Source organism: Phyllobates terribilis, unplaced genomic scaffold (assembly GCF_046119375.1).
Source record: "Phyllobates terribilis strain yellow unplaced genomic scaffold, ASM4611937v1 Scaffold_19__1_contigs__length_20705806, whole genome shotgun sequence".
Lineage (NCBI taxonomy): Eukaryota > Metazoa > Chordata > Amphibia > Anura > Dendrobatidae > Phyllobates > Phyllobates terribilis.
The window spans coordinates 4,726,917-4,799,005 of NW_027362779.1; positions in this window are offsets into that span (position 1 = coordinate 4,726,917).

A 72,089-nucleotide genomic window follows, 5' to 3' on the forward strand; every position below is an offset into this window, starting at 1 on the left:
CCACGTTCACCTGTCCATGTGTTTGTGGTTAGGCGGTCCTTCTCAGTAAGTGCACTGGGGAGGGCACGGGTAAGGTTGTGGGACCCGTGCTTGTGGAAGGCAGAGGCGATACCGGGAAATATAGTGGTGGCTGGGGAAAGAGTATGGACACCCGGCCGCCGCCGACATGAGGTTATGAAAAGCTTCCGCCTCCACGAGCCTAAAAGGCTACATTTCAAGTGCAAGTAGCTGTCAAAAATTTGTCAGTATAGTATTGCAGCCGGTGGGTAGGTGGGTGGCTGCCTGCATACTTGCACTTGCATTCCAAGGAACTGAACGCTGAGGAGGGACAAGGACGTGGACGGTGATTGTTGCAAGTCTGTAACGACAGGTCCATGGCGGGAGGCATCTTCGCATGCGCCAAGCATCTCTTATGATGGGCACACTTTTAGGCAGTGACCTGGGAGTCAGAGATGCTTCCATGCTGTTCCCATGTCTTTTCAGCACTGTATGCATGTGTCTGATGACGTGTCACACAACACATGGCCAGATAAGGTTGTAAAATGTTAAAATGACATTTCCTGGTGAATGCATTTGTGTTGGTTGAAAGCAATGCAAAAGTGCAAAAACGCATCAAAAACGCTACATGTGAACATAGCCCAAGGTGTGGAGGAGTATTTTTGTTTTTGGTTATTTATTTTCCCTTATATACAAGTCATAACCCTGGAAAGGATGTTCCTTAACATACTTCCCAGGAAAATCCATTTTGGTTTCGTTTTTGTATGTTTTATTGTGAGTCCGTAAAAGTGGCGTAAATACTTCTGACAACGTTGTTGACAGCAGTGACCTGGGAGTCAGAAATGCTTCCAGGGGTCTTCCCCATGCTGTTCCCATGTCATTTGAGCACTGTTCCCATCGATTTGGGCAATTTTTAGGCCCTCTGCAGACCGCCGGGGGGAGCCGCCTGAAAAATGCTCGAGTTTCCCATAGACTTACATTGGGCTCATTGCTCGGGTCGAGCAGCCGAGTATTCCAATGTGCTCGACCCGAGCATCGAGCACCCGAGCATTTTAGTGCTCGCCCATCACCATTAATGACGTAAATGATTGATCACTTGGGGCACTTATCATTAATTCTTCAATATTTGTCACATTTGTTAGTCGTAATCTCTGCAACCAATGAGGTAAATTAAATGTTCTATGGTAAAAAAAAAGACACGTGAGGAATAAATATACACAATATTTCCCATAATATCACTGAGTAATATCTTTGGGGACTGTTCACAAGTAGCGTTTTTTCACATGATTTTTACAGTACCGGCTTGGTGAATGACATTTTTAAAGTCTCATTCACATGCTGCGATTTTTTTCTTGCGTTTTCTTAAAAATTTGCAGGATGTTAATTCTTTCAGGGGTTTTGCAGCATTTTTCACCCATTCAAATGAATAAACAAAAACCCACAAGTATAAACACTGCAAAAAGACAGCAAATAAGTGTGGATTATAAGCAGTGTTTTTCTTGTGTACAACCTGGTTTTTGATGCAGAAAAAAATGCTGCAAAAATGAAACGTGTGCACATTCCCTTATCCTGGTTGTGTTGTAATTGTAAATAAAAGAGGACGGCCAAAACAGCATATTGTTAGTCAGCATGTATGTGTGCAGAGCCACCCCTTGAAGATTCCATCACAAGATTCCATGATGACATCACAGGTCATGGTTGGCCATTATGACATCACGGCTCACAGTCACTATATATACAATGTACACAGGGTCACGGCTGCCTTTGTTGGCTTCATAGTGACTGAGAGCACTTGCAGTTTCTCGCTATTCTATAGTGACTGATCGCACTTGCAGTTTCTCGCTATCCCATAGTGACTGAGCGCACTTGCAGTTTCTCGCTATTCTATAGTGACTGATCGCACTTGCAGTTTCTCGCTATCCCATAGTGACTGAGCGCACTTGCAGTTTCTCGCTATTATATATAGTGACTGATCGCACTTGCAGCTTCTATGGCTGAATTACTTTTGGACAATCTTCAAGTAGAAGCTCTATGGGAGATTCTTACCACCAATCGCCCTGAGATTGTGCTTCTACCACCCGATGGCGTCCTCAGCTTCACTCACCGGCTGGTGATGGAGCTCGTAAGAGACTGCCTGACCAAATACCACCGAGGTCATCTCACCTCAGAGTATCTGACGGATTTACCTCAGAACATCAGGACATTACTACAGCAGGTAAGTGGCGGACGCTCCGCATAAAACTTCTCAATAATGGTTAATAATGGTGGGAGAGAAGCAGGAACGTATTAAGAGTAGCCAGGGCCCTGGGCAGTTTAGGAGCCGTGGGCTCCCAGCACCCGATGTATCACATGACATGTCACAAGATTGCCTTTGATAGATCATGTGATAAGTCACGCGATTAACATGCAGGTGCTCGGGTGCACTACACATAACAGAGCGCTATACATAATAGAGCAGGGGTGGGAAAGTAATATTACTGAGGGGCCACATGAGAAATGTGACTGTTGTGTAGGCCGAATCAATAGGCTGAAATTAATTCTGCTCAATATTAACATATGAATTATATTTTATATTATTAACTGTTTCACTTAATATTGAGCAGAATTAAGTGAATTGACATCCCCTTAAATATTGTATAAGCCCAAGCACAGCCTTTTATATACTGTATGAGCCCGCACATAGCCCTCTACAAACAGTTAGAGCCCACGCACAGCCCCTATATACAGTAAAAGCCCACACACAGTCCCCCTATATACAGTAAGAGCCTATACATAGCCCCAATGTACAGTATGAGCTCACAAACAGAATCCTATTTAGAGTATGAGCCCTCACATAGCTCACTATATACAGCCTAGTTCTCACATAGCCCTCTATATACAGTATGAGCCCTCACATAGCCCGCTATAAATAGCTGAGCCCTCACAAAGCCCTCTATATACAGTATGAGCCCTCACATAGCCCGCTATAAATAGCTGAGCCCTCACATAGCCCTCTATATACAGTATGAGCCCCCACATAGCCCGCTATAAATAGCTGAGCCCTCACATAGCCCCCTATATACAGCATGAGCCCCCACACACTTTAAATATTGCTTGGCAGCATGTATTTGTGCAGAGCAGCCTCTATAAGATTCCATCACAAGATTCCATTATGACATCACTAGTGATGGTCGGCCATTATGACATCAGAGCTCACAGTCACTGTGTACAATCTACACAGGGTCATGGCTGCCGTTGTTGGCTCCATAGTGACTGAGCACTTGCAGTTTCTCGCTATGGAACATTAGGACATTACTACAGCAGGTAAATGGTGGACGCTCCGCACAAATCTTCTCCACAATAATGGATAATAATGGTGGGATAGAAGCTTCTTCTTTCTTCCAATATAAGACAGGACAAGACCCCAGATATGTAGTCAATGTATCTGCAGAGAGGAGCAGATGTCAGATACAATGGCCGCCTTCATTGTGATCTTTCTCATCTCGAGATTTTTCATTTGTGTTTCTTTTCTTCTTTATAGGCTGAAAAAAGATCTCAATATGGAGATTTGTCTTTTGTTAAAGAACTGGCCGAAAAAGTCCTGTGTGTACTGGAAGGTCCGGCCCGCTCATCGGAACGCCCGGTAAGGATCCATCATCTTTAATATCACACGTCCTTGTTTTCTGATCTTCTCCAGATCACCAGTCAGATATCAGAAGATCTGGTGTTAGATCTTATCGGCCTCCCTGTCAGCCCCTGGCAAGCACAGGAGGTAGTATGGCCGCCTGTCTCTGCTGATGGCAGTCTGTATTCTGCTGATGTAGTCACAGCTCAGTGGTGGGAAGTCTGTATTTCCGCCTCTGTCTCCCTCTATTATCCATATTAATGTTTTTGCAATGTTACCTCATCTTAATCCATTTTATCTGAGAAAAGTCCTCATGATGGCGGCTGATCTGTATAGTTACAGTTGGTGTGTCTGTAAATGCAGGTTCAGTCCTTCCTGATTTGTGGATTTGGTGATTTAGTGGAAGGTTCCTCGTGTTAATTCTATATATTCTATCAATCAGGAGACACCAGAAGGCGACACCGAAGACGAGCAAAATGTGACCCCAGAAACCCCTGACCCTAATACGAGTCAGCCGGGGCCGAGCAGCGATCTGACTACAGGTGAGCCGATCACACAACCTTCTACAGGAAATATCCGGATATTAAAGAGAACAGGGGATCAATTCACATTTACTCTTTCCACTCTCTAATCAAACATACAGAGAGCCAAAATGAAAAACTTGGAAAAAGTCACGAGCCAACCAGTATACTGGGTCCCACAAAGTCCTCCATAATGAATAATGGGTCCCACATAGTCCTCCATACAGTATAATGGCCCCACATATTCCTCCATGCAGAATAATGGGCCCCACATAGTGCTCCATGCAGAATAATGGGCCCCACATAGTCCTCCATACAGAATAATGGGCCCCACATAGTCCTCCATACAGAATAATGGGCCCACATAGTCCTCCATACAGAATAATGGGCCCCACATAGTCCTCCATACAGAATAATGCCCCACATAGTCCTCCATACAGAATAATGGACCCCACAAAGTCCTCCAAACAGAATAATGGGCCCCACAAAGTCCTCCATACAGAATAATGGGCCCCAGATAGTCCTCCATAAAGAATAATGGGTCCCACAAAGTCATCCATACAGAATAATGTGCCCCAGATAGCCCTTCATACAGAATAATGGGCCCCACATAGTCCGGCACACAGTATAATGGGCACCACAAAGTACTCCTTACAGTATAATGGGCCCCACATAGTCCTCCATACGGAATAATGGGCCCCACATAGTCCTCCATACAGAATAATGGACCCCACATATTCCACCGTACAGTATAATGGGCCCCACAGAGTCCTCCATACAATATAATGGCCCCACATAGTCCTCCATAAAGAATAATGGCCCCACATAGTCCTCCTTACGGAATAATGGCCCCATATAGTGCTCCATACAGAATAATGACCCCACACAGTCCTCCACACAGTATAATGGCCCCACATAGTCCTCCATACAGGATAATTGACCCCACATAATCCTCCATACAGAATAATGGGCCCCACATAGTCCTCCATACAGAATAATGGGCCCCACATAGTCCTCCATAGAGAATAATGGGCCCCACATAGTCCACCGTAGAGTATAAAGGGCCCCACATAGTCCTTCATAGAGAATAATAGACCCCACATAGTCTTCCATACAGTATTATGGGCCCACATAGTCCTCCATAAAGTATTATGGGCCCCACAAAGACCTCCATACAGAATAATGGGCCCCACATAGTCCTACATACAGAATAATGGGCCCCACATAGTCCTCCATACAGAATAGTCATTTCTCCATTATATTGCTGTATTATGTGTGTAGGATTAATATCCTCTAATACATTTTATTTCTTCATCATTTTATCACTATTTTAGAAACAACTGAGCTGCTGGATCCTGACAGTGTAATCTTAGAGATCCCGGAGATCCAAGAACCTGCCGGTGTAAGTATTATAGAGGGAGATGTCTGTGTATCACCAGATCACGGGGTGTGAATGACCCGTCCAGTATTATCCCCCATATAACCAGGGGACGCCTCTATTATTAGAGGAGATGACACTATTGCATTAGATAATAGCGTTTATATTATAGGGAATCCGTCAGCAGGTTTCTGCTCACCTATCGGATCAGTGACATCAGATGGGACATAATATAGGGGGAGACGTTTCTGCATCTGGAGATTTTCTCCAGCAGCTTCTAGATCTTAATATCATTTCTTCTTCTTCTTCTTTTCTAGGACTTGATGGAATCATTGATCCCGGCGAGAAAGCCGCGTATGAGCGACTACGAAACATCTAAGCTGATCAGCAGCGGATCTTTTGGGTGAGATTTCATTTGGCATAAGCCACATTTCTCAGGGTTCCCTATGATAATGCTTCATCCTCTGCGCTCTGCCATTCAGTGTTATTATAGGAACATGATCTGAGGTGAAAGGTGATAATGTGACCTGGGTGAGGGTTCGGCAGACGTGGCATTGTGCAGACTTCCCATAGGTGATAATGTGACCTGGGTGAGGGTATGGCAGACGTAGCATTGTGCAGACATCCATAGGTGACAATGTGACCTGGGTGAGGGTGTGGAAGATGTGGCATTGTGCAGACCTCCCACAGGTGATAATGTGACCTGAGTGAGGGTCCGGCAGACGTGGCATTGTGCAGACTTCCCACAGGTAATAATGTGACCTGGGTGAGGGTCTGGCAGACGTGCAATTGTGCAGACTTCCCATAGGTGATAATGTGACCTGGGTGAGGGTATGGCAGACGTAGCATTGTGCAGACATCCATAGGTGACAATGTGACCTGGGTGAGGGTGTGGAAGATGTGGCATTGTGCAGACCTCCCACAGGTGATAATGTGACCTGAGTGAGGGTCCGGCAGACGTGGCATTGTGCAGATTTCCCACAGGTGATAATGTGACCTGAGTGAGGGTCCGGCAGACGTGGTATTGTGTAGACCCTCCCATAGATGATCTATGTAGTATTATTTAATGTATTTCTAGATGTGGATTTCCAGTAATGGTCGGACTTCTGGTATTAAACATTAGTACAGAAGATCATATAATGACTTCTATAGAAGGACTGTTAATAAGGATTCACTATAAACCATGGTTTCTTCTTCTCTCCAGGTCCGTCCACTTAGTTCACCATAAAGACTCACAGAAGATCTTCGCTATGAAGAAAATTGCCAAGCGGGACCTGGATACTCCAAAACATGTGGAAGGGGCCTATCTGGAGAGGGACATCCTGACATTCGCTGACTGTCCCTTTGTGGCCTCCATGCTCTGCTCCTTCCCTACTAGATCTGACCTGTGTATGGTCATGGAGTATGTAGGAGGTAGGACATGTACATGTATTATATTCATCCCATGTCTGCTGACATCTTATCAGCGCTCATATCATTAGGACTTGTCCCCGTGGACGGTTACATCCCCGCAGAGCATTTACTATAGATATTATGGAAAGTCATTGATGTGTGTGATCTCCCTGTATGTCCGCACTGAGCACGTCAGTATCGCCAGCTGTAGACGAGATGAGACATCACTTTATTAGTGACATGGACGACATCTCACCATGACCTCAGACTAATATTCTGTGCTCTATACATTATATCTGTATATATTCTCTCCTGCCCCAATGTCTCCGCTCACTTCTCATGATCCATCGTGGTGATCTGCTGTATAAACCCCTCACCGCTCATATTTCCTTTCTTCTATAGGTGGAGACTGTGGGACCCTCCTAAGCACCAGGGGTCCTTTATCTGTCCCCTTGGCCCGCCTGTACTTTGCTGAAGCGATACTTGCTGTGGAATACCTGCACAGCTATGGTGTGTTGCATAGAGACCTGAAGCCAGAGAAGTAAGTGCCCCCTATAGTTTAATAAAGGGGGGAAAGTTATCATTTATTACCACACAGCCCGTGAGCCTAAAACCATCTTCTCTTTCACAGCCTCCTGATTACACCGGCTGGACACATTAAAGTCGCCGATTTTGGGATTTCAAAAGTTGGTGTCATGATACCAGAAACCAACACCCACAAGGAATCATTGGAGGACATCGCCAGAGAGTTCCAGGACCATGAGGTTGGCATCACTTACAGGAACTTAGATGGTTCTTTACAAATCTCATCACACTATTGTCTCTCCTCTACGTTCTTCATTTCTAGAGAACTTTTCAACTGATATTTTATCTTCTGTCATTGAGTTTTTATGTCGAGAACTTGTCATAATAATAATTTCATCGATTCTCATTTCTACCTTCTGTTGGTTTCCAGGACTGTGGCACCCCGCTTTACATGGCCCCAGAAATCATCCTGAAGAAAGGCTATGGAAGACCTGCCGACTGGTGGTCAATGGGAATCATCCTGCATGAGTTTCTGGTGGGATATGTACCATTTCATGGGGATTCCCTATCTGAGCTCTATAAAAATATTGTCACTGGTAAGTAGAATAATCCGATCATTGCTTTGACTGGCTACATGAATTTAGATATTTCCTCTACTTTATCTTACAGTCCAAAACAGAGGTTTTATTTTCTGTAATTTTCTATATAACAGGAGACATAATTTGGGATTGGGATCGCGCTCCTCCCCCCGATGCTCAGGACCTTATTAATGACCTGCTCAGAACAAATCCTGCACAAAGACTTGGGACAGGTAACTGATATACTTTATTAGTATTAATATTCACTTTTTACAACGAGGACTCTTCGCTCCTGTCCATGAGGATCAGCACTTCTCTATCTGCTTGCCTATTTCTAGTTCTCCATAATATAACTTTCAGTTTGTTTCCTTCGGTTTTGTCATTACTTAAGATTAAGATATACTGTTCAGATATGGAGCAGCCTCTAACAATGTCCGCATCACTTTTGTTTTTCTTTTTCCAGGAGGAGCATTTGAGATCAAGAGTTATCCATTCCTGAGTGACTTAGAATTTGAAAACCTTCTAAGTCAGAAGCCGGAGTACATTCCTCGGCTTGTTTCAGATGAGGACACCAGCTTATTTATCAGTAAGTAGAAGACGTCATCTAGACTAAGCGGCTGTTTGTCTCGTCTTCAATAATATGTGACAATCGGTTCCCATTAATAGTAGTGATAAATGGTGACTGTGTTATACTGACAACCGCTAATAACACTTCATTACCTATGTCTTGTAGATCACGCTGATACAAACAAGCCTATTGTCTCAGAGGAGGAGGACACAAGTGAGGATAATGAGAGCCTTTTCTTCCAAAATTTTGCAACATCCTCTAAAAGGCTTTCTAAAGTAAGTGATCAATAAATCCAGAATACATAAAAAGACCTCTAAAAGTAAAAAATTGAATTTCATATCTTATTTTTGTCCTTTTTTAGCTCTGTACCACCGCTATCAAGTTTCCTCCAGAGTGTACCCCGGCATCCAGCAGAAACATCTCAGAAATGTGAGTAGATTATGGGGTCATTATTGGGAGCTCCAAGCTAATATATGTGCACAATACCAAATATAGGACATAAATACCATAATATTGAATGCAGCATCCACCGCCCCATGATCAGCGGTCATTGGCTATTGGCTTCAGAATCCGCTGGAGATAACAACCCATAATTGCTGCCGGTCAGGCATTGTTAGTTTTGCCCACACTGCAGGAGATATGTAGTATTACATGCCGGCCATTGTTGCTAGTTGTTTCCATAGAAGGTAGTTTTGAGCAGGAGACTTCCCCACTATGACTTTGATATGTCCTATTAAACCTTATAGTTGGGGTTCTTCTAGTGAGACAATCCCATTTATACTGAATTTACTTGTGATTTACACGTTTTTCTTCTTCCTAACAGGCAGAAAGGATCTTTTCCTGAATCTGCTAGAGACGATGCTATAACCAGCTTGCCGTCCTCGTCCCCATTGTCAGGTATGTACATGTCTATAGCACAAACAATGTGAATGTTGTCATCAAGGGTGAAATATTTCCACATGGTTTTTCTCTAATGGGTCTCCTATGTTATCCATGTTTCAAGGAACCCAATTACTTTGCCCATGGCCCATACTGTGTCTCCATTTCTGTAATTTTGTACAGTATTATCATGGATTCTGTGATACATTGTTGCATCCAGTAACCTCCGCCATCATAATGAGATATCGTCTCCTATAGTAGAATATCGCTCATTAGGGATGCACCACATGGCGGCACACAGGGCGCTCACTGCTCCATATTAGTGACACATCTAATGCCCCTCATATGAGGTCATGTCCGGTATATAGGACTTATTCTGCCCTATTGTGTAATACCAGATTGTCAGGACTATAGGGGACAGGACTAGAACAATCTATGTACTATATACAGGAGCGATACAATGCAGACCCCATAACAATATGTCTTTAGTGAGTTGTTGTTTTTTCTTCTTTCTGATCAGAATTTCCAGCTGACAACGAAAAATCAGAAAATGGGAAAAAGGGGAAAAAGAGACGAGGTAAGTGTGAGAGTCATCTCCATGTTGTGTGATGTCGTCAGTGAGAATAATTCATGTGGAGCAGATGTCATCTGTCGGAGATGGGATTGTCACATGTATGATGGCTGACGATGATCCCTGACCTCTGTGTGATGAGATTCCTCTGCCGTCCGGCCACAGTGACCGCACAGTAGTATCATGTCATATGGAGTCCCATCACTTACATTATATTTCCTTCTCTTCTCATAGGTTCCATCTTCCGCCGGATCTTATCATCCTGCCGGCGTGGATTATCCAGGGCTGCTCGCGTATTTGCGTGTTGTCACCGTTCCCCTAGAGACATCTAATAGACGGTAAACCTCCGCATCCAGCTCCCTGAAGTCCAGCAGATCCACCATCACTGCTGGAGCTGTACAGAAGGACCTTCACCATCTACCGGTGGCCTTCCGACTGTTACATCTTTGCCCGGACAATCTCAGTATCACCTCTGTCACCAGGCTCCGCGGTATTCATACTGCTCGCAGACGTGGCGGTTACTGATCACCTGGTATCTGACCCCGGCTGTCCTCCTGACTATGAGTTTGCCTACTGATTCTGTTCCTGGTTTTGTCCCTCCCTTCTATCCTAATATTAATAAAAAAAAAATACAATTATTATTACTGAGATCTTGGTTCATCCATCAAACTTTACTCTGCATTTTGTTAACTGATAAAAATAATTTATTGACACTTCTGCTTTTAAAAGGATATATAGAGTATGCTTATAATATATATACAGTATGCTGATTATATATACATGGTGACAAAGTCACTGGCAAAGTGCTGGAGGGGAGGTATGTTTCACTGAGGCTATTAGCTTCAGTGATTTGAAGCCCATAAGTTTTACACCAGCACACTATGTGTTGAGAGGGATTAATCGGCCATTTTAAGGGCTGGGTTTTTGTGAACGACCATAGAACGGGTTGGGAGGTCATTTACCATATCTCCACCCCAGGGTGGGGACTAGGATGTATATAGTCGGCCTTCTAAGGCATTGAGTGTTCAGTAGGGCTGTAGAGAGGAACTCCAGCGCTTTGTGTCCTGAGAAGGAAAAGCTGAACTAGTGGATGGTTGTTCTCCTGAGCGGGCAGATCCCCACAGCAACACGGCTGTATGTTATGTTTTGTTTTTCCTTAGGTCAGAAAGCACGTATTTATTTTTGCTAACTCCTCACTGGCTTATGCAGCATCTACAAATAAACCAGTGAGAGACTTAAGGAGACGGCGCTCCGGTGGCTACTTCTGTGTGCAACTGAGTGGGCCGATCTACCATAGTATATATAAGGCGGCATGCGTGTCTTTGTCTGAAGATTCGATAAACTGCGCATGCGTGATGCGCAGCCTGGCTCCAGAGAGAAGCAGGCATCCAGCCGTTACAGGTAAGAGGAGGTGTATGGCGCCGGAGATCGCGGGATGCGTAGACACTGAACGCATACCGCGATCTCCGGCGCCATACTTACATACTTACCTGACCGGGAGGAGCGTTGCTGCGGCGCCTCTCTTCGCTGGAGACCGGGGGCGGAGTGAAGGCGTCAGATCGACGCATGCGCATTGCGCTATCCGGCGTCATTTTACTGAAGACACATTTACAGTGTGTCTTCAGCAAAATGGCGCCGGACAGTGCGGTGCTCCAGCGCCGCACTCCTCCCCCGGCCTCTGGCAGAAGAGGACGCAGCAGCGCTGGAGTACAGAGAAGAAAGGTGAGTATAACTGTTTTTTTTTTTGTGTATGTGTGTACAGTGTGAAAGGGATGAGGGGGCCACACATAACAGGATTGTGGGGTGAGGGGACCATGCATATATCAGGACTGGGGGGTGAGGGGTACCATGCATATATCAGGACTGGGGGGTGAGGGGTACCACACATACCAGGATTGGGGGGTGAGGGGTACCACACATACCAGGATTGGGGGTGAGGCGTACCACACATACCAGGATTGGGGGTGAGGGGTAACACACATACCAAGATTGGGGGTGAGGGGTAACACACATACCAAGATTGGGGGTGAGGGGTACCACACATACCAGGATTGTGGGGTGAGGGGTACCACGCATACCAGGATTGGGGGGTGAGGGATAACACACATACCACGATTGGGGGTGAGGGGTACCATGCATACCAGCATTGGGCGGTGAGGGGTGCCACACATACCAGGATTGGGGGGTGAGGAGTGCCACACATACCAGGATTGGGCGGTGAGGGGTATCACGCATACCAGGATTTGGGGGGTGAGGGGTGCCACGCATACCAGGATTGCGGGGGTGAGGGGTGCCACGCATACCAGGATTGGGTGGTGAGGGGTAACACGCATACCAGGATTGGGGGGTGAGGGGACCATGCATACCGGGATTGGGGATGAGGGGTGCCACGCATACCGGGATTGGGGATGAGGGGTGCCACACATACAAGGATTGAGGATGAGGGGTGCCACGCATGCCGGGATTGGGGATGAGGGATGCCACGCATGCCAGGATTGGGGATGAGGGGTGCCACGCATGCCGGGATTGGGGATGAGGGGTGCCACGCATGCCGGGATTGGGGATGAGGGGTGCCACACATTCCGGGATTGGGGATAATAATAATAATAATAATAATAGTTTATTTTTATAGCGCCAACATATTCCGCAGCACTTTACAAATTTTAGGGGGACTTATACAGACAATACAGAATAAGCATATCTCATATCGAACGGAGTGAGGGCCCTGCTCGCGAGCTTACAGTCTATGAGGAAGTGGGGGAGACACAAAAGGTAAAAAGTACATATATTGTATAATGCAGCCTTGATATACTGAATAGGATAAATAATAATACATGGACTGGTCGCCAGCCAGTATGTGTGCAGTCCTGACAGAGGCTTTTATGTGCATGGTTGGTTTGAACCCGAAGTTGAAGAAGATTTTAATATGGGGGAAAGCTGGGATGGACAGAGTGTGTTTAGGTGATACGCCAGTCTAAAGAAATGTGTTTTTAGGGTTCGCTTGAAACTGTGGTTATTGGGAATTAATCGAACTGTCCTGGGTAGTGCATTCCAGAGAATTGGCGCAGCACGCGAGAAATCTTGGAGACGGGAGTGGGAAGTTCGGATTATGGAGGATTTTAGTTTTAAGTCATTGGCAGAACGGAGGGCACGTGTTGGGTGGTAGACTGAGACAAGGGAGGAGATGTAGGGGGGTACTGAAGCATGGAGCGCTTTGTGGGTAAGCGTGATAAGTTTAAAACGAACTCTATATTGGATGGGCAACCAATGCAATGACTGGCACAGGGAAGAGGCATCTGAGTAGCGGTTGGCGAGGAATATGATCCTGGCTGCTGCGTTCAGGACGGATTGGAGAGGGGAGAGTTTAGTAAGAGGGAGACCGATTAGTAGAGCGTTGCAATAGTCAAGACGAGAATGAATAAGAGCGACAGTAAGAGTTTTTGCCGAGTCAAAGGTGAGAAAAGTCCTGATTCTTGAGATGTTTTTGAGGTGTAGATGACATGAACGAGCGAGTGATTTGATGTGAGGAGTGAAAGAAAGATCTGAATCAAAAATGACCCCAAGACAGCGGGCTTGTAGCTGGGGAGTAATGGGGATGAGGGGTGCCACGCATACCGGGATTGGGGATGAGGGATGGAGTGCCATGCATACCGGGATGAGGGATGGGGTACCATGCATACCAGGATGAGGGATACCATACACACCAGGATAGTGATGAGGGGTACCATACATACCAGGATAGGGATGAGGGGTACCATACATACCAGGATAGGGATGAGGGGTGCCACACATACCAGGATAGTGATGAGGGGTGCCACGTATACCAGGATTGGGGGTGAGGGGTGCCACGCATACCAGGATTGGGGGTGAGGGGTGCCACGCATACCAGGATTGGGGGTGAGGGGTACCACGCATACCAGGATTGGATGGTGGGGACAGGATGGGGGCAGCACAAATACAAGGAGGGGGGCAGCACATACCAGCATGGGAGACCATATACCAATAAAAATGCTGTCCACCCGGGCGTAGAACAGGTTCAATAGCTAGTAGTATATATATGCTGAATGCATATACCGTATTTTTCAGACTATAAGACGCACCGGACCATAAGACGTACCTAGGTTTTAGAGTAGGAAAATAGAAAAAAAATGTAAGCAAAAAATGTGGTCATTATGCCCTGTTAAGGGGGAGGGGGTCTGCTGCTTACACTGTTATAGGGGTAATGTCCCCCAATTCTGTTAATATCCCCCATCCTGGTATATTTATATATACACTGCTCAAAAAAATAAAGGGAACACTGAAATAACACATCCTAGATCTGAATGAATGAAATATTCTCATTGAATACTGTGTTCTGTACAAAGCTGAATGTGCTGAAAACAAAATCACACAAAAATCATCAATGGAAATCACATTTATTAACCAATGGAGGCCTGGATTTGGAGTCACCCCCAAAATTAAAGTGGAAAAACACACTACAGGCTCATTCAACTTTGATGTAATGTCCTTAAAACAAGTCAAAATGAGTCTCAGTATTGTGTGTGGCCTCCACGTGCCTGTATGACCTCCCTACAATGCCTGGGCATGCTCCTGATGAGGTTGCGGATGGTCTCCTGTGGGATCTCCTCCCAGACCTGGACTAAAGCATCCGCCAACTCCTGGACAGTCTGTGGTGCAACGTGACGTTGGTGGATGGAGCGAGACATGATATCCCAGATGTGCTCAATCGGATTCAGGTCTGGGGTACGGGCGGGCCAGTCCATAACCTCAATGCCTTCATCTTGCAGGAACTGCTGACACACTCCAGCCACATGAGGTCTGGCATTGTCCTGCATTAGGAGGAACCCAGGGCCAACCGCACCAGCACATGGTCTCACAAGGGGTCTGAGGATCTCATCTCGGTACCTAATGGCAGTCAGGCTACCTCTGGCGAGCACGTGGAGGGCTGTGCGGCCCTCCAAAGAAATGCCACCCCACACCATTACTGACCCACTGCCAAACCGGTCATGCTGAAGGATGTTGCATGCAGCAGATCGCTCTCCACGGCGTCTCCAGACTCTGTCACGTCTGTCACATGTGCTCAGTGTGAACCGGCTTTCATCTGTGAAGAGCACAGGGCGCCAGTGGCGACTTTGCCAATCCTGGTGTTCTGTGGCAAATGCAAAGCGTCCTGCACGGTGTTGGGCTGTGAGCACAACCCCCATCTGTGGACGTCGGGCCCTCATACCACCGTTATGGAGTGGGTTTCTAACCGTTTGTGCAGACACATCCACATTTGTGGTCAGCTGGAGGTCATTTTTCAGGGCTCTGGCAGTGCTCCTCCTGTTCCTCCTTGCACAAAGGCGGAGGTAGCGGTCCTGCTGCTGGGTTGTTGCCCTCCTACGGCCCCCTCCACGTCTCCTGGTGTACTGGCCTGTCTCCTGGTAGCGCCTCCAGCCTCTGGACACTACGCTGACAGACACAGCAAACCTTCTTTCCACAGCTCTCATTGATGTGCCATCCTGGATGAGCTGCACTACCTGAGCAACTTCTGTGGGTTGTAGAGTCCATCTCAAGCTACCACTAGTGTGAAAGCACAACCAACATTCAAAAGTGACCAAAACATCAGCCAGAAAGCATTGGTACTGAGATGTGGTCTGTGGTCCCAACCTGCAGAACCACTCCTTTATTGAGAGTGTTTTGATAATTGCCAATAATTTACATCTATTGTCTATTCCATTTGCACAGCAGCATGTGAAATTGATCGTCAATCAGTGTTGCTTCCTAAGTGGACAGTTTGATGTCACAGAAGTTTGATTTACTTGGAGTTATATTCTGTTGTTTAAGTGTTCCCTTTATTTTTTTGAGTAGTGTATATATATATATATATATATATATATATATATACATACACTGTGGCTCTGGGTGTTGGGGGGAACGGCAGTGGCGGAGGAGAGGGGCACAGAAGGCAGCAGCCACCTGCTGCAGCCTTTACCTGAACGGGATTCGGGCATATGATCTGACGTGGCCATAGACTATAATGGTCCAGACAGAGTGAATGTGCCCTCTGTCGTGCATCAGGTGTGTACGCCTACTGGAGGCGCAGTCTACTAAGCCTATGGCCTCGTCAGCACACACTACCGAATCCAGTTTTGAGGGGGAGTTCGGACCAAAGCCCCGACTGGTCCATGTGAAACTCCGTAAGGAAGAATGATGAGATACATACCTGCATAGACAGAGTATGAGAGTGATGAATGGATGGATAGATGGGGGCATTTTTGTCAGGTTTACACAGTGGCTGTTGGGCAGGAAAGAAATCACTTTGTGCAAACGTTGTCCTTATAGCCATGATTCCTTTTTCAGACCCCACCGCTCCACAATTTTACCACGGCCACTGATTTTACCTCGGCTCCCAGGAGGCTTCAGCCGCGCTCAACAGATTCGTCAACTTTCACAGAAGTCCAGTAGATTCTGCCCTATTTCTGGAAACCTCCATATGGCAAATATGGATGAGACAGACGGATGATTAGATGGATGTCTGAGAAGAGGGCGCCCTGATAATGAGCATATATTACAAAGTCAGTACAAAAACAACAGGGGTCCCGGACCCTGGCCGTGTAGACTGATAACTGGTGTACTGCACTTACAGGGGGACATTAAGTCATAGGGGCCACACCAGGCAGGGACCCGATATTACAGGGTGGCAGGAGGGCGACTATTGCAAACAACATAATTAGAGCTATGGGCCTTATGTGCAGAGTATTCAGGGGCCCCATTATGCAATGCAGGCGGGATACACAGTCCCAGCAGAGCTCAACAATGACGGATACAATGTTTTATAATGGAATTGACCTAATAACAAGGCACCAGTGTAATGGTATCAGGGGCCCCGGCAGCCGCCTGTACTCAGCTCCTATATATCAGGTGTAAGGGCCACATAGTAATGGTATCAGGGGCCCCAGCAGCCGCCTGTACTCAGCTCCTATATATCAGGTGTAAGGGCCACATAGTAATGGTATCAGGGGCCCCAGCAGCCGCCTGTACTCAGCCCTTATATATCAGGTGTAAGGGCCACACAGTAATGGTATCAGGGGCCCCAGCAGCCGCCTGTACTCAGCCCTTATATATCAGGTGTAAGGGCCACATAGCAATGGTATCAGGGGCCCCAGCAGCCGCCTGTACTCAGCCCTTATATATCAGGTGTAAGGGCCACATAGCAATGGTATCAGGGGCCCCAGCAGCCGCCTGTACTCAGCCCTTATATATCAGGTGTAAGGGCCACATAGCAATGGTATCAGGTGCCCCAGCAGCCGCCTGTACTCAGCCCTTATATATCAGGTGTAAGGGCCACATAGTACTGGTATCAGGGCCCCCAGCAGCCGCCTGTGCTCAGCCCTTTTATATCAGGTGTAAGGGCCACATAGTAATGGTGTCAGGGGCCCCAGCAGCCGCCTGTACTCAGCCCTTATATATCAGGGGTAAGGGCCACATAGTAATGGTATCAGGGGCCCCAGCAGCCGCCTGTACTCAGCTCCTATATATCAGTTGTAAGGGCCACATAGTAATGGTATCAAGGGCCCAGCAGCCGCCTGTACTCAGCCCTTATATATCAGGTGTAAGTGTGGCACCCCAGGGGTCTGATTTCCACAGTAATAGCAATATTATGTCTGAGAGCAGGTGGGAGGTCTCTTGGTCAGGAATCCTGTGCATGCCACACCTCCTGCCCAGTCCTGGGAGGGGAAGAACTTCCCCTATATAAAACTGGGGCTGAGGCAGGGTTAGTTAGTTAAGAAGAGGAGCAGCTATAGGAAAGAAAGATCAGGAGCTCAGTGGGAGCAGTGCTACAAGGAATCAGGGGCTGGCAGCTGAAGAGCTCGCCATGATTGAAGAGTTACCACCGGACCCGGAGTCCGAGGCTGTGGGGACTAATCCTTACCCAGCAGCAGAAACCGACCGGCAGGGGATTTCAGGTCCTCTGGCCAAGAAACCCGAAGGCACGGTCACACGCGTGGGACCAGCACCGCCGTCGTGGAGCGGAAGCCACTAGAAGGCCCCGAGTCACCGGCCATACGGGTGAGCACCACACGGTACACTCAGGGACGTGGGCTACTTTTACCCGCCTCTAGCAAGGTAGCCAGAAGAGTACAATTAGTTGGGGAGGCCTACAACTCCGCCTGGCCAGGGGAAATCCCATCTGCTCAAAGACTGACCAGGCCCCGATCGCTAGCCAGTACTCCGGGAGGGTCTATCTTTATCACCAGTAAAGACCCTGAACTACACCGCATCGTCTCTGAGTGGTTCCTGCTACCCCCATCATCCACGTCGGCTGCCCTGAGGCCATACCCCTCCCGTTGGGGGTTATACCATCTACGCTGCACAATCGTACCACCGGCCTCAGCGGTCTGCCCTGCAGCGGCGGCCTCATAGCCGCATTCAACGGGTGGCGTAGTCGAACACCGTACCATCTACTGCTAAACTCTGCCACACAGTTTGACTCCCTGGGCACGGACCGGGTCACCGCCACGAGACTACTACCCCCAACAGGCCCGGCTCCGGGTAGTCCCCGCGTGCGCAACGCTACACCAAGTAGGCCCAGGGGCGCGTCATAAGGGCCACATAGTAATGGAATCAGGGGCCCCAGCAGCCGCCTGTACTCAGCCCCTATATATCAGGGGTAAGGGCCACATAGTAATGGTATCAGGGGCCCCAGCAGCCGTCTGTACTCAGCTCCTATATATCAGGGGTAAGGGCCACATAGTAATGGTATCAAGGGCCCAGCAGCCGCCTGTACTCAGCTCCTATATATCAGGTGTAAGGGCCACATAGTAATGGTATCAGGGGCCCCAGCAGCCGCCTGTACTCAGCTCCTATATATCAGGTGTAAGGGCCACATAGTAATGGTATCAGGGGCCCCGGCAGCTGCCTGTACTCAGCTCCTATACAGTGGTGGCCAAAAGTATTGGCACCCCTGCAATTCTGTCAGATAATACTCAGTTTCTTCCTGAAAATGATTGCAATCACAAATTCTTTGGTCTTATTATCTTCATTTAATTTGTCTTCAATGAAAAAACACAAAAAGAATTGTCCTAAAGCCAAATTGGATACAATTGGCAATAACTAAATCACACTTGCAGCCAGTTAACATGGATTATGTTATGATCTGCAACATAAACTAAGGAAAGAAAGGGAAAAGCTGTCCCTACAGTAAGACTAAGCTGAATCCCTACGATGTAGCGGGCAGCCTGTTCCTTGTGAACAGACCCGCCTTCGTCCTCGGCTAGTCTGAACAGAGACCTATAGAATAAAGGGAGGGGTCCCTAAAAGAACTAAGGACTGGGACAAAAAATGGACACCTCCTAACAGAAGTTGTTGCAGAGCAAAAATACAAACTGAACAAAAAGTACTAGAGGTCCAGAGGACCAAGCAAACTAGACAGAGATAGGCACCGAAGCACCTGGCTAGAGAGACAGGCAAAAAACACTGAAGTCCAGCAAAGCCAGAAGGGCGGAGCTGGAATATATAGGCAGCTAGTCACGTGACCGCAAAACACAAGATAGCAAAAACTAACAGGAGGGTTCTAACAGAGTAAAGTTGACTCAGCCTCTGTCCTGTGTCCTTGTGTGTACCACATTGAGCATGGAGAAAAGAAAGAAGACAAAAGAGCTGTCTGAGGACTTGAGAAACCAAATTGTGAGGAAGCATGAGCAATCTCAAGGCTACAAGTCCATCCCCAAAGACCTGAATGTTCCTGTGTCTTCCGTGCGCAGTGTCATCAAGAAGTTTAAAGCCCATGGCACTGTGGCTAACCTATCTAGATGTGGACGGAAAAGAAAAATTGACAAGAGATTTCAACGCAAGATTGTGCGGATGGTGGATAAAGAACCTCGACTAACATCCAAACAAGTTCAAGCTGCCCTGCAGTCCGAGGGTACAACAGTGTCAACCCGTACTATCCGTCGGCGTCTGAATGAAAAGGGACTGTATGGTAGGATACCCAGGAAGACCCCACTTCTTACCCCGAGACATAAAAAAGCCAGGCTGGAGTTTGCCAAAACTTACCTGAGAAAGCCTAAAACGTTTTGGAAGAATGTTCTCTGGTCAGATGAGACAAAAGTAGAGGTTTTTGGGAAAAAGCATCAACATAGAGTGTACAGGAAAAAAAAGAGGCATTCAAAGAAAAGAACATGGTCCCTACAGTCAAACATGGCGGAAGTTCCCTGATGTTTTGGGGTTGCTTTGCTGCCTCTGGCACTGGACTGCTTGACCGTATGCATGGCATTATGAAGTCTGAAGACTACCAACAAAGTTTGCAGCATAATGTAGGGCCCAGTGTGAGAAAGCTGGGTCTCCCTCATAGGTCATGGGTCTTCCAGCAGGACAATGACCCAAAACACACTTCCAAAAGCACTATAAAATGGTTTGAGAGAAAGCACTGGAGACTTCTAAGGTGGCCAGCAATGAGTCCAGACCTGAATCCCATGGAACATCTGTGCAGAGATCTCAAAACTGCAGTTTGGAGAAGGCACCCTTCAAATATCAGGGACCTGGAGCAGTTTGCCAAAGAAGAATGGTCTACAATTCCAGCAGAGCATTGTAAGAAACTCATTGATGGTTACCGGAAGCGGTTGTTCGCAGTTATTTTGGCTAAAGGTTGTGCAGCCAAGTATTAGGCTGAAGGTGCCAATACTTTTGTCTGGCCCATTTTTGGAGTTTTGTGTGAAATGATCATTGATTTGATTTTTGTTTCATTCTCTTTTGTGTTTTTTCTTTGCAAGAAAATTAAATGAAGATAATAATACCAAAGAATTTGTGATTGCAATCATTTTCAGGAAGAAACTGAGTATTATCTGACAGAATTGCAGGGGTGCCAATACTTTTGGCCACCACTGTATATCAGGTGTAAGGGGCACATAGTAATGGTATCAGGGGCCCCAGCAGCCACCTGTACTCAGCTACTATATATGGCCACGGCCGAAAGTGTTGGCAATCTTAAAATTGTTCCAGAAAATGAAGTATTTCTCCCAGAAAATTATTGCAATTACACATGTTTTGTTATACACATGTTTAATATTCTTTGTGTGCATTGGAACAAAAGAAAAAAACAAACAAAAGGAAAAAAGGCAAATTGGACATCATTTCATACAAAACCCCAAAAATGGGCCGGACAAAATTGATAGCACCTTTCCAAAATTGTGGGTGAACAACTTTGTTTCAAGCATGTGATGCTCATTCAAACTAACCTGTGGCAAGTAACAGGTGTGGGCAATATGAAAATCACACCTGAAACCAGATAAAAAGTGGAGAAGTTGACTCAATCTTTGCATTGTGTCTGTGTGTGCCACACTAAGCATGGAGTACAGAAAGAGAAGAGAACTGTCTGAGTACTTGAGAACCAAAATTGTTGAAAAATATTACCAACGGATTTTGGGTCGCAATGTAGTGCCCAGTGTCAGAAAGCTGGGTTTGCGTCCTAGGTCATGGTTCTTCCAGGAGAATGACCCCAAACATACTTCAAGAAGCCCGCAGAAATGGATGGAAACATAGCGCTGGAGAGGTATGAAGTAGCAGCAACTATGAGAGACATGGAGCAGTTTACAAAAGAAGAGTGGTCAAAATTCCAGCTGAGAGGTGTAAGAAGCTTGTTGATGGTTATAGGAAGCGATTGATTGCAGTTATTTTATTCCAAAGGGTGAGCAACCAAATATTAAAGTTGAGGGTGCCAACAATTTTGTTCAGACCATTTTTGGGGCTGTGTGTGAAATTATGTCCAATTTGCCTTTTTTTCTGCTTTTTTGTGTTGTTGCAATACACACAAAGAAAATAAAGTGTGTATAGCAAAACATGTGTAACAGCAATAATTGGGAGAAATACTTCATTTTCTGAAACAATTTCAAGGGAGTGAACACTTTCGGCCATAACTGTATGTGTAATATATACATATATACATACAAACACACACATACAGTTGAAACCAGAAGTTTCCATACACTATATAAAAAGACACATCTGCATGTATTTCTCAATATCTGACATGAAATCAGAATAAACCTTTCCCGTTTTAGGTCAATTAGGATTACCATAATTTTTAAAATTTGCCAAATGCCAGAATAATGAGAGAGAGAGAATGTTTAAGTCATTTTTATTACTTACTGCAAAGTCAAAAGTTTACACACACTAAGATTACTATGCCTTTAAACAATTCTGGACTGCCCATATGATGATGTAATGTGTTTGGAAGCTTCTAATAGTTTTTTTTTCTGTAGTATCATGGGAAAGTCTAAAGAAATTAGCGAAGATATCAGGAAGAGAATTGTGGACTTGCACAAGTCTGGCTCATCCTTAGATACAATTTCAAGATACCTGACGGTGCCTCGTTCATCTGTACAAACAATTATACGCAAGTATAAACAAGATGGGAATGTACTGCCATCTTATCGCTCAGGAAGGAGACGGGTTCTGTGTCCCAGAGATGAACGTGCTTTGGTCCGACACGTGCATATCAACCCAAGGACAAAAGCAAGAGACCTTGTGAAGATGATGGCGGAAGCTGGTAAGATTGTGTCAATAACCACAGTGAAACGAGTACTGTATCAACATGGTCTGAAAGGCCACTCTGCCAGGAAGAAGCCATTACTCCAAAAGAAACATAAAAAAGCCAAATTAATGTTTGCAAATGCACACAGGAACAAAGACCTTAATTTTTGGAGACATGTCTGTGGTCTGATGAAACTAAAATTGAACTTTTTTGGCATAATGACCATCGCTACGTTTGGAGGAAAAAGGGAGAAGCTTGGAAGCCTAAGAACACCATCCCAACTGTGAAACATGGGGGTGGCAGCATCATGATCTGGGGTTGATTTGCTGTAGGAGGGACTGGTTCACTTCACAAAATAGATGACACCATGAGAAAAGAAGATTATGTGGCAATACTGAAGCAACATCTCAAGACATCAGCCAGGAAGTTAAAGCTTGGGCGGAAATGGGTATTCCAAATGGACAATGACCCGAAGCATATTGACAAAATGGGAACAAAGTGGCTTAAGAATAACAAAGTCAATGTTTCGGCGTGGCTATCACAAAGCTCTGATTGCAATCCTATTGAAAATTTATGGGCACTACAAACCTGGATCTGTTACCCCAGTTTTGCCAGGAGGAATGGGTCCAAATTCCGACCAACTATTGTGAGAAGTTTGTGGAAGGATATCCCAAAAGTTTGACCCAAGTCATTCAGTTTAAGGGTGATGGTACCAAATACTAATGAAATGTATGTAAACTTTTGACTTTATATATATCAAAAATTGATTCTGCTATAACCAGAACCCTGGTAGGATAAACAAAAACATGAACACTTCAAATAATATTAACAATATAATTTTATTAGAACATAAAATAACAATAATTAAAATAGCAGGGGCCTCAAATGTGAGGGACAAACAAATGCTGTACCCTATATCTGCGCAGCAAGAGTAATAACCATATATTACCCCATTACTGAAATAATGTGACTATACAAATGCACTACAAAAGATTTCAATCTGAATAACCGCTCATGTGGCAAAAATAGAAAGAAAGAAATGCATATGCTATTATAACGGTCACTAGACTATCACTGATGAGTTTGAGATACGCCTATAAAATGTAAAGCGGCAGTGCATATGATGATATAGAGTCGACTGTCCAGCAAAAAAGTGCAAAGTGCTTAGATAAAAGATAACGTATTGTTTCTAGCCTCAAAGAAACTAATGCATATAGCGGTTAATAATGTTAGTATATCTATCAGGGGAGACTGGGTACATAAAAGAGGCTGGGTACGGTCCCATAGAATAACTATAGTGTAATAGTGGCACTGTCCACAAATAGACAAAACAGCTCAGCACATCATGAGAAAGAAATACCTGGTTAGAATGGCAGCTTCTAGGCAGGGTAATCACGCGTCCCTCCACCCCGACGCGCGTTTCATCAACACTTCCTCAGGGGTCGTGCCAGGGAGGGGAACGCCAGATGTTATATAGGGAGCCTAATCCAATCATGAACCGAGGCGGAGAGAAAAAGTGTGTCACCTGACTTTCCGGTATGTGTTCTGGCTGGTATACGGTGTGAGACATTCTGTGCCCGCCACAATACATGTGACTCTGCGGCTTCTGGCATTTGACCCGCAAGCCGGCAGTGCAGTCATGGACATGACGGCAGTGCGTGCCAGCAGGGTCTAAGAGCCAGAAACAGCCAAGGTCAGGGGGAGGCGCCCATAAATGCTAGCGCTCAGCAGCCATACACTCTAACCTGATCATACATAATACTAAGATGTGAATAGGCAGAAATTATGGGATTCTATTGTGTAGTGAACAAATATACACACTGATTAGTAATTAGAATAATGTTAAGACTTTGCAGTAAGTAATAAAAATGCCTTAAAACATTCTCTCTCTCATTATTCTGGCATTTGGAAAATATCAAAAATGATGGTAATCCTAATTGTCCTAAAACGGGAAAGATTTATTCTGATTTCATGTCAGATATTGATAAAAACATGCAGATGTGTCTCTTTATATAGTGGATGGAAACTTCTGGTTTCATCTGTATATGTATTGATTTCATGGCTCTAATGATTTTTGGGGGAATTGCTCAAGTTTTTAATGTAAGCATCAAAAATTGTAAAAAAAATTTTACACTTTTATATTTTTTACATATTTCTATGTCGCCAACAAATTCTGCAAAGTTCAGTTTTTTTCTCATTAATAAAACTTGCATTTTTCTAATCATTTATTGTATCATAAAATATTACACACAATGCAGATTGTTCAACTTTGCCAAAATTTGACTTTTCCCATGTGTCCACCAGTCTTGACCAGCACCGGCAAAATTTTGAAGCCTTGCGGAGCTTCTTGGGGAGAGGCTTAACAGCGCCGCAGGTTTTTCCAGCTAATCCTTCACTAAAACAGGCGTGTAAAAGGCCAATCTTCATGAAATGGGACATAATCTTGTGTAACTGTCTGCCCAGAAACAATGTAGGGCTGACAATTATCTAATAGGTTTGAGGCCTTAAAGGGACTCTGTCAGCACAGAATGACTGTTCAAACCAAGCACAGGCACTCGATGCACTCTTGCTGCGGCCAAACAGTTAAGTGCATCTTCTCATCTACGGTATTTCTATCCCTGTTACAAAATGGAGCGTCTGGTTGGATGCCCGACCACTGATCCATTCATTCTCAATGGAGCTGTTGGAAAAAGCAGAGCGCTCTGCAGCTCCAAAGGGCAAGAATGGAGGTCAGACTGAGCATGTGCACCGCTGCCCAATTCCAAAAGTGATAAAAGTGCCGCATTCTGCCCATCAGTGCCGCTCTAAGCTGTTGGACACCACCGATCACCTTGGATAGGTGATAAAGGGGTCGTCTGATGAAAAGAAGTTCTCTTGATTTATGTACGGAAGCATCGTTATAAAATACAGTTTTCTCTCATAAATTGTGAGATTTTAGTATTACGTTATACCAGGGATGGCCAATTTATTTTCCCGAGGAGCCCTCCACTGTTCTGGAGGGAAAAATCAACAGGCTGAAATCAATTCTGCTCAATATTAGAATTGATACATTCCGCTGACTCGCTGCTACATATTACGATAGAGCTTATTGTATCGTCTATCCTTACTTGTAGTGACTCGCCCCCTGGGCCGTGGGGCTCTCGGAACCAGACAACAGGGCAATGCTGGGAGTAGTAGTGGCGACCCGGTCCCGTGGCTCAGGGTGGTCAGACCAAATGCTGTGGCAGTGTATTTGTAGGTTTTGAAAGTCCGAGTACGCCACCTGTGGATTGCGGTCAGGGAGGACCGCTGCTGCGGGGCAGACCGCTGAGGCTGGTGTTGGGGGTGCAGCAGGGAATAGTACAACTCCCCACGGGAGGAGTGTAGCCTCAGAGCAATGTAATAGGATGCTGGGGGTGATGGTGCAGGCGCAGCAGTAATCACACAGAGTCCAATAATGCAGTCCAGGGTCTTTTACTGCAGATCTTATCACAGACCCACCAGGAGTACAGGGAGGAATGGACCTGGGTGTCTGAGGGCATTCGGGCGAGCTCCACTGGTCAGGGTGAGTGGGTAGGCCTACCGTTCTCTCTCTGCCCTTGCTGACTATCTCCCCCTTTAGTGGTATGAAAGCCCACGTCCCTGAGTTGGCCGTGTACTACGCCTGTATGGCTTGCGACTCGGGCCTTAGGTACCTATAGCTTCTCTGTGCTGTACCGGTCCCTCTGTGTGGCGGAGCTTCCAGGCTTCTTTGGCCAAGGGACCTAAAATCCCTCGCAGGTAGATGATCTGCTGCAGGACTTGCAATCCTGACAGCCTCGGATCCCAGTGTCCGGTATGTAGTTCTCTCTCAGCCAGGACCGACTCTCGTCGCCTCTGTCCCTGGCTTGCTGTTCCTCCTTAGCCTCCTGGACTCCTCAGCTGCCGTTGACCTGTCCCTCTCTTCTGGGAACCCTTCTGGATGCTTCAGAAGTGGGTCCTGGTCTCCCTAACCCTGCCCTCAGTACCAGCTTTTATAGGGGCAGCCTGCCCCCCCTACTGGCCTGGGACAGGAGGTGCTGCAGGCTAATGGTCCATGACCAGAGAACCTCCCTCCTGCTCTCACACACAGCCTTACAAGTTTGTGGCATCCAGGCCTGGGGTGACACATTCCCCCCTAGTAAAGTTTAGTACTCCGGGACTAACAAGAAACACGAATACCGGGTATAAATTATAACATAAACACAACAGAGAAGAAAACAACAAACAACACCACATATTGAGTTCTTTAGGTCACAGCGTGGTCTGTGACCGGGTGTCCGTTTCACCCAGTAAGGCGAAGTCTTAACCGGTGCGGGGACATGTCCAAAGCAAACCCCAAGCGTTGGCCCTGGGCGTGGCTGCAAGGCGAAGCAAACTACTTTGGACCACTCGGGGCCACGCCAGACAGGTTTTTCTTCCGTGGCCGTCTTCGCAAGAGGCACCAAGTGCAACTATTTACAAGGTAGTTCGGTTATCCAAAGTTCATAACCTGTCAGTCCATATATGTAGAAAAACTGGAGAAAACACTATTAGTTACAGGTAAAAAACATATTAAATATATACATGGTACGTTTAGATCTCGCACTTATATACTCCAGCGAGCTGGTGTTTGTCCCCTAGTGCTGCTGGTTGATCTCCTTAACCCACTGTCTGGTGGTGGACCAACCTGGCTTTCCCCACTACCATTGAGGGTACAGCTACTAGCTAGGTTCATAGGTAGGGCAGGCAGCTGTCCGCAGGTTCTTGGCTTACCGCAGGCATGGCAGGCTCACTGTCAGCAGAGGGATGACTCTCCTGGGCTGCTGGCATGGGTTCTTCTGCCTCTGGGGCTGCTTGTGTGTCACCCTGGCCTGGATGCCACAAGTGTAATTAAAGCTGTGTCTGAGAGCAAGGGGGAAGTTCTCTAGTCAGGGGAACATTAGCATGCAATGCCTCCTGTCTCAGGCCAGTAGGGGGAGCAGGCTGCCCCTATAAAAGCTGGTGCTGGGGGCAGGGTTAGGGAGAACTGGATGGCCTGTCTCAGCATTGAGACTTGTCCCAGAGCAGAACAGGGACAGACAGTTGCACTGCACCTAAGAGGAAGTGTGGCAGGAGGAGAGCCACAAGCCAGAGACAAGAGGCGAAGCAAGCCTGTCTTGGCAGATAAGAGACTGACTTTACCAGACTTTGGTGTCTGAGGCTGGGAGGATTCCACATCCTCCAGCAAAGAACCAGTCCGCAATGGACTGTATATTCCTTGGCCTAAGAAGCCTGGAGGCCCTGCCACAACCGAAGGGACCAGTAAAGCCGTACAAGGCTGGGAGCAGAAAGGAACCCACGTCGCAGGCCATTCAGGCGAGAATACACAGAAAGCTCGGAAACGTGGGCTGTTACCCTATAACGAGGAGATAGCCAGAAGGAGCGCAGAAAGCACGGTAGGCCTACACCCTCACCCTGACCAGGGCCAATTTCCCCGTTGCTCTCAGACATCCAGGTCCCCTCCTAGCTGGGACTGTTTATGGGTCAGTTTACCTGTTTCAGTAAAGACCCTGGACTGCAACCTATTGTCTGTGTGCTCCTTCGCGCCTCCAGCACTACCGGTACTGGGACTCTCACCACCATCACTCCCAACATCCATTATACTGCCCTGGGGCCGCACTCTTCCCGTGGGGAGTCACACTACCCTAGCTGCACACCTCATCAGCCCCAGCGGTCTGCATGCAGCGGCGGTTCCTAATAACCGCAATTCACGGGTGGCGTAGTCGGACATAAATATCAGCACATAATGGACTACCACTGGCCTGACCACCCTGAGCCACGGAACCTGGTTGCCACTACTACTCCCATCGGTCCCCCACTGCCCGGATCCGAGTGCCCCACGGCCCAGGGGGCGAGTCAGCTTTGGCGTAGTCGGCAGGATTTCGTGTCCACAACTACCGGGTACTGCGTGCCTGAAAAAGACTTTTGTAACTTACCTGTGGCGAAGTTTCCCGCCGTCCGGAGTCGTTTCCCGCCATCCGGAGCCGATTCCCGCCATCAGACGCCATCTTGGACCGTTTCCCGCCGTCTTCTGCCGTCTTCCCGCCATCCGCAGCTGTTTCCCGCCATCGGACGCCATCTTCAGGACGCCGCGCGGGAAGAAGAGGGGCGTGGACGTCAAAACCGCGCGAGATCCGAAGCTCCACCCACCGCACCGACGCTGCACAAGGTCCTGGAAGGGAGAGAGAGTGACGCTGACGTCATCAGGACGCGACGCCAGGTCCTCGTCCATAGCAGCAGCAGCGGAGCCGCGGCCTACAGAAGAGGATCGTCGGAAGGTAGGCCACGCTTAACTAGGGGGGAGGAAGATGTCGGACACGGAGGCGCCCACTACCACCAACGCAGCTGCAGCAGCGGTGATGCCATTTTCCCTGCCCTACATCCCTGGAGCGGCCTGGCTGCCCAAGTACTCAGGGGAGCCCCATGCCCTAACTGACTTCAAGGAAAGGCTATACAGTTTGTTCCACGTTTACCCCCTGACAAAGGAACAGAAGGTCAGCATACTGACAGGGCAGTTAACTGGCGCAGCCCAAAGGGAGGTAAAATCATGGCCCACTGAGGAGAGAAGGACTGTGAAGGGTATTCTGGCCCGGCTGTGGGGTACCTTTGACACACGTACCTCTGCTGAGATTAAAATGAGGTTCTATGGATGTAAGCAGCGGGCACAGGACAGCATCAGAGACTATGCCCTAAATCTGCCGGAAGCCCTGAGGGCTATTCAACAAACTGACCCTGGCAGTGTGCAGGAAACGGATAAGCTGCTAACAGAACAATTCATAGAAGGTCTGCTGTCTAGCGCCCACAGGGCCCAACTGCGCCTCATGTTCTTTCAGAACCCCGACCTGACCTTTGCCCAATTTAAGGACAGGGCCATAAGGGTGCTCCGTGAATCTGCAACCAGTGGCGCTATAAACCCCTGGCGCCCTGCTCTCACCTACCACCAGGAGGCGGCGCCCTCCTCTATGGACCCCGTGGGGGCTGATGCACAGGCCCTGAACCAAGCCCCGTCGAAAGACCTGCACCACCAAGTCCAGGAGCTGACCAGGAGCATCGCGGCGTTGACCAGGACCGTCCAGGCGTTACAAGTGGACCCGTCAAGACCCATCGAGCTGGCTTCAAGTCCAGAGGATGTCCCGTGGCGTCGACAGAGGAGGATCCCGTCGTTCCGAGGGAGGCCCACAGACCGCTACGCAGAGGATGGACAGCCCATTTGCCGTCGATGCAACCAGCCTGGACACACTTCCAGGTACTGTAATTTAAACGGGTCCAACCTGGGGCAGAGGGCCAACCCCCAGGCATAAGATCACCAGGCCCTTATAATTGGCGTGATAAGTACGTTGGGGGGCGCCCGGTTTTACCCGTGGTGCTGGACGGTATCCCCATGAGCGCCTTGCTGGATACTGGGTCGCAAGTAACCACTATCCCTTATGTACTTTTTAAGCAGTATTGGACTGATGCTGATATTGTCACGGGTGTGTCGCCACGAAGATCGTCACGATTACACAGCCTGACTTCTCGCAGCTGACTTTTTGGTGCTTGGTGTTTTCGGCAGTGAGGGAGTTAATTCTCTCTCTCTCTGTGCTAGACGAGGTCCAGCCTCACCCAGCTGCAATCAATGTTGCTGTAATGAGACTCCTTCATATGCCTGCTGGTCTGTTTGGGAAGTGTCGGTGAAAGCATTTCACACAGACTTACAGAGCGGATCGTTGTATTTGGAGTTTCTGAGATAAGTGTATTTGGAGTGTTTTTTCCCTTCCTCGCTTTATCATTTATCTCCTTTCCCGTTGGAGTTCCCTCTGTTGTAGTTGTGTAGTTTTTGTATGCAAGGTGGTTTTGGTTTTTCCCTTGTACTGTCTCGTTCGTCTAAGTACTGTGTGTGGGCATATTATTACTTGTCCTCTTTTGTTGTGATCGGGGTCCTTCTCAGGACTAGATTACTTAGGTGCAGGGATCCTCAGGAGGTAGAGGTTACGCTGGCGGCCTGGACCTCTGTACCTTTAACAGTACCTCCAGGTTGAGGGATTAGTCAGGGCCCCAGCTTAGGGTCAGCTTAGGCTCCCTACCTCCAGTATACAGAGACAGCGTGACAGATATCACACGGTATCCAGACAGTAACTTGAGCATCATCGCCAGTAATGTCTTACCCGTGCCGCAGATGGGGTTCAAGGAGATGACCATTAAAATTGGTAAAGTTGAACAGCCGGCACAGGGAGTAATTATTGTGGACATTGACCGTCGTGAAAGTCACCCTAAAATAACTGTGGGTACTAATGTAATTGAAAATTGTCTTTCAGAGGTAATTGTAATTCTACAACAGGTGGCGGTGAATGCTAGTTCCAGCCAACAGAGAGTCCTCAACAAGGAGATAAAAGCGCTGATGAGACGGCAGCAGGTCGAACTGTCTGGTGGTGAGACAAGGTTGAGGGATTAGTCAGGGCCCCAGCTTAGGGTCAGCTTAGGCTCCCTACCTCCAGTATACAGAGACAGCGTGACATTTTCACCGACCCACTTAGTTTTTCTCCAGCTACCATGGATCCAGTAGCCGGTCTAGCTCGGCAGTTGCAGAGTTTGTCCATGGAGCTGGCGGACGTTAGGTCCAAGGTTTTGCATCCTCTGGAGCAAGCCGGACCAGAACCTAAAGTAGCTCTCCCTGACAGGTTCACTGGGGGGCGGGACAAGTTTTTTGTTTTCCGGGAGGCATGCAAATTGTACTTTCGGCTGCGGCCTCGGTCATCGGAGAGTGAAGAACAAAGGGTGGGAATTGTCATCTCGCTCCTACAAGGGGACCCACAATCTTGGGCGTTCTCTCTTCCCCCGGGCTCCCCGGCTCTCCAGTCAGTGGATAGGTTTTTCGCTGCTCTGGGACTCGTATATGATGACCCAGATCGGATCTCCCTTGCTGAGTCTAAGTTACGTAGGATCCAGCAGGGAGATCGTCCGGCGGAGGAATTCTGTTCGGAGTTCCGTAGGTGGGCCACGGACACCCAGTGGAATGACCCGGCTCTTAGGAGCCAGTTTTGTCAAGGTTTATCCGACAAATTACAGGATGTGTTGGCACAGTATGACTCTCCCGCGTCACTGGAAGCCGCTATGGCCCTGGCTATTCGCGTTGACAGACGGCTTCGGGAGAGGTGCGGGATAACTCGACCCCCTGTGATGACTCCACCTCCTACAAGGTCCCCTCATATGGTGGTTCCCCTGGTCAGTCCAGAGGAGCCTATGCAATTAGGAGGGACATCTTTTCGGGGGAGGGGACCGGTGGTGTGCCATAAGACAGAAAGGTGTTTCTTCTGCGGGAGAAAGGGACATTTTATTGGGGGGTGTCCATCCCGTCCCTTGCAGAGTGAAGAGTCGTCGGAAAACTGTTGATCCCAGGTTGTGTGGTGGACGGCAATCTGGGAATAGGTATTTCGTCCCTAGGTTCGTCTCAGTTTCTCGTACCGGCGGAGGTGGTGGTGGGTACGAGAACTGAGAGGATATCTGTTCTTCTGGATAGTGGGGCCGGGGCTAATCTGGTTGATGCTCGGTTTGCCCGGGTTCAAGGTATGCGATTGAGTGAGTTGGCTAAACCCATCCCCATATTCTCGATCGATGCCAGGCCTCTCGGTCAGGGAAGTTTTTTGCAAGCTGTGCATGACGTAAAACTTCAAGTGGGGGCGATACATAAAGAACTGTTGTCTTGCTACGTGTTGGAGGGTCTTCCCGCTCCTATAGTGTTGGGCCTTCCTTGGTTAACTAAGCATAACCCGGTTATTAATTGGCAAACCAGAGAGATAAGCCAATGGAGTAAATTCTGTAATATAAACTGCATGAACACGGTCATCGGTGCGGTTACTCCTTGGGTCTTACCTCCATTTCTGGCGGACTTTGAGGATGTATTCTCGGAGAAAGGGTGTCAGGAACTACCTCCTCATCGCGAGTATGACTGTTCTGTAAAACTGCTCCCTGAGGCCAAGTTACCTAAAGCTAGGTTGTATAACCTTTCTGGTCCTGAGAGGCAGGCCATGAAGGATTATATTTCAGAAAGTCTGGCTAAGGGGCATATTAGACCTTCATCTTCACCGGTGGCTGCGGGGTTCTTCTTTGTTAAGAAGAAAGATGGAGGCCTACGCCCTTGCCTGGATTTCCGTGAACTTAATCGGATTACGGTCCGAGATCCGTATCCACTCCCACTTATTCCCGATCTCTTTAATCAGATTGTGGGCGCCAAATGGTTCTCTAAGTTGGATCTCAGGGGGGCGTACAATCTGATTAGGATGAAGGAGGGGGATGAGTGGAAGACGGCGTTTAACACTCCGGAGGGGCATTATGAGAACCTTGTCATGCCATTCGGTCTGACTAATGCCCCGGCGGTGTTCCAACACTTTGTTAATGACATTTTTCGCCGCCTGGTGGGACAGTTTGTTGTCATATATCTGGATGATATCTTAATTTACTCGCCGGATCTGGTGTCTCATCAGGAGCACGTTAGGCAGGTGTTACAGATCTTGCGGGATAATAAACTGTATGCCAAATGGGAAAAGTGTGTGTTCGCCGTACAGGAACTCCAGTTTTTAGGCTTCCTGGTTTCAGCGTCCGGTTTTCGTATGGACCCTGGGAAAGTGCGGGCAGTTCTTGAGTGGGATCGGCCAGAGAATCTTAAGGCACTACAACGTTTCCTGGGGTTTGCTAATTATTACCGGAAGTTCATTCGTAATTTCTCGTCCATGGTTAAGCCTCTCACAGACATGACTAAAAAGGGGACGGATTTTTCTAGGTGGTCTGACAAGGCTTGTCAAGCATTCTCCTCCTTGAAAAAATGTTTTGCCTCGGCACCCATACTCATTCAACCTGATGCGTCACAGCCATTCATTGTAGAGGTAGACGCTTCCGAGGTAGGGGTGGGAGCAGTATTGTCACAAGGTTCGTCCCCTGGTAAGTGGCATCCGTGCGCCTTTTTCTCTAAAAAATTGTCGTCCGCTGAGAGGAATTACGATGTCGGCAATAGGGAACTCTTGGCCATTAAGTTAGCCTTTGAGGAGTGGCGCCATTTTTTGGAGGGGGCAGTCCATCCGGTCACCGTCATCACCGATCACAAGAACCTGCTATATCTGGAGTCCGCGAAACGTCTGAATCCCAGACAAGCTAGGTGGTCATTGTTTTTTACCAGGTTTAATTTTGTCGTTACATATCGTCCTGGGTCAAAAAATGTAAAGGCGGATGCCTTATCTCGTAGTTTCCCTGGGGCCGGGAATACGGACGACCCGATTCCTATCCTTCAGGAGGGGGTGGTGGTTTCGGCAGTATGCTCTGAGCTGGAGGAGGAGGTATTGGAGGCTCAGGGGGATGCCCCTGTTGGACCTCCAGGGAGACTGTTTGTTCCAGATCAGTTGCGACAAAAGGTGATCGAGGCACACCATAACTCAGTTTTGGCAGGACACCCGGGGAGTAAAGCAACTGTGGATCTCCTCTCGCGTCGGTTTTGGTGGCCTAACTTACATAAGGAGGTGGTAACTTTTGTCGCGTCCTGTGGGGTTTGTGCGCGTTCTAAGACCTCACATACCCGTCCGTCTGGGGCCCTCTTACCTTTGAAGATCCCGGAGCGTCCTTGGACTCATCTGTCTATGGACTTTATTACGGACCTCCCTCCGTCTTCGGGTAAAACGGTCATACTCGTTGTAGTGGACAGGTTCAGCAAGATGGCACATTTTATCGCTCTTCCGGCTCTCCCTAATGCTAAAACTCTTGCGCAGGTGTTCATTGGGGAGATTGTGAGGCTTCACGGGGTACCCTCCGATGTGGTGTCTGATCGGGGGTCTCAGTTTGTGTCCAAGTTCTGGAAGGCGTTTTGTGCACGGCGGGGGATGCATTTGTCATTTTCATCGGCTTTTCACCCTCAGACCAATGGTCAGACGGAACGTATGAACCAGAGCTTGGAGACATATCTCCGGTGTTTTGTGTCAGAGAACCAGGAGGACTGGGCTTCTTTCTTACCTCTGGCAGAGTTTGCTCTTAATAATAGGCGGAGCGAGTCCACTGGTAAGTCCCCGTTTTTTGGGGCATATGGTTTTCACCCCCAGTTTTGTACTTTCAGTAGGGGGGGCTCTTCGGGGGTTCCTGAGGAGGAACGATTTTCCTCATCACTCGCTTCAGTATGGAGAGGGGTGCTGAAGAATCTGAATACTATGGGGAACCGATACAAACGTATGGCTGATAGGAGGAGAGTGTCTGGTCCGGACCTAAGTGTGAACGATCGGGTATGGTTGTCTACCAGGAATATTAAACTTAAGGTTCCCTCCTGGAAACTGGGTCCCAGGTTCATCGGGCCGTACAGAATCAGTTCTATTATTAATCCGGTGGCATTCCGTCTTGACCTCCCCCCTACGTTTAAAATTCACAACGTGTTCCACAGATCGTTGCTTAAGAGGTATGTGGCGCCGGTGGTACCGTCACCTTTACCTCCCCCTCCAGTGGTGGTCAATGGTAACTTGGAGTTCCAGGTATCAAGGGTCATCGATTCACGTTTTAATCGCCGGTCCCTTCAGTACCTGGTTCATTGGAAAGGGTATGGTCCTGAGGAGAGGATGTGGGTTCCTGCGTCGGATATTAACGCAGACCGATTAGTTCGGGCCTTCCACATGACTCACCCGGATAAACCTGGCCCTGAGGGTCCGGAGGCCCCTCGTAGAAGGGGGGGTACTGTCACGGGTGTGTCGCCACGAAGATCGTCACGATTACACAGCCTGACTTCTCGCAGCTGACTTTTTGGTGCTTGGTGTTTTCGGCAGTGAGGGAGTTAATTCTCTCTCTCTCTGTGCTAGACGAGGTCCAGCCTCGCCCAGCTGCAATCAATGTTGCTGTAATGAGACTCCTTCATATGCCTGCTGGTCTGTTTGGGAAGTGTCGGTGAAAGCATTTCACACAGACTTACAGAGCGGATCGTTGTATTTGGAGTTTCTGAGATAAGTGTATTTGGAGTGTTTTTTCCCTTCCTCGCTTTATCATTTATCTCCTTTCCCGTTGGAGTTCCCTCTGTTGTAGTTGTGTAGTTTTTGTATGCAAGGTGGTTTTGGTTTTTCCCTTGTACTGTCTCGTTCGTCTAAGTACTGTGTGTGGGCATATTATTACTTGTCCTCTTTTGTTGTGATCGGGGTCCTTCTCAGGACTAGATTACTTAGGTGCAGGGATCCTCAGGAGGTAGGGGTTACGCTGGCGGCCTGGACCTCTGTACCTTTAACAGTACCTCCAGGTTGAGGGATTAGTCAGGGCCCCAGCTTAGGGTCAGCTTAGGCTCCCTACCTCCAGTATACAGAGACAGAGTGACAGATATCACACGGTATCCAGACAGTAACTTGAGCATCATCGCCAGTAATGGCTTACCCGTGCCGCAGATGGGGTTCAAGGAGATGACCATTAAAATTGGTAAAGTTGAACAGCCGGCACAGGGAGTAATTATTGTGGACATTGACCGTCGTGAAAGTCACCCTAAAATAACTGTGGGTACTAATGTAATTGAAAATTGTCTTTCAGAGGTAATTGTAATTCTACAACAGGTGGCGGTGAATGCTAGTTCCAGCCAACAGAGAGTCCTCAACAAGGAGATAAAAGCGCTGATGAGACGGCAGCAGGTAGAACTGTCTGGTGGTGAGATCGGTAGCGTAAGACTGAGTGACCCATTCCCCATTTCCATGCCTCCCAAAAGTGAAATGATGATCTGGTGTCGGACTGCAATCGGGTTGAGAGGTAGAGACTACCAAGCCATGGTAGAACCCGTGTACTCAGACAGCAGGCCCACCATTTTGACAGCCCGTGGGGTGGTTGATGTCCGTCATGGGAGGGTGCCCGTCCGCATCCTCAACATTGGGGAGAGGGAAGTACACTTACCCAGATACGCTACACTCGCCAAACTGTTTGTTGTCGAACACAAAGCTATCAGGGCCGTGGAACCCTTGCTTCCATCTCCACAGGCGGAGGGTAATGGCTCCCAGAAACAAAAGGAGGACTGGTGCCAGAAACTCCACGTGGGTGCTGACTCCACTCCCCTGCACCAAAAACAAGGAGTCTACCGGGTGGTACAGGAGTACGAGAGAGTCTTTAGTAAGCACCCGCTAGACTTCGGCAGAGTAAAAGGGATAGAACACCACATCCCCACAGAGAGCCTCCCACCAATAAAAGAAAGACACCGACCTGTACCCCCTGCACATTATCAGAACGCAAAGGGCATGCTAAGAGAGATGAAAGAAGCTGGGGTCATTAGAGACAACTGTAGCCCCTGGGCAGCCCCCTTGGTTCTGGTGAAAAAGAAAGACGGCACCATGAGAATGTGCGTCGACTATAGACAAATCAACCGTATCACCCACAAAGACGCATATCCGCTGCCTAGAATAGAAGAGTCTTTAGCCGCACTAAAATCAGCTAACTTGTTTTCTACTTTGGACCTTACTAGCGGGTACTGGCAGGTTCCTGTGGCAGAGGCTGACAAGGAGAAGACCGCCTTCACCACCCCGATGGGACTGAGCGAATTCAACTGCATGCCTTTCGGGCTCTGCAACGCACCAGGGACCTTCCAGCGGCTGATGGAATGCTGTCTAGGGCACCGAAACTTCGAGACGGTCCTCCTTTACCTGGACGACGTGATCGTCTATTCGAAGACCTACGAGGACCATCTCAAGCACCTGGCCGAGGTGTTCGAAGCCTTGGCAGGCTATGGCCTGAAGGTGAAACCATCGAAGTGTCACCTGCTGAAACCAAAGGTCCAGTACCTAAGGCACGTGGTAAGCGCGGAAGGAGTGGCCCCCGACCCTGACAAGGTCACGGCAATCAAGAGCTGGCCAAGCCCCTCGAACATCAAAGAGGTGAGACAGTTTCTCGGGTTGGTAGGCTACTAACGAAGATTCATCCCCGGGTTCACCAAGATGGCAGCTCCTATGCAGGACCTCCTGATCGGACAGTCTAAGTCCAGGAGTCAAAAGCCACCCTTCAAGTGGGATAAACTGGAAGAGGAGTCCTTCCGCCAGTTGAAGATGGCCCTCACAGGGAATGAGATCCTGGCCTACCCTGATTATGGCCAGCCTTTTATCCTCCACACAGACGCCAGTAATGTGGGACTGGGAGACGTACTGTCCCAAAACCAACAGGGCAGAGAAAGGGTGATCGCGTACGCCAGCCGGAAGCTGAGACCCACCGAGAGGAACCCGGAGAATTACAGCTCCTTCAAGCTAGAATTCTTGGCGGTGGTGTGGGCCGTGACGGAATGCTTCAAGCATTACCTGGCCTCCGCAAAGTTCACCGTGTACACGGACAACAACCCGTTGACACACCTGGACAATGCAAGACTGGGTGCCCTAGAACAGCGGTGGATGGCCCGTCTCTCCAACTATGACTTCGTGATGAAGTACCGGGCCGGCAAAACCAATGCCAACGCAGACGCCCTGTCGAGGATGCCTCACTTACCTGAAGGTGACGAAGACCCAGAAGAGCTGGAGGAGGTAGAACTCCCCGCGTTTCACCGGTATGGAGTCGCTCAATACTCCCACCGCGTGAAAGAGGAGGATCTAACAACCGTGATGATCAATCCCCTACCTCACCACAGCTGGGCCGAGACCCAAGATAGTGACCCTGCAGTCCGCCTGGTGAAAGATCTGCTGACCCGGGAAGACGCCCGCCTAGATCCAGATGCCCCAGAGGAAGCCAAGCAGCTATGGAAAGAGAAGAGCAAGCTGTTCCTCTATGAAGGCAAGTTGTGCAGAAGGATTGTCAACCACCGGACGCATGAGCTGACCTGGCAAGTCGTGGTTCCAAGGCGGGATGCAGCTATGGTCCTGGGAGCTTACCATGACAGAGCGGGACACTTCGGTTGGAAGAAACTGGAGTTCCAGCTAAGAGGAAGGTTCTTTTGGGTCGGCATGAGAGGAGCTGTAGAAAAGTGGTGCAGAGACTGTGGCCCTTGTCACCTAAGGAGGAAGGACCGCACCAGCCAGAAGACACCCTTGAGGCCCATCGTCACCACGCAGCCTCTTGAGCTGGTAGCTCTAGACCACGTCAAGTTGGCTCCAAGCCGGTCAGGGTACATCTACGCCCTGACAATCGTGGACCACTATTCACGTTTTCTCATGGTGGTCCCGGTAAAGGACTTGACAGCCCAAACAGCGGCCAGAGCCTTCCAGCAATATTTCTGCCATCCACACGGGTATCCGGAACAGGTCCTGACAGACCAGGGTCCAGCGTTCGAGGCTGAAATCTTCCAGGAGTTCTGCAACCTCTATGGCTGTAAGAAGATTCGGACAACGCCTTACCATCCACAAACCAACGGGATGTGTGAGAAGATGAACAATATAGTCATTGATCTCCTGAAGACGTTGCCCCTGGAGGAACGCAGCCTGTGGCCAGAAAAACTGCCGGACCTAATAGACCTATACAACAATATCCCGGTGAATGCTACAAACTGCACCCCGGCTTACCTGATGCGAGCTAGACCAGGTAAGCTGCCCGTAGACCTGGAGATGGGAGTCCTAATACCTGAGGACACCTCCCCGGATGCGGACTGGGATACGGAAAGGCAACTGCAGTACAAGAAGGTACAGGAGAGTGTGGAGAAGAGCCTGGCCCAGGTGAGAGAGAGGCAAGAAAAACTCTTCAATCAACACGCCCCTGCTGGTCCCCTAGAACCTGGTGAGCAAGTCCTAAAGCGAAAAAGAAGGCTACATAAGTTGGACGACCAGTGGGAAAGGGAACCCTACACCGTACTGCAGTCTGACCACGACAACCCAAAGGTGTGCGTAATCACCAAGGACGGAGGAGAAACCACTAGTGTTGTCTCCAGAGACCACCTCAAAAGATGCCCCGAGCAACTCCGTAGTGCAGAAGAGGATCAGAGTGACCTTGAACCCGCAGAGGACAAGGAAGAAATGATCAGCACCGTTCTCGGAGAGTTCCCTCAGTCCTGGACTCGCATAAATGATGCCATAGTGGTACCTGTCCTGCATTTCCTGCAACCGGCACAGCAACAACCAACACCAGAGCCGGAAAGTGAAGAGGAGCAAGCGGTTCCAGAGGCAGAAGAGCCTGTACCAGCAGCCCAGGAGAGTCAACCCTCTGCTGACAGTGAGCCTGCCATGCCTGCGGTAAGCCAAAGAACCCGCAGACAGCTGCCTGCCCTACCTGTACACCCAGCTGGTAGCTGTAACCCTAACGCTAGTGGGGAAAGCCAGGTTGGTCCACCACCAGACAGTGGGTTAAGGACTCACAGGTTATGGACTTTTTATAACCAGGACCTTGTATGGACTGCGTTCGGAGCCTAACCAAGGAATGAACTAAGACTGTAAAGGACTTGGGGTAGGACAGACCCCCACCTGGTTAAGGCTCCCCGTTGTGTTGGTGATATGGACACCTGGTCACAGACCACACTGTGACCTTAAGAACTCAATCTGTGCGTCACTTGTATACTAATGTTTTATGGTATGCATATTGTCTTTGTATATTGTTTAGTCCCGGAGTACTAAATTTCACTAGGGGGGAATGTGTCACCCTAGCATGGATGCCACAAGTGTAATTAAAGCTGTGTCTGAGAGCAAGGGGGAGGTTCTCTAGTTAGGGGAACATTAGCATGCAATGCCTCCTGTCTAAGGCCAGTAGGGGGAGCAGGCTGCCCCTATAAAAGCTGGTGCTGGGGGCAGGGTTAGGGAGAACTGGATGGCCTGTCTCAGCATTGAGACTTGTCCCAGAGCAGAACAGGGACAGACAGTTGCACTGCACCTAAGAGGAAGTGTGGCAGGAGGAGAGCCACAAGCCAGAGACAAGAGGCGAAGCAAGCCTGTCTTGGCAGATAAGAGACTGACTTTACCAGACTTTGGTGTCTGAGGCAGGGAGGATTCCACATCCTCCAGCAGAGAACCAGTCCGCAAGGGACTGTATATTCCTTGGCCTAAGAAGCCTGGAGGCCCTGCCACAACCGAAGGGACCAGTAAAGCCGTACAAGGCTGGGAGCAGAAAGGAACCCACGTCGCAGGCCATACAGGCGAGAATACACGGAAAGCTCGGAAACGTGGGCTGTTACCCTATAACGAGGAGATAGCCAGAAGGAGCGCAGAAAGCACGGTAGGCCTACACCCTCACCCTGACCAGGGCCAATTTCCCCGTTGCTCTCAGACATCCAGGTCCCCTCCTAGCTGGGACTGTTTATGGGTCAGTTTACCTGTTTCAGTAAAGACCCTGGACTGCAACCTATTGTCTGTGTGCTCCTTCGCGCCTCCAGCACTACCGGTACTGGGACTCTCACCACCATCACTCCCAACATCCATTATACTGCCCTGGGGCCGCACTCTTCCCGTGGGGAGTCACACTACCCTAGCTGCACACCTCATCAGCCCCAGCGGTCTGCATGCAGCGGCGGTTCCTAATAACCGCAATCCACGGGTGGCATAGTCAGACATAAACATCAGCACATAACGGACTACCACTGGCCTGACCACCCTGAGCCACGGAACCGGGTTGCCACTACTACTCCCATCGTTCCCCCACTGCCCGGATCCGAGTGCCCCACGGCCCAGGGGGCGAGTCACTTGCTCTTCTTGCTCTCCGGTAGGCTCCTGCTGGGTAGGCTGAAGGAAGTGTAGGACGGGTACCAGTATTGCGCCATTTATCTGAGTCCAGGTCCGGGGGAACTCTCCGAGAACTGTGCTGATCATCTCTTCCTTGTCCTCTGCGGATTCAAGGTCATCTTGATCTTCATTTGGACTCTGTAGTTGCTCGGGGCACAGACCCACCAGGAGTACAGGGAGGAATGGACCTGGGTGTCTGAGGGCATTCGGGCGAGCTCCACTGGTCAGGGTGAGTGGGTAGGCCTACCGTTCTCTCTCTGCCCTTGCTGACTATCTCCCCCTTTAGTGGTATGATAGCCCACGTCCCTGAGCTGGCCGTGTACTACGCCTTTATGACTTGCGACTCGGGCCTTAGGTACCTGTAGCTTCTCTGTGCTGTACCGGTCCCTCTGTGTGGCGGAGCTTCCAGGCTTCTTAGGCCAAGGGACCTAAAATCCCTCGCAAGTAGATGATCTGCTGCAGGACTTGCAATTCTGACAGCCTCGGATCCCAGTGTCCGGTATGTTGTTCTCTCTCAGCCAGGACCAGCTCTCGTCGCCTCTGTCCCTGGCTTGCTGTTCCTCCTTAGCCTCCTTGACTCCTCAGCTGCCGCTGACCTGTCCCTCTCTTCTGGGAACCCTTCTGGATGCTTCAGAAGTGGGTCCTGGTTTCCCTAACCCTGCCCTCAGTACCAGCTTTTATAGGGGCAGCCTGCTCCCCCTACTGGCCTGGGACAGGAGGTGCTGCATGCTAATGGTCCATGACCAGAGAACCTCCCTCCTGCTCTCAGACACAGCCTTACAAGTTTGTGGCATCCAGGCCTGGGGTGACACAGTAGCAGCAAATCCACACCATATAATTCAGTGCTTTTTATAAATCATCTGCTCCCGTTATTCAATCATTGTACGATGATAAACAGCTATTCACACACACATTATGATGCCCCCACAGTACATTCCCCCGACAAAGTATGATGTCCCCACAGTACATTCCACCACACACAGTATGATGTCCCCACAGTACATTCCCCCCCACACACAGTATGATGTCATCACAGTACACCCCCCCACACACAGTATGATGGCCCCACAGTACATTCCTCCCCACACACAGTATGATGCCCCCACAGTACATTCCTCCCCATAAAGTATGATGTCCCCACAATAGATTTCTCCACACACAGTATGATGTCCCCACAGTACATTCCCCCCAAACATACAGTATGATGCCCCCACAGTACATTCCTCCCCACACACAGTATGATGCCCCCACAGTACATTCCCACACACACAGTATGATGCCCCCACAGTATATTCCCCCTCACACACAATATAATGCCCCTACACAGCATGATGTCCCCACAGTAAATTCTCACACACAGTATGATGCCCCCACAGTAAATTCCCCCACACACAGTATGATGCCCCCACAGTACATCCCCCCCATACAAAGTATGATGTCCCCACAGTACATTCCCCCCCACACACAGTATGATGCTCCCACAGTACATTTCCCCCACACACAGTATGATGTCCCCACAGTACATTCCCCCACACACAGTATGATACCCCCACAGTACATTCCCCCCACACACAATATGATGTCCCCACAGTACATTCCCCCACACACAGTATGATGTCCCCACAGTACATTCCCCCCACAGACAGTATGATTCCCCACAGTACATTCCTCCCCACACACAGTTTGATGCCCCCACAGTAAATTCCCACACATACACAGTATGATGCCCCCACAGTACATTTCTCCAACACACAGTATGATGCCCCCACAGTACATCCCCCCCACACAAAGTATGATGTCCCCACAGTACATTCCCCCCACACACAGTATGATGCTCCCACAGTACATTTCCCCCACACACAGTATGATGTCCCCACAGTAAATTCCCACACATACACAGTATGATGCCCCCACAGTACATTTCTCCAACACACAGTATGATGCCCCCACAGTACATTCCCCCCACACAGTATGATGTCCCCACAGTACATTTCCCCCCCACACACAGTATGGTGTCCCCACAGTACATTCCCCCACACACACAGTATGATGTCCCCACAGTACATTCCCCCCACACAGTATGATGCCCCCACAGTACATTCCCCCACACACAGTATGATGTTCCCCTCTACGCCAGTCTTTTCACCGAGCTAAATACAACTCTCAGCAAAAAAAGTTGTGGACTGGCTCCGTACCGTCTCTGGCCACATTCACCTGTCCACGTGTTTGTGGTTAGGCAGTCCTTCCACTGGGGAGGGCACGGGTAATGTTGTGGGACCCATGCTTGTGGAAGGCGGAGACAATACCGGAAAAAATAATGGCGGCTGGGGACCGAGTATAGATACCCAGTCGCCGCCGCCATAAGATTGTGGACAGCTTCCGCCTCCACGAGCTTAAAAAGCCATATTTCAAGTGCAAGCAGCTGCCCAGAAATCTGGCAGTTTAGTGTTGCGGCCTGTGGGTGGGTGGATGGCTGCATACTTGCACTTGCATTTCAAGTAACAGAAAACTAAGCAGATGGTGGCCTCTATCATCATCATGGCCTCACCTCGGCACTATGAACTCTCCAGAAGGAGAAGCCAGGGCCCGCCGGAGTAGTCTCCGGTTCTCTGGTGGGCCCGTCCAACCCTGCCGAAAAGCTGCCCTGGCTAATAAAATTGTGGGGGAAGGTTTCCGGACACTCTGTGGCTGCTTTTTTAATGTGGATCGGCCATGCTTATGCATGTTATTTCTCAAAAAGCATTACAGATCAGGCCATTGTCCAACTCTGTATTCAAGAAATAAAATGCGAAAAGAAAGATGTGTGTGTGTCAAAGCACCACCGACAAGTGCGAGTTGATGTTGGACGGACTGCCATTGCTTCTGCAACAAGCTGAATTACAGGACTTCCTGGGAGAAATGACACCCAGGTTAGATACGGTTTCCCTCTATGCCAGTCCTTTCACCGAGCTAAATACAACTGTCAGCAAAAAAAAAGTTGTGGACTGGCTATGTACCGTCCCTGGCCACGTTCACCTGTCCACATGTTTGTGGTTAGGCGGTCCTTCTCAGTAAGTGCACTGGGGAGGGCACGGGTAATGTTGTGGGACCCGTGCTTGTGGAAGGCAGAGGTGATACCGGGAAATATAGTGGTGGCTGGGGAAAGAGTATGGACACCCGGCCGCCGCCGACATGAGGTTATGAAAAGCTTCTGCCTCCACGAGCCTAAAAGGCTACATTTCAAGTGCAAGTAGCTGTCAAAAATTTGTCAGTATAGTATTGCAGCCGGTGGGTAGGTGGGTGGCTGCCTGCATACTTGCACTTGCATTCCAAGGAACTGAACGCTGAGGAGGGACAAGGACGTGGACGGTGATTGTTGCAAGTCTGTAACGACAGCTCCATGGCGGGAGGCATCTTCGCATGCGCCAAGCATCTCTTATGATGGGCACACTTTTAGGCAGTGACCTGGGAGTCAGAGATGCTTCCATGCTGTTCCCATGTCTTTTCAGCACTGTATGCATGTGTCTGATGACGTGTCACACAACACATGGCCAGATAAGGTTGTAAAATGTTAAAATGACATTTCCTGGTGAATGCATTTGTGTTGGTTGAAAGCAATGCAAAAGTGCAAAAACGCATCAAAAACGCTACGTGTGAACATAGCCCAAGGTGTGGAGGAGTATCTTTGTTTTTGGTTATTTATTTTCCCTTATATACAAGTCAGAACCCTGGAAAGGATGTTCCTTAACATACTTCCCAGGAAAATCCATTTTGGTTTCGTTTTTGTATGTTTTATTGTGAGTCCGTAAAAGTGGCATAAATATTTCTGACAACGTTGTTGACAGCAGTGACCTGGGAGTCAGAAATGCTTCCAGGGGTCTTCCCCATGCTGTTCCCATGTCATTTGAGCACTGTTCCCATCGATTTGGGCAATTTTTAGGCCCTCTGCAGACCGCCGGGGGGAGCCGCCTGAAAAATGCTCGAGTTTCCCATAGACTTACATTGGGCTCATTGCTCGGGTCGAGCAGCCAAGTATTCCAATGTGCTCGACCCGAGCATCGAGCACCCGAGCATTTTAGTGCTCGCCCATCACCATTAATGACGTAAATGATTGATCACTTGGGTCACTTATCATTAATTCTTCAATATTTGTCACAGTTGTTAATAGTAAACTCTCCAACCAATGAGGTAAATGTTATTTGGTAAAAAAAGACACGCGAGGAATAAATATACACAATATTTCCCATAATATGACTATTATATCTTTGAGGAATGTTCACAAGTGGCATTTTTTTCAGGGTTATTTTTCTGCTGCTAAAACACTGCGTTTTACAGTACCAGCTTAGTGAATGAGATTTCTAAAGTCTCATTCACATGCTGCGTTTTTTTCCTTTTTTCATTTTAAATTTGCAGGATGTTAATTCTTTCAGGGGTTTTGCAACATTTTTCACCCATTCAAATGAATGAAAAAAAAAAACCCACAAGTATAAACACTGCAAAAACACAGCAAATAAGTGTGGATTGTATGCAGTGTTTTTCCTGAGTACAACCTGGTTTTTGGTGTGGAAAAAAATGCTGCAAAAACGCAACGTGTGAACATTCCCTTATCCTGGTTGTGTTGTATTTGGAAATAAAAGAGGACGGCCAAAAAAGCATATTGCTAGGCAGCATGTATGTGTGTAGAGCCATTCCTTGAAGATTCCATCACAAGATTCCATGATGACATCACAGGTCATGGTCGGGCATTATGACATCACAGCTCACAGTCACTATATATACAATGTACACAGGTTCACGGCTGCCTTTGTTGGCTTCATAGTGACTGAGCGCACTTGCAGTTTCTCGCTATTCTATAGTGACTGATCGCACTTGCAGTTTCTCGCTATCCCATAGTGACTGAGCGCACTTGCAGTTTCTCGCTATTATATATAGTGACTGATCGCACTTGCAGCTTCTATGGCTGAATTACTTTTGGACAATCTTCAAGTAGAAGCTCTATGGGAGATTCTTACCACCAATCGCCCTGAGATTGTGCTTCTACCACCCGATGGCGTCCTCAGCTTCACTCACCGGCTGGTGGTGGAGCTTGTAAGGGACTGCCTGACCAAATACCACCGAGGTCATCTCACCTCAGAGTATCTGACGGATTTACCTCAGAACATCAGGACATTACTACAGCAGGTAAGTGGCGGAAGCTCCGCATAACACTTCTCAATAATGGATAATAATGGTGGGATAGAAGCAGGAACGTATTAAGAGTAGCCAGGGCCCTGGGCAGTTTAGGAGCCATGGGCTCCCAGCACCCGATGTATCACATGACATGTCACAAAATTGCCTTTGATAGATCATGTGATAAGTCACGCGATTAACATGCAGGTGCTCGGGTGCACTACACATAACAGAGCGCTATACATAATAGAGCAGGGGTGGGAAAGTAATATTACTGAGGGGCCACATGAGAAATGTGACTGTTGTGTAGGCCGAATCAATAGGCTGAAATTAATTCTGCTCAATATTAACATATGAATTATATTTTATATTATTAACTGTATTACTTAATATTGAGCAGAATTAAGTGTGCTGGCATCCCCCTACATACAGAAAGAGCCCACACACATACCCTATATACAGTAAGAGCCCACACACAGCACCCTTTATACAGTAAGAGCCCATACATAGCACCAATGTACAGTATGAGCTCACACACAGAATCCTATTTAGAGTATGAGCCCTCACATAGCTCACTATATACAGCCAAGCTCTCACATAGCCCTCTATATACAGTATGAGCCCTCACATAGCCCGCTATAAATAGCTGAGCCCTCACATAGCCCCCTATATACAGCATGAGCCCCCACACACTTTAAATATTGCTTGGCAGCATGTATTTGTGCAGAGCCGCCGCTATAAGATTCCATCACAAGATTCCATGATGACATCACTAGTGATGGTCGGCCATTATGACATCAGAGCTCACAGTCACTGTGTACAATCTACACAGGGTCATGGCTGCCGTTGTTGGCTCCATAGTGACTGAGCACTTGCAGTTTCTCGCTATGGAACATTAGGACATTCCACAGCAGGTAAATGGTGGACGCTCCGCACAAATCTTCTCCACAATAATGGATAATAACGGTGGGATAGAAGCTTCTTCTTTCTTCCAATATAAAACAGGACAAGACCCCAGATATGTAGTCAATGTATCTGCAGAGAGGAGCAGACGTCAGATACAATGGCCGCCTTCATTGTGATCTTTCTCATCTCGAGATTATTCATTTGTGTTTCTTTTCTTCTTTATAGGCTGAAAAAAGATCTCAATATGGAGATTTGTCTTTTGTTAAAGAACTGGCCGAAAAAGTCCTGTGTGTACTGGAAGGTCCGGCCCGCTCATCGGAACGCCCGGTAAGGATCCATCATCTTCTCTATCACACGTCCTTGTTTTCTGATCTTCTCCAGATCACCAGCCAGATATCAGAAGATCTGGTGTTAGATCTTATCGACCTCCCTGTCAGCTCCTGGCAAGCACAGGAGGTAATATGGCCGCCTGTCTCTGCTGATGGCAGTCTGTATTCTGCAGATGTAGTCACAGCTCAGTGGTGGGAAGTCTGTATTTCCGCCTCTGTCTCCCTCTATTATCCATATTAATGTTTTTGCAATGTTACCTCATCTTAATCCATTCTATCTGATAAAAGTCCTCATGATGGCGCCTGATCTGTATAGTTACAGTTGGTGCGTCTGTAAATGCGGGTTTAGTCCTTCCTGATTTGTGGATTTGGTGATTTAGTGGAAGGTTCCTCGTGGTAATTCTATATATTCTATCAATCAGGAGACACCAGAAGGCGACACCGAAGACGAGCAAAATGTGACCCCAGAGACCCCTGACCCTAATACGAGTCAGCCGGGGCCGAGCAGCGATCTGACTACAGGTGAGCCGATCACACAACCTTCTACAGGAGATATCCGGATATTATAGAGAACAGGGGATAATGTCATAGTTACTCTTTCCACTCTGTAATCAAACATACAGAGAGCCAAAATGAAAAACTTGGAAAAAGTCACGAGCCAACCAGAATGCAGTATAATGGGTCCCACAAAGTCCTCCATAACGAATAATGGGTCCCACAAAGTCCTCCATAATGAATAATGGGTCCCACATAGTCCTCTATGCAGAATAATGGGCCCCACATAGTGCTCCATGCAGAATAATGGGCCCCACATAGTCCTCCATACAGAATAATGCCCCACATAGTCCTCCACACAGAATAATGGGCCACACAAGTCCTCCAAACAGAATAATGGGCCCCACAAAGTCCTCCACACAGAATAATTGGCACCAGATAGTCCTCCATACAGAATAATGGGTCCCACAAGTCATCCATACAGAATAACGTGCCCCAGATAGCCCTCCATACAGAATAATGGGCCCCACATAGTCCGGCACACAGTATAATGGGCACCACATAGTACTCCATACAGTATAATGGGCACCACATAGTCCTCCATACGAAATAATGGGCCCCACATAGTGCTCCATACAGAATAATGGACCCCACATATTCCATCATACAGAATAATAGGCCCCACATAGTCCTCCATACAGAATAATGGCCCCACATAGTCCTCCATACAATATAATGGCCCCACATAGTCCTCCATAAGGAATAATGGCCCCACATAGTCCTCCTTATGGAATAATGGCCCCACATAGTGCTCCATACAGAATAATGGCCCCACACAGTCCTCCACACAGTATAATGACCCCACATAGTCCTCCATACAGGATAATTGACCCCACATAATCCTCCATACAGAATAATGGGCCCCACATAGTCCTCCATACAGAATAATGGGCCCCACATAGTCCTCCATAGAGATTAATGGGCCCCACATAGTCCTCCATACAGTATTATGGGCCCCACATAGTCCACCGTAGAGTATAAAGGGCCCCACATAGTCCTTCATAGAGAATAATAGGCCCCACATAGTCCTCCATACAGTATTATGGGCCCACATAGTCCTCCATAAAGTATTATGGGCCCCACAAAGTCCTCCATAGAGAATCATAGGCCCCACATAGTCCTCCATACAGTATAATGGGCCCCACATAGTCCTCCATACAGAATAATGGCCCCACATAGTCCTCCATACAATATAATGGCCCCACATAGTCCTCCATAAAGAATAATGGCCCCACATAGTCCTCCATACAGAATAGTCATTTCTCCATTATATTGCTGTATTATGTCTGTAGGATTAATATCCTCTAATACATTTTATTTCCTCATCATTTTATCGCTATTTTAGAAACAACTGAGCTGTTGGATCCTGACAGTGTAATCTTAGAGATCCTGGAGATCCAAGAACCTGCTGGTGTAAGTATTATAGAGGTAGATGTCTGTGTATCACCAGATCACGGGGTGTGAATGACCCGTCCAGTATTATCCCCCATAAAACCAGGGGGCGCCTCTATTATTAGAGGAGATGACACTATTGCATTAGATAATAGCGTTTATATTATAGGGAATCCGTCAGCAGGTTTCTGCTCACCTATCGGATCAGTGACATCAGCTGGGACATAATATAGGAGGAGACGTTTCTGCATCTGGAGATTTTCTCCAGCAGCTTCTAGATCTTAATATCATTTCTTCTTCTTCTTCTTTTCTAGGACTTGATGGAATCATTGATCCCGGCGAGAAAGCCGCGTATGAGCGACTACGAAACATCTAAGCTGATCAGCAGCGGATCTTTTGGGTGAGATTTCAGTTAGCATAAGCCACATTTCTCAGGGTTCCCTATGATAATGCTTCATCCTCTGTGCTTTGCCATTCAGTCTTATCATAGGGACATGATCTGAGGTGAAAGGTGATAACGTGACCTGGGTGAGGGTCCGGCAGACGTGGCATTGTGCAGACTTCCCATAGGTGATAATGTGACCTGGGTGAGGGTCCGGCAGACGTGGCATTGTGCAGACCCTCCCATAGATGATCTATGTAGTATTATTTAATGTATTTCTAGATGTGGATTTCTAGTAATGGTCGGACTTCTGGTATTAAACATTAGAACAGAAGATCATATAATGACTTCTATAGACGGACTGTTAATAAGGATTCACTATAAACCATGGTTTCTTCTTCTCTCCAGGTCCGTCCACTTAGTTCACCATAAAGACTCACAGAAGATCTTCGCTATGAAGAAAATTGCCAAGCGGGACCTGGATACTCCAAAACATGTGGAAGGGGCCTATCTGGAGAGGGACATCCTGACATTCGCTGACTGTCCCTTTGTGACCTCCATGCTCTGCTCCTTCCCTACTAGATCTCACCTGTGTATGGTCATGGAGTATGTAGGAGGTAGGACATGTACATGTATTATATTCAGCCCATGTCTGCTGACATCTTATCACCGCTCATATCATTAGGACTTGTCCCCGTGGACGGTTACATCCCCGCAGAGCATTTACTATAGATATTATGGAAAGTCATTGATGTGTGTGATCTCCCTGTATGTCCGCACTGAGCACGTCAGTATCGCCAGCTGTAGACGAGATGAGACATCACTTTATTAGTGACATGGACGACATCTCACCATGACCTCAGACTAATATTCTGTGCTCTATACATTATATCTGTATATATTCTCTCCTGCCCCAATGTCTCCGCTCACTTCTCATGATCCATCATGGTGATCTGCTGTATAAACCCCTCACCGCTCATATTTCCTTTCTTCTATAGGTGGAGACTGTGGGACCCTCCTAAGCACCAGGGGTCCTTTATCTGTCCCCTTGGCCCGCCTGTACTTTGCTGAAGCGATACTTGCTGTGGAATACCTGCACAGCTATGGTGTGTTGCATAGAGACCTGAAGCCAGAGAAGTAAGTGCCCCCTATAGTTTAATAAAGGGGGGAAAGTTATCATTTATTACCACACAGCCCGTGAGCCTAAAACCATCTTCTCTTTCACAGCCTCCTGATTACACCGGCTGGACACATTAAAGTCGCCGATTTTGGGATTTCAAAAGTTGGTGTCATGATACCAGAAACCAACACCCACAAGGAATCATTGGAGGACATCGCCAGAGAGTTCCAGGACCATGAGGTTGGCATCACTTACAGGAACTTAGATGGTTCTTTACAAATCTCATCACACTATTGTCTCTTCTCTACGTTCTTCATTTCTAGAGAACTTTTCAACTGATATTTTATCTTCTGTCATTGAGTTTTTATGTCGAGAACTTGTCATAATAATAATTTCATCGATTCTCATTTCTACCTTCTGTTGGTTTCCAGGACTGTGGCACCCCGCTTTACATGGCCCCAGAAATCATTCTGAAGAAAGGCTATGGAAGACCTGCCGACTGGTGGTCAATGGTAATCATCCTGCATGAGTTTCTGGTGGGATATGTACCATTTCATGGGGATTCCCTATCTGAGCTCTATAAAAATATTGTCACTGGTAAGTAGAATAATCCGATCATTGCTTTGACTGGTTACATGAATTTAGTTATTTCCTCTACTTTATCTTACAGTCCAAAACAGAGGTTTTATTTTCTGTAATTTTCTATATAACAGGAGACATAATTTGGGATTGGGATCGCGCTCCTCCCCCCGATGCTCAGGACCTTATTAATGACCTGCTCAGAACAAATCCTGCACAAAGACTTGGGACAGGTAACTGATATACTTTATTAGTATTAATATTCACTTTTTACAACGAGGACTCTTCGCTCCTGTCCATGAGGATCAGCACTTCTCTATCTGCTTGCCTATTTCTAGTTCTCCATAATATAACTTTCAGTTTGTTTCCTTCGGTTTTGTCATTACTTAAGATTAAGATATACTGTTCAGATATGGAGCAGCCTCTAACAATGTCCGCATCACTTTTGTTTTTCTTTTTCCAGGAGGAGCATTTGAGATCAAGAGTTATCCATTCCTGAGTGACTTAGAATTTGAAAACCTTCTAAGTCAGAAGCCAGAGTACATTCCTCGGCTTGTTTCAGATGAGGACACCAGCTTATTTATCAGTAAGTAGAAGACGTCATCTAGACTAAGCGGCTGTTTGTCTCGTCTTCAATAATATGTGACAATCGGTTCCCATTAATAGTAGTGATAAATGGTGACTGTGTTATACTGACAACCGCTAATAACACTTCATTACCTATGTCTTGTAGATCATGCTGATACAAACAAGCCTATTGTCTCAGAGGAGAAGGACACAAGTGAGGATAATGAGAGCCTTTTCTTCCAAAATTTTACAACATCCTCTAAAAGGCTTTCTAAAGTAAGTGATCAATAAATCCAGAATACATTAAAAGACCTCTAAAAGTAAAAAATTGAATTTCATATCTTATTTTTGTCCTTTTTTAGCTTTGTACCACCGCAATCAAGTTTCCTCCAGAGTGTACCCCGGCATCCAGCAGAAACATCTCAGATATGTGAGTAGATTATGGGGTCATTATTGGGAGCTCCAGGCTAATATATGTGCACAATACCAAATATAGGACATAAATACCATAATATTGAATGCAGCATCCACCGCCCCATGATCAGCGGTCATTGGCTATTGGCTTCAGAATCCGCTGGAGATAACAACCCATAATTGCTGCCGGTCAGGCATTGTTAGTTTTGCCCACACTGCAGGAGATATGTAGTATTACATGCCGGCCATTGTTGCTAGTTGTTTCCATAGAAGGTAGTTTTGAGCAGGAGACTTCCCCACTATGACTTTCATATGTCCTATTAAGCCTTATAGTTGGGGTTCTTCTAGTGAGACAATCCCATTTATACTGAATTTACTTGTGATTTACACGTTTTTCTTCTTCCTAACAGGCAGAAAGGATCTTTTCCTGAATCTGCTAGAGACGATGCTATAACCAGCTTGCCGTCCTCGTCCCCATTGTCAGGTATGTACATGTCTATAGCACAAACAATGTGAATGTTGTCATCAAGGGTGAAATATTTCCACATAGTTTTTCTTTAATGGGTCTCCTATGTTATCCATGTTTCAAGGAACCCAATTACTTTTGCCCATGGGCCCATACTGTGTCTCCATTTCTGTAATTTTGTACAGTATTATCATGGATTCTGTGATACATTGTTGCATCCAGTAACCTCCGCCATCATAATGAGATATCGTCTCCTATAGTAGAATATCGCTCATTAGGGATGCACCATATGGCGGCACACAGGGCGTTCACTGCTCCATATTAGTGACACATCTAATGCCCCTCATATGAGGTCATGTCCGGTATATAGGACTTATTCTGCCCTATTGTGTAATACCAGATTGTCAGGACTATAGGGGACAGGACTAGAACAATCTATGTACTATATACAGGAGCGATACAAAGCAGATCCCATAACAATATGTCTTTAGTGAGTTGTTGTTTTTTCTTCTTTCTGATCAGAATTTCCAGCTGACAACGAAAAATCAGAAAATGGGAAAAAGAGACGAGGTAAGTGTGAGAGTCATCTCCATGTTGTGTGATGTCGTCAGTGAGAATAATTCATGTGGAGCAGATGTCATCTGTCGGAGATGGGATTGTCACATGTATGATGGCTGACGATGATCCCTGACCTCTGTGTGATGAGATTCCTCTGCCGTCCGGCCACAGTGACCGCACAGTAGTATCATGTCATATGGAGTCCCATCACTTACATTATATTTCCTTCTCTTCTCATAGGTTCCATCTTCCGCCGGATCTTATCATCCTGCCGGCATGGATTATCCAGGGCTGCTCGCGTATTTGCGTGTTGTCACCGTTCCCCTAGAGACATCTAAAAGACGGTAAACCTCCGCATCCAGCGCCCTGAAGTCCAGCAGATCCACCATCACTGCTGGAGCTGTACAGAAGGACCTTCACCATCTACCGGTGGCCTTCTGACTGTTACATCTCTGCCCGGACAATCTCAGTATCACCTCTGTCACCAGGCTCCGCGGTATTCATACTGCTCGCAGACGTGGCGGTTACTGATCACCTGGTATCTGACCCCGGCTGTCCTCCTGACTATGAGTTTGCCTACTGATTCTGTTCCTGGTTTTGTCCCTCCCTTCTATCCTAATATTAATAAAAAAAAAATACAATTATTATTACTGAGATCTTGGTTCATCCATCAAACTTTACTCTGCATTTTGTTAACTGATAAAAATAATTTATTGACACTTCTGCTTTTAAAAGGATATATAGAGTATGCTTATAATATATATACAGTATGCTGATTATATATACATGGTGACAAAGTCACTGGCAAAGTGCTGGAGGGGAGGTATGTTTCACTGAGGCTATTAGCTTCAGTGATTTGAAGCCCATAAGTTTTACACCAGCATACTATGTGTTGAGAGGGATTAATCGGCCATTTTAAGGGCTGGGTTTTTGTGAACGACCATAGAACGGGTTGGGAGGTCATTCACCATATCTCCACCCCAGGGTGGGGACTAGGATGTATATAGTCGTCCTTCTAAGGCATTCAGTGTTCAGTAGGGCTGTAGAGAGGAACTCCAGCGCTTTGTGTCCTAAGAAGGAAAAGCTGAACTAGTGGATGGTTGTTCTCCTGAGCGGGCAGATCCCCACAGCAACACGGCTGTATGTTATGTTTTGTTTTTCCTTAGGTCAGAAAGCACGTATTTATTTTTGCTAACTCTTCACTGGCTTATGCAGCATCTTCAAATAAACCAGTGAGAGACTTAAGGAGACGGCGCTCCGGTGGCTACTTCTGTGTGCAACTGAGTGGGCCCATCTACCATAGTATATATATACTGAATGCATATACCGTATTTTTCGGACTATAAGAAGCACCGGACCATAAGACGTACCTAGGTTTTAGAGGAGGAAAATAGAAAAAAAATTGAAGCAAAAAATGTGGTCATTATGCCCTGTTAAGGGGGAGGGAGTCTGCTGCTGACACAGTTATAGGGGTAATGTCTCCCAATTCTGTTAATATCCCCCATCCTGGTATATTTATATATACACTGCTCAAAAAAATAAAGGGAACACTGAAATAACACATCCTAGATCTGAATGAATGAAATATTCTCATTTAATACTTTGTTCTGTACAAAGTTGAATGTGCTGACAACAAAATCACACAAAAATAATCAATGGAAATCACATTTATTAACCAATGGAGGCCTGGATTTGGAGTCACCCTCAAAATTAAAGTGGAAAAACACACTACAGGCTGATCCAACTTTGATGTAATGTCCTTAAAACAAGTCAAAATGAGTCTCAGTATTGTGTGTGGCCTCCACGTGCCTGTATGACCTCCCTACAACGCCTGGGCATGCTCCTGATGAGGCTGAGTATTGTGTGTGGCCTCCACGTGCCTGTATAACCTCCCTACAACGCCTGGGCATGCTCCTGATAAGGCTGAGTATTGTGTGTGGCCTCCACGTGCCTGTATGATCTCCCTACAACGCCTGGGCATGCTCCTGATGAGGTTGCGGATGGTCTCCTGTGGGATCTCCTGCCAGACCTGGACTAAAGCATCCGCCAACTCCTGGACAGTCTGTGGTGCAACGTGACGTTGGTGGATGGAGCGAGACATGATGTCCCAGATGTGCTCAATCGGATTCAGGTCTGGGGAACGGGTGGGCCAGTCCATAACCTCAATGCCTTCATCTTGCAGGAACTGCTGACACACTCCAGCCACATGAGGTCTGGCATTGTGCTGCATTAGGAGGAACCCAGGGCCAACCGCACCAGCACATGGTCTCACAAGGGGTCTGAGGATCTCATCTCGGTACCTAATGGCAATCAGGCTACCTCTGGCGAGCACATGGAGGGTTGTGCGGCCCTCCAAACAAATGCCACCCCACACCATTACTGACCCACTGCCAAACCGGTCATGCTGAAGGATGTTGCAGGCAGCAGATCGCTCTCCACGGCGTCTCCAGACTCTGTCACGTCTGTCACGTCTGTCACATGTGCTCAGTGTGAACTTGATTTCATCTGTGAAGAGCACAGGGCGCCAGTTGCCACTTTGCCAATCCTGGTGTTCTGTGGCAAATGCCAAGAGTCCTGCACGGTGTTGGGCTGTGAGCACAACCCCCATCTGTGGACGTCGGGCTCTCATACCACCGTTATGAAGTGGGTTTCTAAGCGTTTGTGCAGACACATCCACATTTGTGGTCAGCTGGAGGTCATTTTGCAGGGCTCTGGCAGTGCTCCTCCTGTTCCTCCTTGCACAAAGGCGGAGGTAGCGGTCCTGCTGCTGGGTTGTTGCCCTCCTACGGCTCCCTCCACGTCTCCTGGTGTACTGGCCTGTCTCCTGGTAGCGCCTCCAGCCTCTGGACACTACGCTGACAGACACAGCAAACCTTCTTTCTACAGCTCGCATTGATGTGCCATCCTGGATGAGCTGCACTACCTGAGCAACTTCTGTGGGTTGTAGAGTCCATCTCAAACTACCACGAGTGTGAAAGCACAACCAACATTCAAAAGTGACCAAAACATCAGTCAGAAAGCATTGGTACTGAGATGTGGTCTGTGGTCCCCACCTGCAGAACCACTCCTTTATTGAGGGTGTCTTGATAATTGCCAATAATTTCCATCTATTGTCTATTCCATTTGCACAACAGCATGTGAAATTGATTGTCAATCAGTGTTGCTTCCTAAGTGGACAGTTTGATGTCACAGAAGTTTGATTTGCTTGGAGTTATATTCTGTTGTTTAAGTGTTCCCTTTATTTTTTTGAGTAGTGTACATATATATATATATATATATATATATATATACTGTGGCTCTGGGTGTTGGGGGGAACGGCAGTGGCGGAGGAGCGGGGCACATAAGGCAGCTGCCACCTGCTGCAGCCTACACCTGAACGGGATTCGGGCATATGATCTGACGTGGCCATAGACTATAATGGTCCAGACAGAGTGAATGTGCCCTCTGTCGTGCATCAGGTGTGTACGCCTACTGGAGGCGCAGTCTACTAAGCCTATGGCCTCGTCAGCACACACTACCGAATCCAGTTTTGTGAGGGAGTTCGCACCAAAGCCCCGACTGGTCAATGTGAAACTCCGTAAGGAAGAATGATGAGATACATACCTGCATAGACAGAGTATGAGAGTGATGAATGGATGGATAGATGGGGGCATTTTTGTCAGGTTTACACAGTGGCTGTTGGGCTCGAAAGAAATCACTTTGTGCAAACGTTGTCCTTATAGTCATGATTCCTTTTTCAGACCCCACCGCTCCACAATTTTACCACGGCCACTGATTTTACCTCGGCTCCCAGGAGGCTTCAGCCACGCTCAACAGATTCGTCAACTTTCACAGAAGTCCAGTAGGTTCTGCCCTATTTCTGGAAACCTCCATATGGCAAATATGGATGAGACAGACGGATGATTAGATGGATGTCTGAGAAGAGGGCGCCCTGATAATGAACATATATTACAAAGCCAGAACAAAAACAACAGGGGTCCCGGACCCTGGCCGTGTAGACTGATAACTGGTGTACTGCACTTACAGGGGGACATTAAGTCATAGGGGCCACACCAGGCAGGGACCCGATATTACAGGGTGGCAGGAGGGCGACTATTGCAAACAACATAATTAGAGCTATGGGCCCTTATGTGCAGAGTATTCAGGGGCCCCATTATGCAATGCAGGCGGGATACAGAGTCCCAGCAGAGCTTATATATCAGGTGTAAGGGCCACATAGTAATGGTATCAGGGGCCCCAGCAGCCGCCTGTACTCAGCTCCTATATATCAGGTGTAAAGGCCGCATAGTAATGATATCAGGGGCCCCAGCAGCCGCCTGTACTCAGCCCCTATATATCAGGGGTAAGGGCCACATAGTAATGGTATCAAGGGCCCAGCAGCCGCCTGTACTCAGCTCCTATATATCAGGTGTAAGGGCCACATAGTAATGGTATCAGGGGCCCCAGCAGCCGCCTGTACTCAGCTCCTATATATCAGGTGTAAGGGCCACATAGTACTGGTATCAGGGCCCCCAGCAGCCGCCTGTACTCAGCCCTTTTATATCAGGTGTAAGGGCCACATAGTAATGGTGTCAGGGGCCCCAGCAGCCGCCTGTACTCAGCCCTTATATATCAGGGGTAAGGGACACATAGTAATGGTATCAGGGGCCCCAGCAGCCGCCTGTACTCAGCTCCTATATATCAGGTGTAAGGGCCACATAGTAATGGTATCAAGGGCCCAGCAGCCGCCTGTACTCAGCCCTTATATATCAGGTGTAAGGGCCACATAGTAATGGTATCAGGGGCCCCAGCAGCCGCCTGTACTCAGCCCCTATATATCAGGGGTAAGGGCCACATAGTAATGGTATCAGGGGCCCCAGCAGCCGCCTGTACTCAGCTCCTATATATCAGGGGTAAGGGCCACATAGTAATGGTATCAAGGGCCCAGCAGCCGCCTGTACTCAGCTCCTATATATCAGGTGTAAGGGCCACATAGTAATGGTATCAGGGGCCCCAGCAGCCGCCTGTACTCAGCTCCTATATATCAGGTGTAAGGGCCACATAGTAATGGTATCAGGGGCCCCAGCAGCAGCCTGTACTCAGCTCCTATATATCAGGTGTAAGGGCCACATAGTAATGGTATCAGGGGCCCCAGCAGCCGCCTGTACTCAGCTCCTATATATCTGGTGTAAGGGCCACATAGTAATGGTATCAGGGGCCCCAGCAGCCGCCTGTACTCAGCTCCTATATATCAGGTGTAAGGGCCACATAGTAATGGTATCAGGGGCCCCGGCAGCTGCCTGTACTCAGCTCCTATACAGTGGTGGCCAAAAGTATTGGCACCCCTGCAATTCTGTCAGATAATACTCAGTTTCTTCCTGAAAATGATTGCAATCACAAATTCTTTGGTATTATTATCTTCATTTAATTTGTCTTCAATGAAAAAACACAAAAAGAATTGTCCTAAAGCCACATTGGATACAATTGGCAATAACTAAATCACACTTGCAGCCAGTTAACATGGATTATGTTATGATCTGCAACATAAACTAAGGAAAGAAAGGGAAAAGCTGTCCCTACAGTAAGACTAAGCTGAATCCCTACGATGTAGCGGGCAGCCTGTTCCTTGTGAACAGACCCGCCTTCGTCCTCGGCTAGTCTGAACAGAGACCTATAGAATAAAGGGAGGGGTCCCTAAAAGAACTAAGGACTGGGACAAAAAATGGACACCTCCTAACATAAGTTGTTGCAGAGCAAAAATACAAACTGAACAAAAAGTACTAGAGGTCCAGAGGACCAAGCAAACTAGACAGAGATAGGCACCGAAGCACCTGGCTAGAGAGACAGGCAAAAAACACTGAAGTCCAGCAAAGCCAGAAGGGCGGAGCTGGAATATATAGGCAGCTAGTCACGTGACCGCAAAACACAAGATAGCAAAAACTAACAGGAGGGTTCTAACAGAGTAAAGTTGACTCAGCCTCTGTCCTGTGTCCTTGTGTGTACCACATTGAGCATGGAGAAAAGAAAGAAGACAAAAGAGCTGTCTGAGGACTTGAGAAACCAAATTGTGAGGAAGCATGAGCAATCTCAAGGCTACAAGTCCATCCCCAAAGACCTGAATGTTCCTGTGTCTTCCGTGCGCAGTGTCATCAAGAAGTTTAAAGCCCATGGCACTGTGGCTAACCTATCTAGATGTGGACGGAAAAGAAAAATTGACAAGAGATTTCAACGCAAGATTGTGCGGATGGTGGATAAAGAACCTCGACTAACATCCAAACAAGTTCAAGCTGCCCTGCAGTCCGAGGGTACAACAGTGTCAACCCGTACTATCCGTCGGCGTCTGAATGAAAAGGGACTGTATGGTAGGATACCCAGGAAGACCCCACTTCTTACCCCGAGACATAAAAAAGCCAGGCTGGAGTTTGCCAAAACTTACCTGAGAAAGCCTAAAACGTTTTGGAAGAATGTTCTCTGGTCAGATGAGACAAAAGTAGAGGTTTTTGGGAAAAAGCATCAACATAGAGTGCACAGGAAAAAAAAGAGGCATTCAAAGAAAAGAACATGGTCCCTACAGTCAAACATGGCGGAAGTTCCCTGATGTTTTGGGGTTGCTTTGCTGCCTCTGGCACTGGACTGCTTGACCGTATGCATGGCATTATGAAGTCTGAAGACTACCAACAAAGTTTGCAGCATAATGTAGGGCCCAGTGTGAGAAAGCTGGGTCTCCCTCATAGGTCATGGGTCTTCCAGCAGGACAATGACCCAAAACACACTTCCAAAAGCACTATAAAATGGTTTGAGAGAAAGCACTGGAGACTTCTAAGGTGGCCAGCAATGAGTCCAGACCTGAATCCCATGGAACATCTGTGCAGAGATCTCAAAATGGCAGTTTGGAGAAGGCACCCTTCAAATATCAGGGACCTGGAGCAGCTTGCCAAAGAAGAATGGTCTACAATTCCAGCAGAGCATTGTAAGAAACTCATTGATGGTTACCGGAAGCGGTTGTTCGCAGTTATTTTGGCTAAAGGTTGTGCAGCCAAGTATTAGGCTGAAGGTGCCAATACTTTTGTCTGGCCCATTTTTGGAGTTTTGTGTGAAATGATCATTGATTTGATTTTTGTTTCATTCTCTTTTGTGTTTTTTCTTTGCAAGAAAATTAAATGAAGATAATAATACCAAAGAATTTGTGATTGCAATCATTTTCAGGAAGAAACTGAGTATTATCTGACAGAATTGCAGGGGTGCCAATACTTTTGGCCACCACTGTATATCAGGTGTAAGGGCCACATAGTAATGGTATCAGGGGCCCCAGCAGCCACCTGTACTCAGCTACTATATATGGCCACGGCCGAAAGTGTTGGCAATCTTAAAATTGTTCCAGAAAATGAAGTATTTCTCCCAGAAAATTATTGCAATTACACATGTTTTGTTATACACATGTTTAATATTCTTTGTGTGCATTGGAACAAAAGAAAAAAACAAACAAAAGGAAAAAAGGCAAATTGGACATCATTTCATACAAAACCCCAAAAATGGGCAGGACAAAATTGATAGCACCTTTCCAAAATTGTGGGTGAACAACTTTGTTTCAAGCATGTGATGCTCATTCAAACTAACCTGTGGCAAGTAACAGGTGTGGGCAATATGAAAATCACACCTGAAACCAGATAAAAAGTGGAGAAGTTGACTCAATCTTTGCATTGTGTCTGTGTGTGCCACACTAAGCATGGAGTACAGAAAGAGAAGAGAACTGGCTGAGTACTTGAGAACCAAAATTGTTGAAAAATATTACCAACGGATTTTGGGTCGCAATGTAGTGCCCAGTGTCAGAAAGCTGGGTTTGCGTCCTAGGTCATGGTTCTTCCAGGAGAATGACCCCAAACATACTTCAAGAAGCCCGCAGAAATGGATGGAAACATAGCGCTGGAGAGGTATGAAGTAGCAGCAACTATGAGAGACATGGAGCAGTTTACAAAAGAAGAGTGGTCAAAATTCCAGCTGAGAGGTGTAAGAAGCTTGTTGATGGTTATAGGAAGCGATTGATTGCAGTTATTTTATTCCAAAGGGTGAGCAACCAAATATTAAAGTTGAGGGTGCCAACAATTTTGTTCAGACCATTTTTGGGGCTGTGTGTGAAATTATGTCCAATTTGCCTTTTTTTCTGCTTTTTTGTGTTGTTGCAATACACACAAAGAAAATAAAGTGTGTATAGCAAAACATGTGTAACAGCAATAATTGGGAGAAATACTTCATTTTCTGAAACAATTTCAAGGGAGTGAACACTTTCGGCCATAACTGTATGTGTAATATATACATATATACATACATACACACACATACAGTTGAAACCAGAAGTTTCCATACACTATATAAAAAGACACATCTGCATGTTTTTCTCAATATCTGACATGAAATCAGAATAAACCTTTCCCGTTTTAGGTCAATTAGGATTACCATAATTTTGAAAATTTGCCAAATGCCAGAATAATGAGAGAGAGAGAATGTTTAAGTCATTTTTATTACTTACTGCAAAGTCAAAAGTTTACACACACTAAGATTACTATGCCTTTAAACAATTCTGGACTGCCCATATGATGATGTAATGTGTTTGGAAGCTTCTAATAGTTTTTTTTTCTGTAGTATCATGGGAAAGTCTAAAGAAATTAGCGAAGATATCAGGAAGAGAATTGTGGACTTGCACAAGTCTGGCTCATCCTTAGATACAATTTCAAGATACCTGACGGTGCCTCGGTCATCTGTACAAACAATTATACGCAAGTACAAACAAGATGGGAATGTACTGCCATCTTATCGCTCAGGAAGGAGACGGGTTCTGTGTCCCAGAGATGAACGTGCTTTGGTCCGACACGTGCATATCAACCCAAGGACAAAAGCAAGAGACCTTGTGAAGATGATGGCGGAAGCTGGTAAGATTGTGTCAATAACCACAGTGAAACGAGTACTGTATCAACATGGGCTCAAAGGCCACTCTGCCAGGAAGAAGCCATTACTCCAAAAGAAACATAAAAAAGCCAAATTAATGTTTGCAAATGCACACAGGAACAAAGACCTTAATTTTTGGAGACATGTCTGTGGTCTGATGAAACTAAAATTGAACTTTTTTGGCATAATGACCATCGCTACGTTTGGAGGAAAAAGAGAGAAGCTTGGAAGCCTAAGAACACCATCCCAACTGTGAAACATGGGGGTGGCAGCATCATGATCTGGGGTTGATTTGCTGCAGGAGGGACTGGTTCACTTCACAAAATAGATGACACCATGAGAAAAGAAGATTATGTGGCAATACTGAAGCAACATCTCAAGACATCAGCCAGGAAGTTAAAGCTTGGGCGGAAATGGGTATTCCAAATGGACAATGACCCGAAGCATATTGACAAAATGGGAACAAAGTGGCTTAAGAATAACAAAGTCAATGTTTCGGCGTGGCTATCACAAAGCTCTGATTGCAATCCTATTGAAAATTTATGGGCACTCTTGCTGCGAGCAAGGCGACCTACAAACCTGGATCTGTTACCCCAGTTTTGCCAGGAGGAATGGGTCCAAATTCCGACCAACTATTGTGAGAAGTTTGTGGAAGGATATCCCAAAAGTTTGACCCAAGTCATTCAGTTTAAGGGTGATGGTACCAAATACTAATGAAATGTATGTAAACTTTTGACTTTATATATATCAAAAATTGATTCTGCTATAACCAGGACCCTGGTAGGATAAACAAAAACATGAACACTTCAAATAATATTAACAATATAATTTTATTAGAACATAAAATAACAATAATTAAAATACCAGGGGCCTCAAATGTGAGGGACAAACAAATGCTGTACCCTATATCTGCGCAGCAAGAGTAATAACCATATATTACCCCATTACTGAAATAATGTGACTATACAAATGCACTACAAAAGATTTCAATCTGAATAACCGCTCATGTGGCAAAAATAGAAAGAAAGAAATGCATATGCTATTATAACGGTCACTAGACTATCACTGATGAGTTTGAGATACGCCTATAAAATGTAAAGCGGCAGTGCATATGATGATATAGAGTCGACTGTCCAGCAAAAAAGTGCAAAGTGCTTAGATAAAGATAACGTATTGTTTCCAGCCTCAAAGAAACTAATGCATATAGCGGTTAATAATGTTAGTATATCTATCAGGGGAGACTGGGTACATAAAAGAGGCTGGGTACGGTCCCATAGAATAACTATAGTGTAATAGTGGCACTGTCCACAAATAGACAAAACAGCTCAACACCTCATGAGAAAGAAATACCTGGTTAGAATGGCAGCTTCTAGGCAGGGTAATCACGCGTCCCTCCACCCCGACGCGCGTTTCATCAACACTTCCTCAGGGGTCGTGCCAGGGAGGGGAACGCCAGATGTTATATAGGGAGCCTAATCCAATCATGAACCGAGCCGGAGAGAAAAAGTGTGTCACCTGACTTTCCGGTATGTGTTCTGGCTGGTATACGGCGTGAGACATTCTGTGCCCGCCACAATACATGTGACTCTGCGGCTTCTGGCATTTGACCCGCAAGCCGGCAGTGCAGTCACGGACATGACGGCAGTGCGTGCCAGCAGGGTCTAAGAGCCAGAAACAGCCAAGGTCAGGGGGAGGCGCCCATAAATGCTAGCGCTCAGCAGCCATACACTCTAACCTGATCATACATAATACTAAGATGTGAATAGGCAGAAATTATGGGATTCTATTGTGTCGTGAACAAATATACACACTGATTAGTGATTAGAATAATGTTAAGACTTTGCAGTAAGTAATAAAAATGCCTTAAAACATTCTCTCTCTCTCATTATTCTGGCATTTGGAAAATATCAAAAATGATGGTAATCCTAATTGACCTAAAACGGGAAAGGTTTATTCTGATTTCATGTCAGATATTGATAAAAACATGCAGATGTGTCTCTTTATATAGTGTATGGAAACTTCTGGTTTCATCTGTATATGTATTGATTTCATGGCTCTAATGATTTTTGGGGGAATTGCTCAAGTTTTTATTGTAAGCATTAAAAATTTTAAAAAATTTTTTACACTTTCATATTTTTTACATATTTCTATGTCGCCAACAAATTCTGCAAAGTTCAGTTTTTTTCTCATTAATAAAACTTGCATTTTTCTAATCATTTATTGTATCATAAAATATTACACACAATGCAGATTGTTCAATTTTGCCAAAATTTGACTTTTCCCATGTGTCTACCAGTCTTGACCAGCACCGGCAAAATTTTGAAGCCTTGCGGAGCTTCTTGGGGAGAGGCTTAACAGCGCCGCAGGTTTTTCCAGCTAATCCTTCACTAAAACAGGCGTGTAAAAGGCCAATCTTCATGAAATGGGACATAATCTTGTGTAACTGTCTGCCCAGAAACAATGTAGGGCTGACAATTATCTACTAGGTTTGAGGCCTTAAAGGGACTCTGTCAGCACAGAATGACTGTTCAAACCAAGCACAGGCACTCGATGCACTCTTGCTGCGGCCAAACATTTAAGTGCATCTTCTCATCTATTTCTATCCCTGTTACAAAATTGAGCGTCTGGTTGGATGCCCGACCACTGATCCATTCATTCTCAATGGAGCTGTTGGAAAAAGCAGAGCGCTCTGCAGCCCCAAAGGGCAAGAATGGAGGTCAGACTGAGCATGTGCACCGCTGCCCAATTCCAAAAGTGATAAAAGTGGCACATTCTGCCCATCAGTGCCGCTCTAAGCTGTTGGACACCACCGATCACCTTGGATAGGTGATAAAGGGGTCGTCTGATGAAAAGAAGTTCTCTCGATTTATGTACGGAAGCATCGTTATAAAATACAGTTTTCTCTCATAAAATGTGAGATTTTAGTATTACGTTATACCAGGGATGGCCAATTTATTTTCCCGAGGAGCCCTCCACTGTTCTGGAGGGAAAAATCAACAGGCTGAAATCAATTCTGCTCAATATTAGAATTGATACATTCCGCTGACTCGCTGCTACATGTTACGATAGAGCTTATTGTATCGTCTATCCTTACTTGTAGTGACTCGCCCCCTGGGCCGTGGGGCTCTCGGAACCAGACAACAGGGCAATGCTGGGAGTAGTAGTGGCGACCCGGTCCCGTGGCTCAGGGTGGTCAGACCAAATGCTGTGGCAGTGTATTTGTAGGTTTTGAAAGTCCGACTACGCCACCTGTGGATTGCGGTCAGGGAGGACCGCCGCTGCAGGGCAGACCGCTGAGGCTGGTGTTGGGGGTGCAGCAGGGAATAGTACAACTCCCCATGGGAGGAGTGTAGCCTCAGGGCAGTGTAATAGGATGCTGGGGGTGATGGTGCAGGCGCAGCAGTAATCACACAGAGTCCAATAATGCAGTCCAGGGTCTTTTACTGCAGATCTTATCACAGACCCACCAGGAGTACAGGGAGGAATGGACCTGGGTGTCTGAGGGCATTCGGGCGAGCTCCACTGGTCAGGGTGAGTGGGTAGGCCTACCGTTCTCTCTCTGCCCTTGCTGACTATCTCCCCCTTTAGTGGTATGATAGCCCACGTCCCTGAGCTGGCCGTGTACTACGCCTGTATGGCTTGCGACTCGGGCCCTAGGTACCTATAGCTTGTCTGTGCTGTACTGGTCCCTCTGTGTGGCGGAGCTTCCAGGCTTCTTAGGTCAAGGGACCTAAAATCCCTCGCAAGTAGATGATCTGCTGCAGGACTTGCAATTCTGACAGCCTCGGATCCCAGTGTCCGGTATGTTGTTCTCTCTCAGCCAGGACCGGCTCTCGTCGCCTCTGTCCCTGGCTTGCTGTTCCTCCTTAGCCTCCTGGACTCCTCAGCTGCCGCTGACCTGTCCCTCTCTTCTGGGAACCCTTCTGGATGCTTCAGAAGTGGGTCCTGGTCTACCTAACCCTGCCCTCAGTACCAGCTTTTATAGGGGCAGCCTGCTCCCCCTACTGGCCTGGGACAGGAGGTGCTGCATGCTAATGGTCCATGACCAGAGAACCTCCCTCCTGCTCTCAGACACAGCCTTACAAGTTTGTGGCATCCAGGCCTGGGGTGACACAGTAGCAGCAAATCCACACCATATAATTCAGTGCTTTTTATAAATCATCTGCTCCCGTTATTCAATCATTGTACGATGATAAACAGCTCTTCACACACACATTATGATGCCCCCACAGTACATTCCCCCGACAAAGTATGATGTCCCCACAGTACATTCCACCACACACAGTATGATGTCCCCACAGCACATTCCCCCCCACACACAGTATGATGCCCCCACAGTACATTCCCCCCACACACAGTATGATGTCCCCACAGTACATTCCCCCCCACACACAGTATGATGTCCTCACAGTACTTCCCCCCCCCCCACACACAGTATGATGGCCCCACAGTACATTCCTTCCCACACACAGTATGATGCCCCCACAGTACATTCCCTCACACACACAGTATGATGCCCCCACAGTACATTCCTCCACACACAGTATGATGTCCTCACAGTACATCACCCCACACACAGTATGATGGCCCCACAGTACATTCCTCCCCACACACAGTATGATGCCCCCACAGTACATTCCCTCACACACACAGTATGATGTCCCCACAGTACATTCCTCCCCATAAAGTATGATGTCCCCACAATAGATTCCTCCACACACAGTATGATGTCCCCACAGTACATTCCCCCCACACACACACAGTATGATGCCCCCACAGTACATTCCCCCCACACACACAGTATGATGCCCCCACAGTACATTCCGCCCCACACACAGTATGATGCCCCCACAGTACATTCCCACACACACATTATGATGCCCCCACAGTATATTCCCCCTCACACACAATATAATGCCCCTACACAGCATGATGTCCCCACAGTAAATTCTCACACACAGTATGATGCCCCCACAGTAAATTCCCCCACACTCAGTATGATGTCCAAACAGTACATCCCCCCCAAAGTATGATGTCCCCACAGTACATTCCCCCCCACACACAGTATGATGCTCCCACAGTACATTTCCCCCACACACAGTATGATGTCCCCACAGTACATTCCCCCACACACAGTATGATACCCCCACAGTACATTCCCCCCACACACAATATGATGTCCCCACAGTACATTCCCCCACACACAGTATGATGTCCCCAAAGTACATTCCCCCCACAGACAGTATGATTCCCCACAGTACATTCCTCCCCACACACAGTATGATGCCCCCACAGTACATTCCTCCAACACACTGTATAATTCCCCCACACACAGTATGATGCCCCCACAGTACATTCCTTCACACACAGTATGATGCCCCCACAGTACATTCCCCCCACACAGTATGATGTCACCACAGTACATTTCCCCCAACACACAGTATGGTGTCCCCACAGTACATTCCCCCACACACACAGTATGATGTCCCCACAGTACATTCCCCCACACAGTATGATGCCCCCACAGTACATTCCCCGACACACAGTATGATGTTCCCCTCTATGCCAGTCTTTTCACCGAGCTAAATACAACTCTCAGCAAAAAAAGTTGTGGACTGGCTCCGTACCGTCTCTGGCCATATTCACCTGTCCACGTGTTTGTGGTTAGGCAGTCCTTCCACTGGGGAGGGCACGGGTAATGTTGTGGGACCCATGCTTGTGGAAGGAGGAGACAATACCGGAAAAAATAATGGCGGCTGGGGACCGAGTATAGATACCCAGTCGCCGCCGCCATAAGATTGTGGACAGCTTCCGCCTCCACGAGCTTAAAAAGCCATATTTCAAGTGCAAGCAGCTGCCCAGAAATCTGGCAGTTTAGTGTTGCGGCCTGTGGGTGGGTGGATGGCTACATACTTGCACTTGCATTCCAAGTAACAGAAAACTAAGCAGATGGTGGCCTCTATCATCATCATGGCCTCACCTCGGCACTATGAACTCTCCAGAAGGAGAAGCCAGGGCCCGCCAGAGTAGTCTCCGGTTCTCTGGTGGGCCCGTCCAACCCTGCCGAAAAGCTGCCCTGGCTAATAAAATTGTGGGGGAAGGTTTCCGGACACTCTGTGGCTGCTTTTTTAATGTGGATCGGCCATGCTTATGCATGTTATTTCTCAAAAAGCATTACAAATCAGGCCATTGTCCAACTCTGTATTCAAGAAATAAAATGCGAAAAGAAAGATGTGTGTGTGTCAAAGCACCACCGACAAGTGCGAGTTGATGTTGGACGGACTGCCATTGCTTCTGCAACAAGCTGAATTACAGGACTTCCTGGGAGAAATGACACCCAGGGTAGATACGGTTTCCCTCTATGCCAGTCCTTTCACCGAACTAAATACAACTGTCAGCAAAAAAAAGTTGTGGACTGGCTATGTACCGTCCCTGGCCACGTTCACCTGTCCATGTGTTTGTGGTTAGGCGGTCCTTCTCAGTAAGTGCACTGGGGAGGGCACGGGTAATGTTGTGGGACCCGTGCTTGTGGAAGGCAGAGGCGATACCGGGAAATATAGTGGTGGCTGGGGAAAGAGTATGGACACCCGGCCGCCGCCGCCGACATGAGGTTATGAAAAGCTTCCGCCTCCACGAGCCTAAAAGGCTACATTTCAAGTGCAAGTAGCTGTCAAAAATTTGTCAGTATAGTATTGCAGCCGGTGGGTAGGTGGGTGGCTGCCTGCATACTTGCACTTGCATTCCAAGGAACTGAACGCTGAGGAGGGACAAGGACGTGGATGGTGATTGTTGCAAATCTATAACGACAGGTCCATGGCAGGAGGCATCTTCGCATGCGCCAAGCATCTCTTATGATGGGCACACTTTTAGGCAGTGACCTGGGAGTCAGAGATGCTTCCATGCTGTTCCCATGTCTTTTCAGCACTGTATGCATGTGTCTGATGATGTGTCACACACCACATGGCCAGATAAGGTTGTAAAATGTTAAAATGACATTTCCTGGTGAATGCATTTGTGTTGGTTGAAAGCAATGCAAAAGTGCAAAAACGCATCAAAAACGCTACGTGTGAACATAGCCCAAGGTGTGGAGGAGTATTTTTGTTTTTGGTTATTTATTTTCCCTTATATGCAAGTTATAACTTTGGAAAGGATGTTCCTTAACATACTTCCCAGGAAAATCCATTTTGGTTTCGTTTTTGTATATTTTATTGTGAGTCCGTAAAAGTGGCGTAAATACTTCTGACAACATTGTTGACAGCAGTGACCTGGGAGTCAGAAATGCTTCCAGGGGTCTTCCCCATGCTGTTCCCATGTCATTTGAGCACTGTTCCCATCGATTTGGGCAATTTTTAGGCCCTCTGCAGACCGCCGGGGGGAGCCGCCTGAAAAATGCTCGAGTTTCCCATAGACTTACATTGGGCTCATTGCTCGGGTCGAGCAGCCGAGTATTCCAATGTGCTCGACCCGAGCATCGAGCACCCGAGCATTTTAGTGCTCGCCCATCACCATTAATGACGTAAATGATTGATCACTTGGGTCACTTATCATTAATTCTTCAATATTTGTCACAGTTGTTAATAGTAAACTCTCCAACCAATGAGGTAAATGTTATTTGGTAAAAAAAAGACACGCGAGGAATAAATATACACAATATTTCCCATAATATGACTATTATATCTTTGAGGAATGTTCACAAGTGGCAGTTTTTTCAGGGTTATTTTTCTGCTGCTAAAACACTGCGTTTTACAGTACCAGCTTAGAGAATGAGATTTCTAAAGTCTCATTCACATGCTGCGTTTTTTTCCTTTTTTTATTTTAAATTTGCAAGATGTTAATTCTTTCAGGGGTTTTGCAACATTTTTCACCCATTCAAATGAATGAAAAATAAAACCCACAAGTATAAACACTGCAAAAACACAGCAAATAAGTGTGGATTGTATGCAGTGTTTTTCCTGAGTACAACCTGGTTTTTGGTGTGGAAAAAAATGCTGCAAAAACGCAACGTGTGAACATTCCCTTATCCTGGTTGTGTTGTATTTGGAAATAAAAGAGGACGGCCAAAAAAGCATATTGCTCGGCAGCATGTATGTGTGTAGAGCCACTCCTTGAAGATTCCATCACAAGATTCCATGATGACATCACAGGTCATGGTCGGGCATTATGACATCACAGCTCACAGTCACTATATATACAATGTACACAGGTTCACGGCTGCCTTTGTTGGCTTCATAGTGACTGAGCGCACTTGCAGTTTCTCGCTATTCTATAGTGACTGATCGCACTTGCAGTTTCTCGCTATCCCATAGTGACTGAGCGCACTTGCAGTTTCTCGCTATTATATATAGTGACTGATCGCACTTGCAGCTTCTATGGCTGAATTACTTTTGGACAATCTTCAAGTAGAAGCTCTATGGGAGATTCTTACCACCAATCGCCCTGAGATTGTGCTTCTACCACCCGATGGCGTCCTCAGCTTCACTCACCGGCTGGTGGTGGAGCTTGTAAGGGACTGCCTTACCAAATACCACCGAGGTCATCTCACCTCAGAGTATCTGACGGATTTACCTCAGAACATCAGGACATTACTACAGCAGGTAAGTGGCGGAAGCTCCGCATAACACTTCTCAATAATGGATAATAATGGTGGGATAGAAGCAGGGGCTGATTAAGAGTAGCCAGGGCCCTGGGCAGTTTAGGAGCCGTGGGCTCCCAGCACCCGATGTATCACATGACATGTCACAAGATTGCCTTTGATAGATCATGTGATAAGTCACGCGATTAACATGCAGGTGCTCGGGTGCACTACACATAACAGAGCGCTATACATAATAGAGCAGGGGTGGGAAAGTAATATTACTGAGGGGCCAAATGAGAAATGTGACTGTTGTGTAGGCCGAATCAATAGGCTGAAATTAATTCTGCTCAATATTAACATATGAATTATATTTTATATTATTAACTGTATCACTTAATATTGAGCAGAATTAAGTGTGCTGGCATCCCCCTACATACAGAAAGAGCCCACACACATACCCTATATACAGTAAGAGCCCACACACAGCACCCTTTATACAGTAAGAGCCCATACATAGCACCAATGTACAGTATGAGCTCACACACAGAATCCTATTTAGAGTATGAGCCCTCACATAGCCCTCTATATACAGCCAAGCTCTCACATAGCCCTCTATATACAGTATGAGCCCTCACATAGCCCGCTATAAATAGCTGAGCCCTCACATAGCCCCCTATATACAGCATGAGCCCCCACACACTTTAAATATTGCTTGGCAGCATGTATTTGTGCAGAGCCGCCGCTATAAGATTCCATCACAAGATTCCATGATGACATCACTAGTGATGGTCGGCCATTATGACATCAGAGCTCACAGTCACTGTGTACAATCTACACAGGGTCATGGCTGCCGTTGTTGGCTCCATAGTGACTGAGCACTTGCAGTTTCTCGCTATGGAACATTAGGACATTCCACAGCAGGTAAATGGTGGACGCTCCGCACAAATCTTCTCCACAATAATGGATAATAACGGTGGGATAGAAGCTTCTTCTTTCTTCCAATATAAAACAGGACAAGACCCCAGATATGTAGTCAATGTATCTGCAGAGAGG